Source organism: Mustela erminea, chromosome 9 (assembly GCF_009829155.1).
Source record: "Mustela erminea isolate mMusErm1 chromosome 9, mMusErm1.Pri, whole genome shotgun sequence".
In the NCBI taxonomy this organism is placed as follows: Eukaryota; Metazoa; Chordata; class Mammalia; order Carnivora; family Mustelidae; genus Mustela; species Mustela erminea.
In genome coordinates this window covers 53,764,934-53,830,083 of record NC_045622.1, presented here as the reverse complement: position 1 = coordinate 53,830,083, position 65,150 = coordinate 53,764,934, and the positions used below count along the sequence as shown (strand labels likewise).

Genomic DNA, 65,150 nt, shown 5'->3' with positions numbered 1-65,150 from the left:
ATATGTGCACTGACCTCTACCAGACATGGAGCTAGTGCTTCCCCTACCTCCTTTCGTGTAATTCTCACAACCCTGAGAAGTAAGGATTATAGCCGATTCTCTACAAACTCTGAGCCTCAGAGCAATCAAGCAACCCCCCCCCCCCCCACACCATCCCACAGCTAGTAAGGACAGAGCAGGGATTTGATCTCGTGTCTCTCTGGTTCCAGAGCTGTTTACACCAGAAAACATTCATGTCTTCCCTGCTCCAGCCACACACAACCGTGTGTCCTTCTCCAAACCCACGATGCTCTTTCATGAGTCACTGCTTTTGCCTAGGGCCCCTTCAGCCTGGAATGTCCTCCCTCCAAGTCCATCTGAAAACTTTTGTTCTTTCTTGGTCATTATTTTACACACACATACAGAATAGCGAGAGTGGCAACACTTAGTGTATTTATGGCATACAGTAGGTGCCCCATGTTTGTCTAATCAATACACCAATGCATCAGCAATTCCAGTCCTCCACTCAGCTCTCACCCATGGTGGGCAGTCTTGCTGGCCTCCTTCCTCCGGCCTCCAGAGCAAACAAGTGTGTCCTGGACTTCTTCAGCCCCACTCCCTGTCCCCTTCCCCACTCCCACACACCAGCGGGCCCTGGCATCTCTCTTGACCCTGGCCTTGGCACAGAAGAGAGGCTCAGAAAGGAATGTGTAATGCGGTGGAAAAGGAGACAATCAGTAAAACTTAACAGACGACTTTATCTAACCCCCTGTTGTTGCAGAAGAGGAGATGAGGCCCAGAGAAGACAGAGTTGGAAGGTGGGGATTCTAAGCTCTAAGTCTCCATCCCATGAGCTGTCCTGACCAAGGAAAGACGAAGAGGAGGCCTGTGGAGGTGGAGGGCCCAAGCTGGCTCTGGGCTTTCAAGCCAGCCCTTCCTTAGCTCAGCTAGCAGGGGCTGCCTATGGGGCCCGGGAGGGGTAAGCTGGGGGTCAGGGAGAGTGACAGGCTCCTGCTTCCCCACAGACGCCTTTCATTTTGCAGGCCAAAGGCCTGCTCCTCCTGCGGGCTGGAGGAAGGGCGCCTGGTGGGTGCTGAGTGTGAGGCTGAGGTTCAAAGTCTGCCTGCAGCCGGCCTGGTCCTCTGCTTCCGCTGTAAATTTACAACCCCAAAAAGGCCTGGCATCTTGGTGGGGTGGGGGTGGAGTTGGGAGAGTGGTGGGGGGTCTTTCCGTGGTTGGAAATGCCTTGTTGGAAAGTCTGAGGAAGACAAAATAGCTCATCTATGCCAGAGGAAAAGATGGGCCTGCCCTGGGGGAAGCAGAGCCCGCCCACAGAGACCCCACGTGGTGGCCGCTCAGGACAGGCTTATCGCCCAAGCCCCCAGCCAACCAGGGCATTTCCTGCTTTTCAGACACCCACTTTTCTCAGGTGAAGTTCAAACTCCTCGATCTGGATTCAAAAAACAGGGGGTCCAGTCAGCAAAGAGGGGGGATTGACTCCTTATCCCCAGACCCTGTGGGGCTCTCTGGGGCTCAGACCCATGTAGGCCTGGCAGAAGCTCTCAGTCTGCAGAAGGCAACAAGGGCCCCAAAGTGGGGGTTCCGTGGCAGAGGTGGAGACAGGACCAGCACACAGGGCACCTGATAAATACTTGTGGAATGAACCCCGTTTGCCAGGGAAAAGACAGCAAGAGAGTCCGAGCTCCCGGGCAAGCCCTCGAGCAGTCTTGTAGGTTGAGATTCAGTTCAGAGGGCCCACCTTTGCCCCACCCGCCCACCCCCCACTTCACAGCAGCAGCACCGGCCTCTCCTTGGTGCAGTAAGACCTATGCCAAAGGCTGCCTGAGTCCCTGCGCCCCAGCAAGTCCCACTTTTTGCAGAATGGGAACCTGAAACTGAGGAGAAGCGAGTAACTCATCTCGGGCCAGTGAATGAGACGGGCCACAAACAAGGCACCCGGTTCTTTATACAGGGCAGCCTGCGCCGCTGAATGATGGCTCTGGCCTGGACTAGAGGCCACAATAGTGTCACGACACTAGTCCTGCAGGGGACACTTGAGATTACCTAATCTCCCCCTCCAGTGCCACCTCTGTGCCAAGCCCTATCACGGCCCTGGGGCCACGGGGGCCATCAGATCTGCCCCTGCCCTCCAGACGGCCATTTTCCGGAGAGACAACAGAACCTGAGACAGACCCCCACATTCGGAGTGTTAAGCGCAGGGATAGGGAGAGAATCAGGCGCTCTCTAGGAAAAGTGGAGGGAAAGGCCATCCCGGACAGAACAGCAAGTACAAAGGCCCAGGGGAGGGGGTTTGCAGAATGGCAAATAGCACCAGCCAGGAGAACGGCAGGTGGATTCAGGGCAGCTAGAGAGAGTAGGGGGCAGGCAGGTAGCACAGAAGGACGAGGGCCAGGAGATGAAGCAGGAGAGGCAGACTGCGGCTGGATTGGGAGGGCTCCGTGATTCCTTCACACAGCAAGTTGCCATGTCCCGGAAACCTGGCCCTCCCTTTTACCCAGCCACTCACCACAAAGAGCCACATGTCCCCTTGCCTGCAATAGTGAAGGACACAGGCCAGGCCACCGGCCAAGGGCGTCCCCAAATGATGCCTTCAAGGACCCTCCCTAGGACCTTGGAAATTGGGCCTCAGCCAGACCTACAAGTCCTTACCTTTGTTTCATTAGGGTCATTTTCTCCCAGTCTGCACATCAGACGGAAAACAAACACAAAACAACAATCCTGGCTTCTTTTCCCGACCTCCGCCCCCCTGCAGCCCCAGCCCTGCTGTTCCCATCCTGGAAGGAGCGGCCTCCGCACCCAACGCCAACCGCTATCCAAAACTCCCAGCGTGGGCTGGGCCTGAGGGCCAAGGTGCGGTGGGTCAGGCCTGCCCCAGCACTGAGGGAGGGGCCCGGAGCACAGAGTCCATATAAATTAATTTAATTGAGCCCTATTATCACTTTGCTCCAAGCCTGCAAGTCTAATCTAGCGTTGAAGTAATTCATTGGGTGTGAATGTCCCGGAGCCAAGACTTCCCTGGGCTCTCTCGGAACACACGCTCCCTGCCTGGCCCAGGCCCCCGGCCACGGCAGCCTGGCTCAGCAGAGGGGCTATGTGGGGAGCAGGGAAGGCCAGGGAGGCCTTAAAATAGCTCTTTACTTTGGCTGTATTGCCTGACTTTCCCAGAATGAGGCCCCAGTCCACACCTCCAATACATACACACACACACTCCGGCTACAAGTCACACATCGGCGTGACAATCCAGCCCTCACAAACCCCAGAGATAGCCGAAGGGGTCCCAGGAGACCTGGGTGAACCTTGATTGACCACGAGCTGTTGGATAAGTCCATTTCCTCCTTCTGTGCCTCTGTTTCTTTCTCTTCCTGCAGACCTTCCTGGCTTCCCACTTGAGGAGCTATGTCACCTTAGGCAAGGGATTCAGCCCCTCTGAGACTCAGCTTCCTTATCTGCAAAGCAAGGAATCCACTAACGCTTATCTTGCGGGGTTATTAGGAGGATTAAATGAGTTAATAGATGCAACTATGCTTTCCCTATTACAAGTGCTCGGTAAATGGTCGCTCATTGTTATTGCGAGACTCCAGTGGTGTGGGGGGCAGGGAGCCCTTTGTGCAACCGTAATTGCTGAGGCCAAGGTACACACTGCAGTTATAATTTCAGAAAAGTGGGAGGGAGCTGGGCAGCGTGGTTCCCACGGAACTTTCGTCCCAGGATTAGGGCACCTGAGAGCTGAGAGAATGCGGGGTTGCCCAGCGTGGTGCTGTTATGATTAGATTTACATTCTTTATGGTGCAATTATTCAAACCCTGATGCCAAGCTCATTAAGCAATCAGGCACCATGAACAGAATCCTCTGGGTCGAGCCCCATCTGGAGGGTAGACGTGGCCTTGGAGGCCCTTGGGGCCCTGGTCGGAGGCAGAAGCAGCACACTCATGCATGAAGGCAAGTGTGTGCACCACACACCCACAGCAGGGGGGTGGGGTGGGCAGGTCCTTCTGAGAACCTTGTCAAGAAGAGACAAGGGACACGGGCCCTAAAGGCAGCGCAGAAGCTAAGTATTTACTGGTCTGTCTGCTTCTTCCCTTATCTACCCTGAAATACCAACCAACCTCTGTAAAACCCTCCTGTGCTCCAGGCCCTCTGGCCATGCATTGAAGTGTGTGGGAGCCCAGGGATGGCACTGAGGCCCGAGTGAGGACAGGGATGAGGCTATCAACACCAGCAGGAGGCCTGGGATCTCCCCCTTCCCTCTGTGCCCCAGAGATGACTTCAGCAACGCCTCTCTGAGCACCCAGTGAGACGATGTGATGGCAGGAGCACTGCCTCCCTGTCCCTGCGCTGGGATCATTGGATTAAGGCCCACTGGTGCTCGGCTGACTCCACAGTGCTCCAAGTGCAAAGCGATGTCCGCTTTATGGTACGCTTTATGGTAAAACGTCCAGACAGGATGTTTGGGAGCAGACAGATAACTGAGGCTGAGAAACCATAGTCCCAGAGCAATCAGAGGCAAATCTCAGAAGCTCTGTGACCTTGTATCCCCACACGCCATGGGCTGTGCTGAGCCAGCCAGGTCCGTCTTCAGGACTGAAGGGCCCAGAGTCCTGCCTCAAATGTCCACCCTTTGGGAGACTAGCTCTGCTGAAGACAACTGTGTTGCCCGAGGTCACACCCCTCCTAGGGCCAGGCTTTACCAACAACCCATCAACTTGCCCAGCTCCTGGTACCCCAGATTGGGACAATTTAGAGGTTCCTCCTTGTTCTAGAGGCCCCATGGGGTCAACAGAGGTCTTCATGAGACTAGATCACAGTCTTGGGGGAGGGAGGCAGTCAAAGAGTACATACAGGAACCTAAGTAGATTCAGGAGGTCAAGTAAGATAGCTCCAGGAAGGCGATGAAAGGAGGAAATTGGCAGCAGTGGATGCCGTGAGGGGAGCGTAGAGGGGGCAGAAAGGCAAAGGTTTTGAGGCTGGAGTTTGGGGAGGTAGAAGGCCAGGCGTGAAGAGCAAGGGGCACGATACAAGGCTGGAAAGTGGCATAGCCAGGCACCGACCCATAGAACGTGGCGGTTGTGTGTGGGCGATGGGGAGCCTGGAAGAGCTTCTAGCAGACATGGTCAGGTCTAATTTTGGAAAGCTATCCCACTGCCACGTGGAAGATGGGGGAGAGGGACTGGCTGGGCAACTGTCCTGATCACAGGGAAACTTTAGTGATGAGGATTCAACGAGATTAGTGATGGTAGAACTGGAGAAAACTGGAAATCGTGGACACTTACTTGGAGGGAGTCTCCCCAGAGCTGACTGCGTGTTTGTTGAGGTGTCACAATTGGGGGAGAGGGAGAAGGAAGTCTGTAAGGACGCTGAGATGGCAGGGGTCATTCACTGGCCCCAGGGAAAGCTGGAAAAGAAAGAGGCGGGGTGTGGCGGTCCTCAAGTGTTCCTGTAGTGGCCCCTCCATCTCTCCCAGAACCCTCATGGCTCCTGGGCAAGTTATCTTCCCAAAACAGATAAAGAAATGGGGCCCAGAGGAAATTACCTACTTGCCCAATTTCACACCTTCAGGCGCACTGGGGAGTGAAATAAACCAATCTGGAGTTTACAACTTGATTTCAGACTCCTGGCCAGGCCACCGGGCACTGAGCACTTGGGGCCAGTCCAGCCCCTCCCTCTGCAGGTTCCATTTTCCTGGGTGACCAGATCTGGCCGCCTGGGCTGTGGAGAGAGTGGCTGGGGAGTGGCGCAGGCTTGGTAACCTGGAGAGCACTGCAGATGCTGTCTGCCCCTGGGGCTGCATTGCGGAACCTGTCCCCAGCAAGCCCTGGCTGGTGTCTCCGGGTCTGCCGGCTGAGCAGGCTTGCTCAGGGCAGAGAGAGCAGAGCTGAGATAGAGCATTTCAGGGATGAGGCCATATGTAGCAGCAAGGGGCTGAAGTGACTTGGTGAGTCCTTCCACCACCCTTCCTCAGTGGGGCTTAGGACTCACTGGATGGTGACAGCAGGGCAACTTGAGAATCTGCGGGTGCACTCCACCCTGCCCTCACTCCTGGTTTCTGAGGGACAGCTGGGAGGTTCCATGGCCCCAGTGGGGAGATGGGGTGTTTGAAACCAAAGTGGAACACGGTTCTGACCAGGGTCCACCAGCCAACTGGTGCAGAATGGAGGCCTCAGGCTTGCCAATTGGGAATATTTGTGCTGCGCCTCTCTTCATCCATTCATTTCTTCATTCATTCATCCCTTCACTGGTTCAGCAACCTTCCTTCCTGGCCTTGTCATGGGAGCTGCCGACCAGCCCTGCCCTCAGGGAACTCCTGGTCCTACGGGGAAACCACCGCATAACTAGTCTATGACAACAGGAGCTTGGGTGGCAATTCCCGAGGCTAAGGGAGCCCGGGGAAGGCCCACCCCAGGCTCTGGTGCAAAGTGGAGTCTGCAGAAAAAGAGGGATTCCTAGGGGTGTACTCCCAGCTGAGCAGGGAGAACAGAGGTAGGAGAGCAAGACACAGGAGCTCACGGAGGGGACATCCCACTGTTCATTCAGCCTCTGTTCATATCCTGGCCCTCATCCCCTCCTTTGAAGGTGGGGGACAAAGGGAGAGGAAATGACACCCCAGCTAGTTGTGAGGGTCAAGGGTGGCTCTGCCCTCAGGTTCCCAAGGGGCCTTTCCTCTCTGGGCAGCGACCTGAATGCCAGTAAGGACAGGTCCTCATCCAGCACCCCCAACCACTGAGAACTAGTTCATCTACTCACTCATTCCTTCAACAAATTTTTATTAAGCCCTACTACTACGTGATAGCTGAAATATATGACCATTTGCACCAGTTACAATTACTTGAAGAAAAAACAATAATGATCTTCCCCCAAACACAAATAGGGACATTCAAGTTCCCACCCCCACCCCCCACCCCCACCCCCGCCACTTAGTAGCCTGGCAGCTTGGGGTCTCAGCTGCTCATCCGGGATGGTGACACCCACGCCACACAGAGAAGCTCCACAGACTGCCAGAGAAGGTAGGGACCCCGGGTACGAGCAGGAGCTCAGCAAATGCTTGTCCCCTCTCCTCCTGACCAGTGGGGTGAGCACCCTCAGTATGCCCTTCCCTGGAAGGGAGAGACTGTTTCAGGGGTGAGGCAGAGCCCGAAGAAGAGTGAGGAGGCCAGGAACAGAGGCTCTGTGGCATGTCAAGACCTGCCTGAGTCCCCTGCTTGGGGTGGGATGATGCTTTGCCCCTCAAAAGGCCAGCTGGAGGCAGCTGGGGATTAGTGGCCAGAGGCCCCAGATCCAGGATGGGGTGTCACGAAGAGGCAGTCCCTCTGGACATTGATGACCCAGGAGAAGAGTTACCTTCCAGAAGCGGCTGGACCCCTTTGCTGAGTCAGGCAGAAGACCTGACTGGGACCCCATGGGAGCCCCAGGGAGCCCCAGGGAGCAAGCCTCCCAGAGAGAGGATGAGCTCATCCACCAGCAGGCGAGCAGGCGCCGGGCTGAACTGGGTGTTGTCACCAAGCAGACACCCCACTAACCAGCAACTCCTCACACTATCCAGCCCCAAACACATCTCCAAGCAGATGACTGCGGCTAGAGGGACATTCTCCAGTACTACCAGGAATGAATTTCCACCAGTAAGGCATTTTGAACCCTCCTTCCTTGGGGGTGCGGGGTAAGGTGGTGCTGCCCAGTGGTGGGGTGTACCAAATGACCTCCCTAAGGTCATTCCTCCAAAGAATCAGATCCAAGTCTTGAAACAGCAGGAGAAAGTGCCCTTGGAGTCACCACCAAGTCACACCGGGAACCAGGAGACCTGGATTCTGCGCCTGGCTTACTGTGAGACTGGGCAGACACAGTCCCTCTTTGAGCCTCAGTTTCTCCTTCAGATAAATGAAGGGCTCCAGCTTAAGCACGAGGGCCCTTCTATTTCTGACTTCTGTATAACTTCAAGACTGGACACCCAGACACAGGGGCCTTTGGGGGGACTCCAGGCTAGAATTTTCCTTATGGGCGCCTAGAACACACCAGTGTTGTGCAGCAAGTTGAAGACAGCCCCATTACTGACACTGTGATCCAGAAACCTGAAACATCCTATAGGCCCTTCATTTTGCCCATCCCCAGTCCCTGAGTTTCTCTGCAGCAAATATTTCCAGCTTCTTACCACGTCCTGCCTTCTGTGGGCAGCCTTGCCTCTGGCTTCCCAGCTTCCAGCCTTCTGGCCATAGGTCTCCTTGGAAAGTCTTGTTATTTTGGCCCAGCTTGATCCCAGACCATGAGCCACCCGCCGAGCTGGGCCGTGCTTCTCCCTGGATTACCAGGTCAGCCTCTTCCTTGGCTTCCAGCCACTGGTCTCTGCTCATAGTTGCCACATGGACACTTCTGGTACTCAAGTCCCAGGCCCCTGCCTGGCTCAGAAGAGCTGGGGGCTCCCCATGCTATAAGATGGGATGGAAGCCTTATTTATTGAAGGCTTTGTGCCCCAGGCACCCCCAAGTGGCCTCCTGATTGCCCCAGAGTAGCCTTACTCTTATCCTCGGGGACACGTGGCTCCCACAGGCCTGCAACCCCCTTCGGCTGTGGCCTGAGGCCTTACTGTGCCAACAGCCTGATGAGCTAGGTCCCGCTCACTCATTCATTGGCCACGTGACAACCTGTACTTCCATCTCCCATCTCCTCTTCTGTAAAATGGAGATGACGATTACAGTCGGACCCATCCCTGGCCACAGCAGTGTGCAATCATCTAATAACCCTCATCCCAGTGTATCTATCCTTTGTCACTCACCCAAAAAGACTTGAGTTCTAACAGAAGGCCAAACCCTGTGCCAGCCCCCCACCCCACACACACCAGCAAAGGAGACAGACATAGGACACCCAGTCACACAAAACAGTCACAGTCCTGGGAGCCTAGAGGAGCCCCTGAGCCCCCATATCTCAGAGGCTCACAGAGTGGTAGAGGAAAAGCTGGAATTTGACGGTGAAACAGGGAAGGGAGAATCAGCATGGGCAAAGTGTGAGGGGCTCAGAGCAGATGAGCATGGCTGAGGCCTGGGAAAGGGAGAGGGTCTTGCTCCCAAGGCCTGGACTGTTGGACTAAGGGATCTCCAGGATGTCCTCCGTGAAATGGGCCAGAAGAGCCCTGGGAAGCCCTCCCTGCTCACAAGTCCTGTGGCTCTGTAAAGCCATGCAAGTGGCTTTCCCGGCTTCTGGAGAAGAGAGAGCAAAGCCCAGCCCAGCCTAGCCCAGCCCTTCTCAGAGCCTCATCAGCAGAAGATGGGGTCCAAAAGCACTTGGGCCAAGCCTGAGAAGGGGTCTCACCCACCTAGGTGAGGGGCAAGTAGGCCCGCCCCTGAAGCATGATAAACAGAGCTTTAGCGCCACCTACTGTCCACCTGGGAAGAGGCCACCAGTCCCAGGGGCCTGGCTGTAACCTCAGTCAGTCCCAGTGGCGGAAGGTCGGCTATCCCACAGGGCTCAGTATCTCCTGGGAGCTAGGGAACTCCTCCAGAAACTGACCAAGGGAAACAGTGGGATCTCTGGGGCGGTCCAGCCTATTTCCTCTTGTCCAAGGTAGACAAAGGGGTCCTGACTTGCTTAAATAGGAAGTCTTCAGCAGGAAGTCAAGCCTTCCCATCCCTGGCCTCAAAATCTTTCTGTTACCTCACTGTCACTAACCTCTATCCAAAAGGCTCCAGACAAGAAGTTTCAGGAGACACTGTAGAGACCCTCGTTTGTTTTGCAGGATGACCAACTCCAGTGGAGGGGGGGGAAAAACCTCACTCACTCAGCACATACCATATGCCAGTCATATAGAGTATTAATCCTTCAAGGGAGGGATTATTATCTCCATTGTACAGATGAAAACAAGGCTCGGAGTAATTTTGACTTTCCCAGAGCAAAGGCTGCAGGAGAGCTAAGATTCAAATGTGATCCTAACCACCATGCGGAGCTCCCTTGAAGACGGATGGACACAAATTAATTCTAGAACTAATCAAAACAGAAACAACCAAATACTAGCTTTGATGTTCTGAGATCCGTAAGGGAGCAGGGAAAGCTTCCTGGAGGTGGTGAGGTAGGACATGGAGTGAGGCCCTAAATCTAAGCTCGATGGATATGGGAAGGAGGAGGATTTTTCCAGGAGGCACTCACTGTGGGAGGAGGCACCATCCTCCCTCTCGCTTCCTACTGGGGGAAAGCCTGGGTTATCCACCATCACTCACTTTCTGATCCCCACATCCAGTCTATCCTAGCGCAGAGTCCTACCCATTCCACTAAGAAATTCTCCAGTCCATACCTTTTTCTCCACTCCACTGCAGCTACCTTGGCCCAGCTTTCGTGAGCTCTGACTACAGACTTCTCACCCATGTCCCTGCAACCCCTCAATTTCACCTCCCACACCAAGCCAGAGTGGTCTTTCTTAAAAGCAAATAAATAATCTGGCCAAGTCACATGTTCTGTTAAGAACCCTACAGTACCTTCCTAGCATAATTCAGAAGACCCTGCCTCCTTGGCCCTTGATGGTCTTTGCAGTCCCTGACACTTTGCTTTTGAGCTCAATACTTCAGTGACAAACCATAATGGTAACTTCCTCTAAATGCCAACCTCTTGGGCTTTGCAAACTCTGTTCCCTCTGCCCATGTCATATTCTGTCATCTTCCAGAGCCTAGCTTAAATATCTCCAAGAAGCCTTCCCTTACCCCTGGGTCGACTGGGGAGACATCCTGCAGATTCCCGTGGTGGATCTGGTTGCTTTGCTGCCCTCATCCACCGCACCCTGAGCAGAAGGCGCCCACGTCCCATGGGCATACGCCCCTCGCCCCTGGGCAGTGAGGTAGAGAGGGGTGACTCCTCCAGGCTTCTGCATGCAAGGTTCTACGCGCCGGGGTGGGGGTGGGGGTTTGGAAGAGGTGGGCCAGCGCCAGGAGGCACGCTGGAAAGTCGGTTTCCGTCTTCTCAGGGCCCAGGGAATATTTATGGGCTGCCTGAGGGCAGGCTGGGAGGGAGGCAATCCCTCACCCCACTCCCTCATCCCGCCTCCCAGCCCGGCAGGCTGGATGCGCCATGCACTCGGGTACCCTGCGGTCCCTGGCGGCGGGGTGGCGGGGGTGGGGGGGGTTGGGAGGGGTAGTCGACGCGTGCGGAAAGCCGCCCAGATTCCCCCAGTCTCAGGACCTGTCCGCAGGCGATTAGGAGGCAACCGCAGCCTGGAAGCGGAGAGTCCCCAGCTGTTTCCTTTCACTCCGGGGCGGGATGGAGGTGGGAAGGAGCCTGGGGAGCTCGTTGTGCTACCGGGATGAGCAGGCCATGCGTGATTCGGCCCACTTCACAGGCGGAAAACTGAGGCGGTCCTGCCCCAGAATCATGAAGGGTGGTGCTGCCTCCTGGGTCCGCGCTCTGACTACTGCGCCATTTAGCATCGTAGTAGGCCGAGGGCAACTCACTCAGGTGAGCACAAGAATCACGGGGACAGTTGTTAAAACGCAGGTTTTTAGGACCCCATCCCCCAGAGATTAGGCAGGCCTAGAATGGGGCCCAAAACAAACAGGCAGGCTATACACCACATACTGTGAAATATTGGTGAAGAGGTATTTTAGAATAAGAAGGCTTCCCTCAACTGATGGCCAGGATAAAGCTAGGATGGACAGGGTGGGGGAAGCAGAGAGCCTGAACTTGGAGGAAATGGGTTTGAATTCTGATTTTCCGCTGGGTAACCAGGAGTTGGTGATCAGCCTCTCTGTGCCTTGATTTTCTCTTGTAGAACAAACAAACATGGAGCTAACATTCAGCCCAGATTTCTTTAATATCAAAGAGATTTGTGTAAATGTGCTTTGCAACTAAACCACTACCATCTTTATTATTCTCTGTCACTGCCAATCCTCTAGGCAAGGAGAAAAGCCAGCCTGATGTGATGATGAGCTCAGGGGCTACCTCCTCCATAAAGCCCACCCTGATTCAGTCCCTTGGGATGAAGTCCCCCTTCCTTTGAACTGCACACCACTCAACATCTTTATTCCTATTTCGTCTTCCTATTCTATCCTGGGGCTGTCTGTGCAGTACACCTGACTTGTGTTCCCCCCACCAGAATGCAAGCTCCTCCTTTGGGCCTCCTCAGAATTAATAATAATGTCAAAAGGGGTTCAGTGGTAGAGACAGACCTGAGTTCAAATCTCAGTCCTTTCACTCACTGGCTGTGGGATCTAGGTCTGTGGACTGCCCCCCTCCCCAGATCTTATAGGTATAAAGTGTAAAGGTTTAGATGGGATAATGTCTATAAAGTTCTATGTAATGTTTATCACTCAGTAGACCCAAATTGGGTACAACCAGATAGCAGCTTGGGAGACTGAGGAAGACATCACAAAGGATGGCTCTTGGACTGAGCTTTAAGGGCCAGGAAGGGTCTTACCAGGTAAAGAATTAGTGGGGGAGGTACACTGCCACATGCTGGTTTCACGGCTTACTTCTATAAATTGGCAGCAGAGAATTCCTGTTCGAAAATGTGTTGTTTCTACTCATTTAAAATTGAAATAGGATAAGGAGAGCAAGTTGAACACACACTGTGGTCTTTCCTAAAACCAACTAAAACAACAGTGAAGGGATTTATCAAAATATTAGAAACCAGACGCAGCCAACAAAGAATAGGAACTGATTGAATCCTAAACAGGCAACAGCAACAACAAAAACCTGAAAAGCAGCCCAATTTACACTGTGAAACCTCCAGATGGTTCAGGAGTTGGCTGTACCAGGAACTTCTGGAAATTGGATGGGTGGGGAGGCTTAAAAAGAGGAAGATTACTTGAAAATCTATTTTAGAAGCAATTAGATTGGGCTGCCCAAGTAGCTCAGTCAGTTAAGCATCTGCCTTTAGCCCTCATGGGGCTACCTGCTCAGTGGGACGTCTGCTTCTCCCCTGCCCTCTCCCTTCACCCTCGCCCCTGCTCGTGCTCTCTCTCACATTCTTTCTCAAACAAATCTAAAAAAAAAAAATCTTTAAGGAAAAAAAAAAAAAGAAGAAGCAATTAGACTCCCAGACACACTCCTTACCTAGTAAAATACTAAAGGCCCGTTCTCAGAGGAGAGTAGCAGAAGATCTCTACTCTGGGGGCATTCTGACAATGGGAATCAAGTAATGACTTGTGTATTCAATGCTGAGGTCTCCAGTCTTTTTTCTCCATTCAGCTACCCAAACTCTGGCCGCCAGGATAGGAGATTGGCCCCCAGACAGGAGATTGAAGGAGTTTTTTTCTTGACCGGCTCAGCAGAAAAGACAAGGAGTGGCCCAACCAGCTCCATGTACTCAGCTCCAGTTATGACTGTCTGGTATCAGGTCTTTGTTTTAGAGTCCCCTTTTTATTTTTATTTTATTTTTTAATAAAATATTTTATTTATTTGATATGTAACGAGAGTAGGAGAGAGAGAGGGAGCACAAGCTCTGGGAACAGCAGGCAGAGGGAGAAGCAGACTCCCTGCCAAGCAGGGAGCCTGATGCAGGGCTCCATCCCATGACTCCAGAATCATGACCTGAGCCGAAGGCAGACGCTTAACAGACTGAGCAATTCAGGCACCCCGAGAGTCCTATTTTTAAATATGAGCAGATTGCAAAAGATAATAAACATTTGAGGAAATTCTCTAGTAAGAAAGAGGTTAGAAACACATGGGACGGGGGACTTGAAAGATAGCAACTAGGGAGAACAAAGAGAAGGTTGCAAAAACTTCCAGGTAGAAGAAGAACAACAACAAAAAGCAGGCTTCATGCAAAGGAGTAAGAAGCATACTGGCATTGGATTTCTTTTCTTTTCTTTTCTTTTAAGATTTTATTTATTTATTTATTTGACAGAGAGAGAGAGATCACAAGTAGGCAGAGAGGCAGGCAGAGAGGGAGCGGGAAGCAGGCTCCCCGCTGAGCAGAGAGCCCGATGTGGGGCTTGATCCCAGGACCCCGAGATCATGACCCAAGCCGAAGGCAGAGGCTTTAACCCACTGAGCCACCCAGGTGCCCGCATTGGATTTCTTAAGAGCAAGATGGGCCCTAGGAGCCAATGGGAAGGTGCCTTGAAAATTCTGAAGGGAATTCCTTCCATCCCAGAATTCTATGCCTATCCCAGTGATTATGGAGAATGAGGACAGGATCAAGACATTAGTCGTGTGAGGTCTCCTTGTCCACTTTCTCAGGAAGCTGCTAGAGGATGTGCCTCAGCAAAAATGAGCAAGGGAGTAAACCAAAGAAGAGGAGCACATGGTATCTAAGGAGAAGATGCCATAAAGGAGGGGACAGAGGAGTCCCCGGGCCAATGGTTGCGCAATAGAAAGCAACTAACCCCTACTGGAACAGGACGGAAGGCTCTGGAAGAGATTTCTTCAAGAAATGAAACTAGTAGGCTATCCAAAACATTTAAACATATTGAGAGATTACATAACTGTAATTGTTACACAGGAAAGGAAAAGTAATCACAGAATATTACACGGCTCACTTGTCAGCAGCATTTATATGCCTAATAATGCAAACAGTGAGTACTCTTCCAGTCAGACTTGTAACATAATTATACTAGACAAGACAGACAGGGGGTGGAGGGGAGACAAAATGGACATGTGAGTATAGAGAGAGCGAAGAAAAAGAAGTCTAAAACTGACACATCGAGGAGGAGTAATGCAAGTAAAACGCAAGTTGCCTCTGTAGGATGGAAAACGCGTGTGCGGGTACATGTGTTTTAAGCAGAGAGAAGGCTGCTTTCCATTATGAGACTTGTAGGCTTCCTAAACTGAACTGTGTGCAGCTAACTTTTTTTTTGAGCGAAAACAAGCCCCTAAGCCCAGGCCACTAGTGGCAGGAGGGCAGTCATTTTTAGCAGAAGGGACCAATACTGAAATGCTAGTGGGAGAGGAACATTCTGGCGGACTCCGGGGAGGTGAGTAGGTGGACTGTAATTCCTGTATTGAGAGCAAATTCAAATGCCATGCCTTCCAGAAGCCTTCCATGGTCCCTGCCACCTCTTGTGACACCTCCTTTCCCCCATCCCTGATCCCATTTTCATCACTGCCATCACTGTCTAGCTTCATCTATAGACATTTTGTCTGCCCTTACTTTTCCACCAGGCTGTGAGTTCCCCAAGGAAGGTGACTGAAGCCAAGTGGCACAGAGAAGTTGCTCAATAAATATTTGCTGAATGCGTGAATGGTCAGTAGGCAGTGAGGGCTGGGTACATGCTCATTGAACAGAATAATACTTGATACTTATTGAACAGAAAGGCTCTTTTTCATTATAATTACCTTTTCCTATGTTTTTGGCACAAAGCCGGTCCTTGACAAATGTGCATTACCTTGGTGAGCGGGTGTGGACTCTTGGAACCCTGGCCCGCTGTGTGATTTTAGACAAATTTCTTAAACTTTCAGAAAGGTCCCAGGATTTCCTCCTAGATCAATAAAAAAGTAAAAGAGGTCGAAAATGATCTCTTGGGTCTGGGAAGCGTGACCTGTAAATTGGTTGGGGTAGAAGGGATGGCCACTTTGGGGCACAAAAGAGCCCTTAGGGATTCTTAGGTGTCCAGGAAGGCAGGTGGGTGGAGGGGCAGAGTAATGGCTAATGAAATGGCTGGAGAGAGGTCTGAGTGGGAGAAATGATTCATTACCAACGATATTCCTCTTCACTGTCCCTCGGCTCTGGCTCTCAGCAGCCAGCAGTGCTGAGTTCCACATCTGGAGGGACATTTGGCCAGATTCTCCCTATCCTCTGGCATTGGTTGGGCAGAGTTCCAGGCCAAGCCTACTTCCCTCTGGTTGGTGCAGCTCCAAAGACACTGGCTCCAAGGGCTCAGACAGAACGGCAGAGTGCCCATACTGCATGGGTCATTAGATCATCTAGCCCAGAAGATTCCCAAATGTTAGGTTTTACAGATGGATCCATTTTAAGTAAATAGTGGGAGAACAATGTAAAGTTGCCAACTTCTCATTTTGCTTGGGGAAGAACATTAAAATAAGAACTATCACTATGTTCTGTTTCTTGATCTGGGTGGTGAACCCAGTGTGTTCACTTAGTGGAAACACACTAAGCCGGACACATGTGAACAAGACTATTCTATGTATCTGACTTTGTAAAAAATTAACTCAGAGAACTACCATGTACTATCATACCATAATTTTCATCTGAAATTTTTTTTCATCTGAAAAAAAAAAAGACATTCCATGCTATAAATGGCATATAAAATGGGAAAAGAATAATCTCAGTAAAGGACAGTGTTGAGTTTACAACAGCATACTTTATCTGATGATAGTAAAGAAAATGATATGTTAAAAAAGGTAGTAAAAAATATGATAATAGAAAAATAAATGTGATATGATAGTAGAAAATGATATGATAGTGGGAAAAAAATCCCAGGGGAGAAACAGTCAAAGCTTTACTTCACAATTTTATTCACACATTGGTTTGTCAGTTTAAGGATTCAGACGGGAAGAGTTCTATATCCAGCTTATTCTTGAGCTTTATTGCAGTTGTGGAGGAAAACCCTGTTTTACTTGATTATCTTGAAGGAAATGGAAACCACACCCAGTGGAGTTCCACTGATTTCAGAATGTTCCATGAGAGCTGAGAGAGGCTGAGGACTGTGGGGTGCAGAGCCAGCCGGCACCCTGACCAACTGGGGCAGAGCAATCAGACCTTTACTTGAAACTGTGTCGGAGCCCTAGGCCAATCCATCCACAAGTTTCTGGGAACTACTCCTCTATCGGACCCCCTTATGAGAAAACTGAGGCCTCGAGAGAGGAAGTGATTTACCCAAAGTCACACAGCAGGTTAGTGAAGCATTGGGACTAGAACTCGGGTCTCTGGCCTGTCAGTCCCATCTCCTACCCCCCTCCCCCCTTGCTCTGGCTCTAGGACTCCTGGTAGCTGTTTCTCTTGATCCTGAAAACTGCTCTCAGGTCCTGCCATGTGGCTGTAAACTCTCCAGGGCTCCAGCTCTGGTAGCCAGGGATGGGCTAGGGATGGGCTGCAGAAGATCAAGTTACCTGCTTGGAGAGGGTCCCCTTCTGGAGCCAGCCACTCTCCAGTTTGGCAGGAGGACAACTTGGCGAGCTGGGCTCGTGAAAGATGCCAAATGTCTACAACGGAGGGCTTCAGCCATCTAACACCTTCTTTGGGGCTGCACTCACCAAACCCAAGCTGGCACCCTGGCTCTGGACAGAGGATGGCAAGGGTGGGGAGGGGAAGGGAGGTTGTCCAGAAGGCTCTGCCAGGCAGGAGAAGGTGGGGTTCTTGGCCTCTGCAAGACAGCTTCTTTCCCACCTCCAGGGCTTTGCCCAGGCTATGCGTCCTCCCAGCTTCTCTCTCCCCACAGACATGCCTGGTCTCTAACAACTCTGCAAAGACTCTTTTTGTTGTTGTTGTTTTTTAAAGATTTTGTTTATTTATTTGACAGACAAGGATCACAAACAGGCAGAGAGGCAGGCAGAGAGAGAGGAGGAAGCAGGTTCCCTGCTGAGCAGAGGACCCGATGTGGGACCTAATCCCAGGACCCTGGGATCATGACCTGAGCTGAAGGCAGAAGCTTTAACCCACTGAGCCACCCAGGCACCCTTGCAAAGACAGAGACAGCTTCAAGGGACCCATAGCCTGGTCTACTCTTTGGGCCTTTGTCATCTAATCCGTGATGTGGTTGCTTATGAGTGTATGACTATCTCTAAGGTTGCTGTCACCACAGTGAGCTTCTCAGGCCAACTCTGATGGCTAGGCTCCCAGATGAGGAAGTGGACCCCTGGTAGCCCAGGTGGCCAATTTCCATCCTGAGCAGAGGGGAGGGGACCCTTGATTTCTCTACCATATGCCAGAGTGCCTCAAAGTAGGAAGAAAGTCCAATCAACCTTACTTTCCAGGCACCCAGAAGGTCTCAATAAATATTTGTTGAATGGATGAAAGAATACCAAGGTTCAGTTTAAGATTATTTTGAAGAAAAGTACCACAGCTTAAAAGGAAAATCAAAGACCTAGTCCAGCTGCCCTCATCTGACAGAAGAGGAAATAGGCCCAGTTAAGGCCCTTTCTTGCTGCAAGTATCCTAGGAAATATACGGGGCCAGGTGGGTGTCCTGAACCCAGCCACCTGAGCACAGTTCTTTTTTTTTTTTTTCCTCTCTCTCTTTTCAGATTTATTTATTTATTTGGTGGGGGAAGTGGCAGAGGGAGAGAGAAAATGTCTCAACTTCCACGGGAACCTCTCTCTGCACCAGACACGTGCAGGACACGGCCATTTCCTGCACAAAGACTATAGGGTTTAAGGACGACAGAGTTAAGGTCAAGATTTGCAGGCAGGGCTGACCCGAGTTAGAATTCTAGTCCTGCTATTGACTCACTATCGTCACTTAGCCTTTCTGGGATTTTCTCTTCTTATGTGTCAAATGGAAATGATGATACCTGCCTTGCTGGGTGGTTGGGAGGATTAAATAGAAACCCTACAAGTGCCCTATATGCTTGGCATAGAGTAGGTGCTCAGGTCAGGGCAGCTTCTATGTGTTTCTCTCCCCATGAAGTGCCCACTGGACCAGACAGTGCACGTGCATCCCCTCTCCCAGGTCCTCAGGTGAACACTGGTCCCCAGCATTGACTACATTTTCAGTGTGAGACTGTGGTATTTTACTGGAGTCTAACAGGGAGCGCTAAAAGAACGAGGAATGAGGAGGCCCAGGATGGGGAGCTCGGAGTGGGGGTGCTGTGCTGGGCTGGCAGCCAGCAGGCCTGGCCTTGAGCCCTGGGCAACCACCTTTCTGAATCAGATCCTTCCCTCAGAGCAAGCAAGCAGGCAAGCGGGCTCTGGCGGAAGTCCTGGCCAAGCACAGGGAATCTTTGTGAGCTCTTGGTTCTCCCCACAGGCGCCCCCCTTCTTCCTTGTCATTGCCTACAAGAGCCCGGGGAGTGGGGCTCCAGGCAGGAAAGCAGCTCCCAGCCCTCCTGGCCCTCATCACCCCTTCATCAACCTCTAGCCACCTTAGCCTGGCATTCCAGGCCCAAGAATCAGCCCTCTCATCAGTTCTCCCTCCTCCCTGCCTCATCTTCCCCTCCGTGGCTGCCACCCTGTCTAGTACACGTGGTCTCGCTATCTCTTTGATTCTTCTGCAGAGGTGTGAACCAGGCCAGGACTGTGGATAAGTAGGGAGAGGACTTCACTCCTGGAGAGATCAGCATTCTGCTCCCATTGTCTGCTGCTCCTAGGACAACACTTCACCCCCGCTCCAACCAGTCCTAAGCACTCGGACTTTGGTTTCGTCTTTCCTGGCCGTGGCTTAGCCCCGAGAGTAACTTTCCTCCTCTGTACAAAGAGACAAAACTCCTACCTTGGGCAGGCGCTGATATGGCAATTTTCTGTCCACTCAGGAATTTGAGGAGACTCCCTGGACTCTTGTCCTCGCCTTGCCCCCCAATAGCCTGGTGTCTCATCACCAACCAGATCACCATCCAATGGCTTGGGCTTCAGGAACCTGAACTCTGAAACCGCCACCTCTCTGAGGTCTAGCCTTGTAGGAATCATTGCTCAGAACTCTCCTTCTGCCTACTGGACCCCTGGGTGGTCCTCCTCACTCCTCAGTCCAACTGAGGGACGTATCCCTGTGACACTCTTGCTGACCACTATCCTACTCTTCCACCATCACCACCATGCAGAGCCTCTGCCTGTCTTGTTCACTACTGGATTCCCAGTGTCTGCCCAGGATCTTGGAACCAAACAGGGGCTCTGCAAACAAAAACTGCCTGCTTGGGCCAGGTCCTCCCCCCTCCTATACTGTTAGCACTTGAACTCACCTTAACTTCACTGAGAACATTTCTGCATGGAAAAAAAAACAAACCCATAGGGGCATCTGGGTAGTTCAGTTGGTTAAGCACCGGACTCTTGATTTCAGCTCAGGTCATGATCTCAGAGTCATGAGATCCGGGCAGCCTCAGGCTCCGTGCTCAGCGGGGAGTCTGCCTGAGGAGTTCTCGCCCTCCGCCCTCTCCCCACTGCTCACTCTCTCTCTCTCTAAAATAAGCAGATAAATCTTTAAAAAAAAAAAAACAAAAACCATAAAGTCAGACAAATGACAAATGAAGGAAACATTTGTATATAAGACAGACAAAATACTAATGTCTTTAATATTTTTATAAAGCAATAAGAAAAGTATCTTTGTTCATGTTCTTTATGCAAGTAGGAAGAAATAAAACTACAAAAAAGAGAAAAATGGACATTTTTGTATCTGTAAAAAGATGCTTGACCTCACTCAAAACAAAAGGAAAATCAACCTAACCATGAGCTATGCCCCTCAGACAGGCCTAGAGCAAACAGGATGTATTTATGAGACATCTGCGTGCACATGCTTGCAGTAACAGGGAAGAATATTCACGACAGCATTGTTCGCAGCTATCAAGGGCCAGACTGTGATGACTTTAGCTAGAGGACCATAGAGTTCACTGCTTAAAAAAAAGAAGAAGAAGAAGAGGAGGAGCTAGTGGGCTGGATTTATCAAGCCATAGTTTACCAGTCCCTAGTTCAGATGAACAAGAGACTAGATGTGATCTTGATGCCTCACTACAGGAATGCCTAAACACTTATCTCATGTCCCTGGGATGAAATACGCCTAGGGAGAGGGGGGTGCTTATAGTGGCCTCCATGTACATTTTGAAAGGAAAAGATACACATCCGTCGTGTATACCGTAGGATTCTCTGGAAAGATACAGAAGAGCTACCCTGTGGAAGAAGAAAATTAAGAGTCTAAGGGAGCCAAGGCTGGAAAGAAAACTTTTCATGGCATACCCTATTGCTCTGTTTGAAAGGTATTCACACTGTAAGTACATGTTAACATTAAAAAAAAAAAAATAGCTCCTGAACCCCCCAAATAAAGATGTTCCCTGAAACAAAGAGATTCATGGTGAAGTAACTTTGGTCCACGCAGGGTTAAGCAAAGTTAATGTGCCTTTGCTGCAGTACTGGTGGGGGTGGGGGAGTGACCTTCAGTATGCTAAGGTCCTCGTGAATCCGTGAATCCCCGAGGACACTGTATGCGGCACTTCCCATGCTTATTGCAAGACCACAGAGAACCTCTGTGGGCCAGGATTCTGCGGAAGTGATGCTGAAAATCACCACCTCCAAGAGCAAACACAGATGTCACAGCATTCACTAGTCTATTCTCTGCCATATGCGTGCATACACACACACACTCTTCCTCCCTCTCTCTCTCTCTCTCTCTCTCTCCCTCTCTGGGATAGCCTTTCTTGAAGTGCTTTCCTCAGGTCACTCCTCTTGTGAGATGCTCCGTGGTCAAATATTCTTGGGAAACACTGTCTGCCTAAGTGGGTGACAAATTATTGCTCATTATTGCTTCCCCCAGATTTGACTACTTCTCTATCTTTGTTCCCACCATTCCTTCCATCTGACTGTTGTTTGTTTTAATCCATTTCTACCTGCCAAAGTTCCAACTCATCCATCAAGGCTTGGGTCTTACGCTTCTTGGATCCTGGCAAAATTCTCAAGCTACCTAACAGGTGTCCGTAGACTCTTACTGAAAGAAAGGAGTTACTGAGTGCAGTAGAGGAATGACTGGGGGAGGGATGGAGAGTGTGGATTAAATGACTGGGGTGATTGTGTTTGGGTTAATAGTGAGTGATACAGTAGTGTGTTATGCCTGGGTTGGCAATTCTACTCACTATGGGTGGTGTAGGCTGAACTTCCCCCCCATAAGTCTGACTGAGAGTCCCAAAGCAGCTTACTGGCCCGATCTTGGGCAGTCCCAAGGATGAGCGAGATGTCCCTCTCTCCTAAGCCACTCCCTCAGGCTCTTATCCCCATCCAAAGCCCCACTGAGAAAAATGCCCACCTCTGGTTATGGATCTCCACGTGTCTTGCCACACTGTGTGCCCTTGGCCTTTAGACTGTCTCCACAGGCACTCCAGGGAAGGTGGGCACTCCCCTGAGTTGTTTTGACCAAAGAACCTTGTGTGGGGTCTGCAGAAACTGAGCTGTCCTCCCTTTGTGCCCAGACTCTACAGCATACTGGACACCCCAACAATGGCCCTCTCAGGGACTGTGTGAGGGTGGACCCGCACAGGGATCCAACGTGGGAGGAGGCCAGTTGACTGGCTTATCCCTACAAGCAATTTCCTCTGGAACCTTCAGCAAATTGCCTAACCTCTTTGAACTTCACATCCCCTAACTCTACAATGGGTGCGCCTACCTCGGTGGCTACTTGAGAGGACTAAGTTACATAAAGCAGATGACAGCAGCTGGCAAAGCAGGCACTCTGCGGCCGTTTCCCTCTCCCTTCTTCCCCAGTGTGGATTCTGAAACTGCTAGAGAGACCGTTTCTTCGTTTTCAATTGTACGGTGCGAGGACACTGAAAGGAGGATACACTGGGGTGGATGGGAAGGCAGCTAGGGCCCAATCTATGCCCATATAGGTATGCACATTTCAAAGCAGCCTCACCCCCAGGGAAGGCTTCCCTGAGACTTTCCCCTTCCAGGGTTCTTTTATCCTTCTGCTTGTAACTAGCTGGTATTCTCATCAGTCTCCCTCTGGCCCCACCGACCTCCCACACATGTGGCCCCCCTCAGATCAGGTACTAAGGATGACAAAGATCTGTGTTCCCAAGCCCCCCAGCCTTGGCACGGAGTGGGGATCACTGGATGGTATAGTGGGAAAGGCTAGTTTCTGCCGCTGCTACTGAAGGTCCCTGAAAGCACAATTTTACTTACTACCTAGAAGGTGCCAAGCTCTTGGCCAAAATGAACAGGTACTGGGAGCCCAGGCAAGGACAGGGATGAGGGGACAAGAGGCGGGAATAGGCAGAGCTGGAGAAAGGACAAGCCGCTTTGTGATTTGCCTTTGGGCATTCATTCATTAAACTCAATGAGCATGTATAAGTGCCTCGTGTTTTCCAGGTCCTTTGCACATTCTGGCTTGGGGTACTGCAGCGTGTTAGTGAACAGTGGTGTGGACCTGGCTCTATGCATTCTTAGGTAGGTTACTTAAGGTCTGAGTCCCGGTGCTATCATCAGTAATACGGACATTATACTCAATGTTTCACAAGGTTGTTTTGAGAATCACATGAGTTTGTTTATGTAAATTGCTTGACACAGTTCTGCTAACAAATGGTATGCTGATATAATTGTTAAAGATAATAATCCTCACTCAGTCCTGTATGGTTGGAGTTAGAGTTCTGGCAGACCTTGGGGTCCAGGCTAGCAAGGCAGTTCCTTCGTCTACGTGCCAGAGAAGACACAGGCAGAGCGGGAACAGATCCCTGGCCAAGGGTTTGCGGGACTCTCTTCCCATCTGAGCTGTTGTATTTCCCTGAGTTCAGAGCCTGCAGAGCAGGCGTGCGTGCTGCTCCGCCAAGCACCCCTCCGGGGAAAGTGGTATGTGGGGCCGGGCGCAGCTTGCACATAACTGTGCAATAAAGGCAACTTCCTGCACTCACAGCTGAGGATGTACTTAAGGTGCAGTCCCTTGCTGGGCCTGCAACGTGCCGCTCGGAGCACCTCCTCTCTCTGTTGTTCCTTCTGAGTTACAGCCTGGCCCCCGAGAGTTCACTGCTTCACCCCAGGACATTGTCTTACTAGGGTTTGAGGCAATAATAATGACACAAATGTATTTGTGAAATTTTCCACTGTTCCCAGTACGCTATCATAGTCATGATTTCATTTGATCTCCATAATTTTTTAACATGGGGAGAAACTGAGGCACAAGGCATTAACCCGCTTATCTGAGGTCCTAGAACTCGTCACCAGGTATATTCACAGTCTAGTGCCTATTCGATTCCTTAACATCTGACACTCACTGGGTGCTGCCTAGAAGCCGGTCTCTACCCACATTCAGTCCTAGTAATCCTCCCAACCACCCCGTGCGGCAGAAACTGCTATTCTTCTCCCCCAGATGATGGAGAGCAACTAACTGACAAGAGCAGGTAGGTGGCAGAGGCAGGGATCACATTCAGATAGTTGGGCTCCAAAATCAACACTCTGAATCTCTATGTCAGGGTTTCTTGACCTCATGCTATGGACATTTGGGGCCAGAAAGCCCTTTGTTCTGGGGGGGGGGGTCCTATGCACTGATGTTCAGGCGCTTCCCCAGCCTCTGCACACTAGATACTTTGTCCCCCACAGTAGTGACAACCAAAAAGCCTTCAAACGCTGCCAAATGTCACTTGAGGGTTAAAATCGCCCCCAGTTGAGAATCATCACTCTTTGTTATACTGTCCTAACATGACAATATATAGGTTTTTTTTTTTTTAAACTATGGCAACCCCTAATTTTAGACAAAATATGTTTTATAGTCTTCTTTCCAAAATGAGTCAACATTCTGATTCAAATAATCTTAACTGCTCACCTCCTATGCCTGGGCAATTTATAGACCATTTGAAAAATGAATTGATGCTTAGGGAAATCAAGCAACTTGCCCAGAAGGATAAAGCTAGCATGTGGTAGAACAGGAACATGAATATTGGTCTCAAGGTCCACATGACGAAATTTTTTGGGTAGTATTTATTTTGAAGTGACACATTCAGTATTTTCTCATTTCTAAGATACACTTTCTCCCCATAACTTAATGGTTTTGAAACTGAGATGCAACTTAAAACCAGTGTGTGTTTATAGTGGAGATATTTTTTTATTCCCTTAAAAGTCGCAATTTTAATTAAAAGCGTGTCTCGTAACTAATAGCCTCTTAGAATTGAGAGTTGAGGGCCAGAGCTGTGAATGTGGCAGAGATGCTAAAGGAAAGGGAAAGATGGATGGAAAGGGAAGAGACAGAGCAGTAGCCCTCCCTGTCTGGGAAGACACCTGGTCTCCTGCCCCGGCAGTCCAAAGTCTGCACCCCTGCCTGCACCCCTGTCCAGCTTTTAGGACCTACCTCATACCATACTCCTCCAAGTCTTTCCAGGTCCTTTGGCGTGAAGCCCATGAGCCTTTCCTAATTTCATCAAGGAGCTTTTTTCTAATCAGAGCATTTCAGTGACATGATAACAAATATAGCTGACTAAACATTTTCTTCTTAATCATGGCAGTATTAGTATCCTTGCTTTACAGATGGGAAGACTGAGGCCCAGAGAGGGGCAGCAACTTGCCTAACCTCTCTTTTAAGGGTACAGATGAGACTTGAGTCTCTAGGTTATTCATGTCCTTAGTACTTCCTGCTTGTTCTGGGATAGTCTCCCATAACCAAGAAGTCAGGTTTGCCAAGCCTTCTCTTGGACAAAGTGGCATTCCAAGTCGTGTTGAGGTTTGCCCGTGACTGCACAAGCAACAGAGTGACATCTGAAGTCAGGAAGGTGAAATTGTTCACCCAATGCCACATAGCTCCCAAGTAGCAACACCGACTTGTTGTCCTCACACCAAACCTCTGCTTCTTACTGGTCTGTCCAACCCTGCCCCTTCCCTCATTTGGATGCTTTCAGGTCCCAGCCAGGCCTGCCTCTGCTCTCACCAGCAGGGAAGGGACAGCAGTCTCATCCAGACCTCCCCAATGAACACCTACATCCCTGCTGTCATTGATGTCACAGGGGTTGTGTTCTGGTCCCTCCAGCATAGCCCACCAATGTTGAACTCTTCTAGAGAGGACCTCAAATCCCTCATTTAGCAGAGTGATCTGCATGGGACCCTTCTGCAAACACCAGACTCTGTGTCAGAGAGCCACAGAGCTAGAGGAGACATGAAGTTGAGTTCCGGTGGCGCTGCATTTTGGCAAGTCAGTTCGGGATGACACCACCATTCTCACAGGCTGTCATGAAGACTGAAATGACATAATGTCTGTGAAGACCCTTGGTACACTCTCCAGTGCTGTGGTAGAGTTGAGGCTAGCTGCATCGTGTTTTGCCAAGACACGGGCTCTGGCTTTGGACAGACATGGACCATGTGACTGCAAGCAAATAATTTCCTTGAAATTCAGTTCTCTCACGGGGATAATGTATCCATCTCATAAAAGTGTGGGTCTTAAATGAGATTTTATATATAAGGGATCTCATACAGTGCCTGGCATACAGGAGTCACTCAGTAAGTATTAAATTCCTTCCTAAGTATCATTATATGAAGCATAGCAGAAACCATTACCTTAGTTCTATTATTTAAGCAAGCTAATCAATTTCATACTATGGGGTAGAGACAAGAGTGCTTGAATGAGCACTGAGATTGCTAATGATTTTAAAGCACCAGCAGTCATTTTGTGTTCGTCATCTATCACCCAGGGAGACTGCGAAGCTGGACAAGGAACTGCATCCCAGAGGAAAATGCCACTACCTAATGGAGGTAATTTAAAAGTGCACATCTCTCCCTCTGTACTGTTCCAGGTCTGCTCCCCTTCTCTATAAAAAGGCTGGAGCCGAGACACAAACAGGTTCTAAAGAGGGCAATGAAAATTATATGGGTTGTGGTTTCAGAAGGGAAGGAAGAGAAGAAAAAACAAGGCAGAAATTACTTGACTTGGAAAGGAAGGGGTAAGACGGGTGATAAATAAGAGGGTATTATATGGCAGGGGAGGTTGGTGAGTCACATGCCAAGGTCATTATTGTGGCAGGGCCTAGGGGGACCAGAGGGATCATGTCTCAAGACTTGGAACGCTTTGGAAGACTATACAAATCACAGACGTTATTAATTATGATTAACAGTGACCAAGGTGGAGTTTGCTTTTTTAGTTCAACTGTGTTCTCAAAATTTTCTAAACATGCCCAGAAACTGCAGGCTGGAGTCTGCCATTCACATCTATGAGCCTATGAAGGACTCTGTTCCTGTGGCAGTCCACACTAGCAAGAAGTCTAGGCTTACCATCTCTTGGAGTATGCCCTGACCAGGCAACAATCTCCAAGATTGTTAATTCCTAAGCAGGAATTTCAACAGTTTTCAGAGATTGGACAGCTCCAAATGCCTTTCCATCCTCATCTCCAGTTGCTTTCCCTTCCCCTCAACCCTGAAGCCACTCTGAATTTCCCAGTGGTCCTAAAACACATCATTTGGACATTCCTTCAATACACACAAAGCTCCTATTACATGCCAGGCACTGTTTCAGGCTGTGGGGTACAGCTGTAGTGAACACAAGGTCTTATCCCTTAGAGAACTTATATACGAGTATGCAAAGACCAATAATTTCTAGTAAAGGTAGGCTAGTTTTAAAATGGGAGGCAGAGAAAGGTTTTCTGTAGAGATATTTAAGCAAAGACCTAAATGCTGCAGAAGTGAATTAGCAGCTAACTGGGTTGATAGCTTTCAAGGCATAGCGATTATAAAGGTCTTGAATGAGCTTCTCTGAATGAGCTTGGTGAGTGGGAGAAACCAGAAGGAAACCAGAAAACCTGGGCAGGGTGAACAGGAATCATACTAGGATATGCCAGAGGATGGTATGGATCAGATCATGGAGGTGTGTAGTTCATGTATGGTCAGAGCTTAGATTCTGGTCCGAGACCACTGAAAAGGTCTGAGAAGAGGACGTCCATGATCACTCTGGCTATTGGTTGGAAAATAAACTTGGAGGGAAAGATAAAGAGACATGGCAGTGGTTTTAAATTGCAGTGGGAACAGTAGAGGTGGTTAAGGAGGAACTGGGGGCAAGAGGTGGGGGTGCACTAGTGACAGACAGGACCTGGGTCTTAAGAATTCCCAGCTTAACAACTTGCCACAGTGTCAATGTCTTATCTCTAGCAAAAACACCTGGCATAATGTCTGGCAGGATGTGTGTTAAATGGAACTGGAAAAGTAGTAACAAATCTTCCGGAAGAAAAACGTCTTCACATAACTGATCTTGAAATTCTAATATTCTATTTCAGAAAGCTATTTAATCTCTTCCAAGATAGGAAAAATATACATATTACAGAAAACATGGAAAATAGAAATGTCAAAGAAGAATTTATAAATCTTCATACTCCCACCACCTGGAGCTAATCATAAGTATTCTGGTGTACTTTCCTTCAAGTCTTTTCACACACATTTTTAAAAAGATGGTTATTTCTACTCTGAGGAGCAAACTGGTTGACCCAAATCAGTTGGTCGGGGTTTGACTCCTACTCCACCACTGAATGGCCCTGAACAAGTCACTTTTGGATCCATAAAATGAGGATAGCAAGAGCCGCTGCACCAGGTTATGGTGAACCTAAAACAACTGATGAATACGAAGTCCCTAAGAGGACACAGGACATAGTAAGTGCTCAACGTATAGCAGCGGCTGTTACTAAAAGGAAGTCCAAATCCCACAAGATACAATTATAAGGAAAGCTTTCAACATCTCATTTTTTTAGGAAAAAGGCTTTGCAAATCCATAATCTAACCACATGTCCTCTTCTGAAGAAAAATAATCACACCAAGAATAGGAATTTGCCAATAAAGATGTAAGCAATATTTTTTAAACATTTTTAAATTTTTAAAAACATTTTTAAACATTTTTAAAACCAAAATTTTACAGTAACACAAAACAGAAATGTGCCAGGAACTAACTCTAAACCCTGGCCCGCTTAATAAATCTCTCTCCTGTAAAGCTGACATACTTATGGGATTACGGTTTACATGAGTAACAGTTTAAAGGGTGGACACTACTCACCTGCCAAGAAAGAATTCTTTCAGGCTTTCCATTTTCAGTTACATCCATGTGGTACGACAGAACACCACACTATTGGGACCCTTCCGTTCTCCCTTCGGCCTCTGCCACCACCGAGTGGTGTCACCCTGAGCAAGATGTCCTGTCCAGTCCTCTGTAAAACGAGAGGTTGCTTACCTAGTTTCCAAAACTCCTTCTGGACCTAACTCTACCATGTAGGTTTTACAGTTTAATATGTGTAAAAGTGGTTGGAAAAAGAAATATCCTCTTAGTCAGGAAGGGGGAAATGAATAACATTATGGTTGACCCTTGCACAACACAGGTTTGAATTGCATGGTTCCAACTACATGTGAATTTTTTTCAGTAAACATACTGGAGAATTTTTTGGAGATTTGAGACAATTTGAAAAAATTCATAGATGAACTGCATAACCTAGAAATACCATAAAAATTAAGCCAAACTTAGGTACTATTATAAGAATAAAGTATACAATAACATATACAAAATATGTGTGAATCGACTTTTTATGCTATCATTAAGGCCTCTAGTCAGCAGTGAGGCTATTGGTTAAGTTTTGAAGAGTCAAAAGTTATTCACGATTTTCAATTGTGCAGGGGAGTCAGTGCTCATAAACCCTGCATTGTTCATGGGCCAACTGCATATAGGTACATTTCTAATATTAAGATGACAAATCACATTTTCATTGAGCATCAAGAGACTAGCTTAAGAACATTTAGGATCATAAAGTCCCACAGACACACAGTTTTCAAAGGTGGATATACTCAATAAATGTCAATTTCTCGGTGGCTTCAAACCTATTCCAACTGGACTTATTGGCAATTGTTGGTGAATCTAGCTTAGTTTTATATACCATTATCAATTAAATGAAACAATACAGGGGCGCCTGGGTGGCTCAGTGGGTTAAGCCGCTGCCTTCGGCTCAGGTCATGATCTCGGGGTCCTGGGATCGAGTCCCGCATTGGGCTCTCTGCTCAGTGGGGAGCCTGCTTCCCTCTCTCTCTCTCTGCCTGCCTCTCCGACTACTTGTGATTTCTCTCTGTCAAATAAATAAATAAAATCTTTAAAAAAAAAATGAAACAATACATGGGAAAAGAAATATTGTTTTTATAGGTTTCTGCAAAGGCTGTTTGTTGCCAACCCCCTACTCTCAGCTGAAACGGGAGACACGTAGAAACCACACGATTCTCACAAGGACTTACATCTATTGAAGAACCAGGCAAGCCTGGGAGCGCATGTAAGGGCTGCTTGACTCAGATTTCAAGGACGGAAAGCCTCCAGAAAAGTGACGACCAAGCTGAGGTCTGGAGGACAGTGAGGGTAGAAGGGTAATGATTGGAGACAAGGGTACCTGCGGTATCACCTCAAGTCTGCTCCACTCACACCACAGGTTCTCATCTCGAGAGGGTGACCCTAAGTCCTGGTTTGCTCTGGATAGTCCCAGTTTATGCTACTCTGGCATAACTAGTAAAAGTGCTTCCTTACACTCTCAAAAGCGCCCTGGTCGGGAGGATCTTATACCAATACTCTACCTTTAGCCCAGTTCCTGGAAGATCCTGACTTGCAGATCTGGCTACCCCATGTGACTCAGCTCACTGAAGTATGGGCTCAGTTTTATTTACCCTGGCACCCATGGCATGGGCTCCGCCTCACTCTCATCTTTATATCCATGACACTTAGCCTCTTGCCTGGGGCTAAAGAGACTGACCACTACAGGCATTCAAGACAGTATTTGAAATTAGCATGAAAAGCCTCAAATACAAGGGACAACAAATTAGATTCATAAATCTTTACATCATGCTAAAATGCTGGTTCCAACTTTCACCAGCTGCATGACCTTCTAATTCTTAGGTTTTCACCTGAAAAAAAGTGGAGATACTATTGTTTTCACAGGGTGGTAAGCTGAAACCAGACAATCCAGGTAAAGTGCTTCAGCACAGCCCCTTGCAGGCAGTGAGCACTCTTAACAGCAGCTACCACAATGATAACCACTCCTCTTGCTACCACAGCCATTTTTGCTGTAGGAAAATCAAACCAACACCTAACAAACATCCAGTAGGGACTCAGTAAGTGTGCTCTAAATGAATGCTTGGTCTCATGCTAGGTGCTGGCTGCAGATTCTTGGACTACAAGATGCATTAATCAAAATTACAGTTTCTAAGTCACAAAGTTTGACTCCCTTGTGACTCCTTGACTCCCTAACACAGTCCAGTTTTAAGAACAATTATAAAAAGCCCACCACATACCCATATGCAGCACAGAACACAGCCACCCTCTCTGGCTGTATCTTAGATATGTTAGCAGCATTTAAACCTTATCCTTGTTGGAACTATGCCCTCTTTTAAAAATTACTCTTCTATAAGCATGCCAACTTAGATATCTGGGTCCATCTCGACTGTTTTTGAACTGTCAGCCTCAAGTTTTAAGTGATTAATGAATATATAGAAAATTAGGAAGGCTTCAGATTGAGCCAATAGTAGTTTTCTTGATCCTCCAATTACAATATCCTCTTTGCAACATATCCTCGTTGAACATTTGGAATGAATTAAGACTTTAAACTTCCAGATGTTTAAACTACTACTGTAAATCCAAACTCATTAAAAAGGGCAGATTTACTACCTCTACTTAGTTTTGAAGTCTGTTGTTCACCCTGTCCACATAATTTATGAAATCAAATACATTGGCAGGTAGTGTACTCTATTTATACAGTATTCACAGTGAGAAATAAAGGACATTTTAAAAAGTCCTTTTTTAAAAAGGAAATTAACTGCCATTTTAACCAACCTATAGATCACACTTATTGTTGTTTCTAAGCTAGTAATTGTTTCCTGAAACTGATCTAGTAGAGATTTTTATGCTAATCTGTACTAAAAATTTCTTTGCTTTTTCTGGCCACAAAAAGCTGGCTACAGAGGAGCATTTGATTACAGCAAGAAGACAGCTGCACCCACTCTCATGAAATAAATGGACCTGGATCTACAGTCCTTTGTGGTAGTGTCTTGGCAGCCAAACAAAGGTGGCAGCATTTCTACACCCAGTTTGGGAAGTCTCAGAAGTTTCAGACTAGCCCCCCCAAGACCCCCCCGCCAAAAGAATCTACATCGACTATAATGAGCACATTCTAGAGATGCCGTGCTGAAAGCTGGCAATGGATAAAGCAGGAACATAAAAGGAGCCTATTCCTAAAGCAAATATTTCTTTTATAAACCATAAGAATGAAGTGGCTTTCACAATTAATTTTAAGATTGAAGGATTGAAGTACACGGCTCTGGCACTTATTAGCTATATAATTTGGGGCAATTCATTTACCTCTCTAAGCTCAATTTCTCAACTGAAAAATGGGGATAATAGTTGCTTGAGTTTTTCAGAGCACTGGAATGATACAAAGTGCTCTGTAAGCTGTAAAGTATCATATAAATATGAATAAACACTGCAAGTACACCTTTCCTGTTTTATGAATCACTCACTTCAAATAGCACTTTGAAAGTCACTGTCCTGGGGCGCCTGGGTGGCTCAGTGGGTTAAAGCCTCTGCCTTTGGCTTAGGTCATGATCCCCAGGTCCTGGGATCGAGCCCCGCATCGAGCCCGGCATTGAGCCCCGCATTGAGCCCCGCATTGAGCCCCGCGTCGGGCTCTCTGCTCTGCAGGGAGCCTGCTTCCTCCTCTCTCTCTGCCTGCCTCTGCCTACTTGTGATCTCTAATAAATAAATAAAATCTTTAAAAAAAAAAAAAAAGAAAGATAGTAGCTGTCCCTAAAATGAAATAAAAACCAGATCCAATTAAGTCCCTGCAGAGGAACTCGCCTCAAGAGGGGTCTCTTCAATTCAATCAATTACTATTTACCTCAGGGTTTTTGTTAGGAATTAAATAAACATTACACAAAAAGTACTTATAAGCATTTGTTCGCATTTATTCTTCAGGTAACAAATCCTATGTTATGTTTCAACTGTGTAACTTTTTTTTTTCCCCAAAACTGAAGAGTGGTTAGGTCAAAAGCAAAAATTTCTCCAATTAGATTTGCTAAGTCTTAAATCTATTTTCTAGTATATTTCACAAACTGTTTAGATTTAATATAGAATTTAAAAAAACTGAACAGGCTTTTATAGATACCCTCTATGTCTTTTTAATTTTAGTAAATTTGATTCACTTACCTTTGAGTGTGTGTATGTATAGTTACAAATTAGTAAAATTATAGTCCAAGGGCCAACTCAGAACTGTAAGCTCTAGTAAGAAAAGTGCACCTGCTATTGCTAGCACTTAAATCTGGCACACACCAGGCGTTCACCTAGTATTTGTGGAATAGTCACAATACCTATCACTTTCTATCTAATCTTGCAAAAGCAACAATGTATTATATGTGGGGAGACCACCAATGACTCAATCTATCTTCAAATATCAGTTTGTGAACGTGCCTTAACAAATTAAGGTTTGGGGGTTTTCAATAAATTCCCAATTTAGAGAACATATACAGATTATAAAAACAAATGATGGGCTTCTTAAAAGCTTACCCAGTGCTAGCTGCAGGACTGTTTTACGTATATTATTATGATGGAGAGCAAACAGGGTTGTATTCTGCAGTTCCTCTCATCAAGACAAGGAGTCTTTTCCTCACCCCTTGGATCTGCGCCAGCCTTATGACTTGCTTTGACCAAAAGAATGTGGTGAAAGCAATGTTGGTTAGATCTCAAGCTCAGCCTTTGAAGCTATTGCCTCCTCTGCCTTCTTGGTACTCTGACCACTATGCCCTAAGCCCAAGATAAAAGACCACATGGAGAGACGAAGCACACAGCTCCCAGCCAATCTGCCAGCTGAAGGCAGAGTGCCCCTAAGACACTAGCAAAAAGAACCGTTCAACCAAGCCACAGAGCTGAGAAATAATGAACTGTATTTTGAAGCCACTAAGTTTGGGGATGTTGTTATGCAGTCATAGGTAACTGATGATAAATTATCTACCCTTCACAGCACAACCATAAGTGTGTTTTTTAGAGCTAAGGAAACATACCCAGGCCAAATAATCTACCAAGGACAAACACCACTCCCCACCCCACCCAAGTGCAGGCTTTGAGTTCATGACCCTGAGAGATGAAGACCTACCATGAGATCAAGAGTCCCATGCCCAATTCAGACACCCCAAAGACTGAGCCCCACATAGGGGCTCCAAGGTCATACCACTCTTAGGTGTCCTAAGAACTCCATAGAAGCAGGTATTAGAAGGCCAGCTGTCTCTGTCCTTGCCATTCTGCCACCATGAACCTGATCAGTTCTTTCTGCCAAAGACAGAGGCTCATCTTAGAACTCTGGCTGTAAGATAAACTCTGTTATCTTTTTCAAAACCTGAATGGGTAATGTGTCCTGATTTAACACATCTGTCATCCTTGTCCCTGACAGGGAAATGCACTGCCAGCTATCATTAAGACCTGTACTCTGCAAATGCTCCGCACTCTGTTTTCTGAAACTCAAGTAACACTAACATATCCCAAAGTAGAATAATTCAGTGACATCTCGGCATAATTAATTCATTTACATTTTGGCTATCAACAATTACACAAACCCCGAAAATTTGTAACAGGCTCATAGAGCACATAATATTTAAAAAAAAATCAGTTAGATAAACCTTATTATTTAGAAATTACTCAAATAAAATGTCATTTATATACCCCAAGCAATAAACCATAAACCACACCGCCCCCAAAAACCCCGTCTTCAATTGAAAAGGTGATATTTTTGAAAAAAGAATTTACCACAAGAATTCACTTTGTCCCCCACCAAAAATCACATACTTGAACTTTAAACAAAATTCACATTTTATTTAAGTTGAAATAAACTATACAAAATTGATCTTTTTCACCAAAAATAACAGTAATATTTTCTGTATTATTCCTAGATAAACCACAAAACACTTATTTCTGTAGGTTTTCCAGGTTTTGTTTATAAATCAAGACGAGGCAGTAGATATAGTCATGGAAAAAGACAGAGGAAAACAGACAAATCAGTTGTCAGTATCCATGGCCTCTGATCCTGCCTTGACCATGAACAGAGGTGTTCAACATATACCTGCTAAAAAGCTTATGAAGTTGTAGGTGTTTCAACATACTCATGCTAAAGACCTTATGAAGATGTAGGCTCAACAAAGGAATGTAAACAGCAACAACCCAATGTGGAACAATGGGAGGCTCTCCCATTCAAACTTTAACTGTAGCTTGTTCTGTTAAGTTCATTTGATAAAGACAAAATCTCTACTGCAATAGTTGCTTGGCAAGCTCATGTGTTTCTGTCTGGTAACTCCCTGAACTGTCCATTACAGATTTTAACATACTAACACTCCTACTACTCAAGGGTCACTCATGAGCTTCTTGTAACATTTTCTAAAATGTATCCCTTCCCCCATACCTCTTCAAAATCTTTATCTTCTAAAAGGTGATAACTCAATACCCAACAATTGGATCCAGTGATAATAAATGTTATGTCTAAAATGACTTAACTAAAACAATTCCCAAGTGCCACTAGCAGAAATCCCACAGAAGTGTAATGTGGCACATTCAATGCTATCTTCTGGAAGAACAGGTATGTCTCCAAAGCATGAGAGTTTAAACAGGGGCCATTTAAATAGGCAGATTATCAACGGCTAATATACTCAATGAGAGGTCAATACGTCAAGATATTCAGTGATTAAGTGGCCTACATACACCTGACAGCTTTTCTGTAAGATGTTTTCAAATTTCTTACAGATTTTTCCAAATATCAAACATAAGAGAAAGCCTACTTTAAACGTTTCTTAGGTATTTTCAATGGTTTCTGAGTTATCTGTAGGAAGCTCTGACCTAGTTGTATAGAGTTTGATATATGTGTCCACCATTAAATCGAGATCATGTTTTATGTCAAAATTTATGTTAAGCAAAGCCAAGTTACTTGACCGTTGGTCTGTCAAAGTGTTCCTCAGGTATGCTTTGAGACGCTTTCGTCCATTTTCATAGCGTTCATTCTCAACCTTCATCACAGGAAGAATACACAGGACTTTCAGCAATGCATAAACATTGGGAAAAAACTTGATGTCTGGTAGATGGAGGGCTTCATAAATGGTAGATGGAAGCTCTATATCTTTCCCTCTGTGTTTCCATTTGATTCTCCAGCAATGCAGCTCAGCTGAGAGTGTGTCAGGATTGGGCAAGTCACTTCTGTACATGTCAGCATGGTGTTCCTCTGATGTGTTAAATTTGAGCTGTCCCATGACAGAGGGTACAAGAGATAAGCATTTAAGAGCTTTGAGGTGCTGTTCTGAGAATATATCTTTCAGTTCCTGAATAATGTGTTCCACTGTTGGAACACTTAGAGTTTCCTTATAGTAACTCTCAGAGGTGAGCTGAGATTCCAGGTTACCTTGCTGGGCTCTGCGGAATTTCCCGGGGAGTTTCATCTGAATATCAAGTTTAGTTGCCAAATTTGTGGCTTCTTCAAACCAAAATTCATGATAAACTTCAATATTTTCCATCACTTCATTTAGTGAATGCAGCACTGCAGTCAAGCTACTGGCTGCAAAGAAGACATCAGAGGTCTGCCCTTGGAGATTTTTCCCAAAGGCTCTTGTAAAAGATAGAACATTTTTAAGAACAACAATGGTAACGATGAAATCAAAATCTGTTACTGCACTGCAGAGTACAAAAGCTCGACCAGCTATATAGTTATTCCACCTAATATTTGTATCACTATTTATACCATCTAAACATAAAACAAGTGCTTGTAGGAGGTCCACTAAAATTTCAAAAGCATCATGCCTGCCTGTCCACTGAGAATGGCAGATCTCCTTCAGTTCTTTACCCTTTTCCTCATTGTTCTGAAAGAGGACAGAAATTACATTGTCAAGCTCCAAAAGCAGTTGTGGAGATCGATGGAAGAAAGAACAAACTTCCTCAATTGTTCCTAACGCAACAGACACTCCCACAACAGGCACTGATTTTGCCAGCCACATATTTAAGGCACAGGAAGAGCAAAGTGTGTAGACAGCCTGGGGATATTTCTCTAAAAGTCTAGAAGCAACAACTTTCATTTTGGAAGAAAATCCACTGGACACAATGTAAGCCTGTCCACGACAATACTCCATGTTTAACCCCCACTTCTCAGTTATCGTAGTGTGAAATTTCACAGCCAAAATTTCTGCATCAGCTTCATAAGGCAAGAAGCCCACAAATTCCTCTCTCAGGTTATGAGATTCATCAACAAACCTCACCAACACAGGCAAGTGTTCTTCTCCTGCTATGTCCACTACGTCATCAGTGATGATGGAAAAGAAGTGCGAGTCTCTCACTTCCCTGAGAGTTTCTTCCCGAATGCAGCTCTCACAGATCTCTAGCATCTGTTTCTGCTGTGTTTTTGAGCAGAACAATGTGTTAACTGCTGTTGTCTCAAAGCGCTTTCTCAGAACCTCTTCACCAGAATTTATCCGGCACTCCAGCAGCGCTTGAAAGTTATCAGGAGTAAAGAGACCCTCTGGAATTTCATCAGTTTCATGCCCATCCAGAGGTATGTTTTGTTTTCCCATAAGAATCAAAATTTCAAACAGAGATTTTAAGTATTCTTTGTTTTCTTTCTCTTCAAGGGTTAAAGGTAAAATATCTTCATCCTGTTCCTCACCCCCTTCTTCTGCACTAGGATTCTGAGCGTTGCTGTTGTTTATTTCTTTATGTTTTGGTACCTGTTCAGAAGTTTCATCAACTGGAAAAAAAAAAAATTAATTTTATAAAAAGGCTCAGGAGGAACCATACAAACAACAAATTGTGTTTTTGACTGGTTAAATACTTAAAATACACAAACTCATCCATTCAACATTCACAAGGCACCTACTGGACCACAAACTAGAGTACAGAGATTACAATAAGGCACACTCTAGAGGAGACAAAAACCGTATTACAGATATATTTTAATCCTACAGTAAATGCTGTAAGAGAGAAATGATTTCTTATAAACTTAACAAGGCATGTGACACAAAATATATACAGAGCTCTAACAGTCTGTGCCCTCAGAAAAAAGAAAAGAAAGAGAACTAGTATTTACTGAGGCACTGTGTTGGCATTTTATATGTATCACTTTATTCCTTCTACAGGCAGGTGCTATCAACACCATTTGATAAATGAGGAAAGTAAATAACTGCCCAAGGTCACGATATGGTTAGAAGGATGGAGATAAAATTCAAATCCAAGCCTGTGTGGCTCCAAGATCCAGGCTGATGCAGCTTCTATGAAATTAAGCTACATTTTTATATGGAAGAGGAGAGTGATACAAGCCAATAAAACATAAAGTATATTCAGGCAATTTTTTAAACTTTATTTATTTATTTATTTTATATTCAGGCCATTTTTAAGGCTAATATTAGACTACTGGAAGTATCTTTGGATTTGGATAGGAAAACCGAGGCTCTGAGGTGAGTGCCCTGCCCACTGTCATACATATAACCTTGCAAGTCCTGGACCCTGTGGTCCCACCTAGGCTCATTTTCTGATTGAACATCATGGGACATTAGAAGCTCCAACAACAAAATGAGTATAATCGCCCAAATCTGGCACCCAGTTTCAAGCCACTCTACTTCTGTATAGAATATTCTTCACTCCTGGGGCGCCTGGGTGGCTCAGTGGTTTAAAGGCAGAGGCCTTCGGCTCAGGTCATGATCTCAGGGTCTTGGGATTGAGCCCCCTATCGGGCTCTCTGCTCCACGGGGAACCCGCTTCCTCCTCTCTCTCTGCCTAATTATGATCTCTGTCTGTCAAATAAAGAAATACAATCTTTTAAAAAAAATTAAAAAAAAAAAAGAATATTCTTCACTCCTTTGCCTGACTCTAGGTCTCCTCTCCCCAGGACTACTGTGAGAATTAAGTCAATTAAGAAAAGCACGTAGAGGGACGCCTGGGTGGCTCAGTGGGTTGAGCCGCTGCCTTCGGCTCAGGTCATGATTCCAGGGTCCTGGGATCGAGTCCCACATCGGGCTCTCTGCTCAGCAGGGGGCCTGCTTCCCTTCCTCTCTCTCTGCCTGCCTCTCTGCCTACTTGTGATTTCTCTCTGTCAAATAAATAAATAAAATCTTTAAAAAAAAAAAAAAAAAAAAAAAAAAAAAAAAAAAAAAAAAAGAAAAGCACGTAGAATAAAGACTGGGTACACAGTACACATAAAGACTTATATTAATAGTAACAGCAACACAGTAGTAGGAGGAGACAGAGAAAGGAGGAATAATAGCAATCACTGACAAGAACGGAAACAACTTCTGGTCCTCATTTTTTGGTGACAGAGATCATCTATCAGTACCCTGCAGAAAGGCTTCTGACTCCCATTCTCTATTAGGTTAAGTGTTCCCATAGCATTTACTCCTTAAAAATGTATCAAGAACTTATCATGAGGGCGCCTGGGTGGCTCAGTTGTTAGGCATCTGCCTTTCGCTCAGGTCATGATCCCAGAGTCCTGGTATCGGTCTCCCTGCTCAGTGGGGAGCCTGCTTCTCCCTCTGCCTCTGCCTGTCGCTCTACCTGCTTGTGCTCTCTCTCTCTCTCTGTTGGATAAATAAATAAAATCTTTAAGGAAAAAAAAAAAAAAAGAGAAAGAACTTATTATGCACCACACATTGGGTAGACGCAGATTCTGCTCTTGTCCTTCCTGCTGCCTCTCCTTCCCTATTCTGGGACATTCTGACTGTGTGTCTGCCACTCCTACCACACCAAGAGCACAGCCCTAGTGGGGAGAAGGCAAAATGTATGGCACAAAAGCACTCAATCAAGAAACTAAGCTAACACTTTAGTCTCACAGACAATTCCAGACCATGGGAAATGCCTACCACACACTTACATCATTCTCACAGCAGGTTTTAGACATAAAACATAATTATTTGTCCTTACCAGGTCAAGGCCTTTTTAAAAGACATTCAAAAGTTGAGTCATTAACACTATCACTTACTTTTTTTCTGTTTCAGTGTCCTGATTTCATCTTCACTCTAAATGACAAGAAAAAAGAAAACAACACCTTTAAGAAAACTGAACTCTAGCACATCACTATAGACTCATAAGTAAAAAGCATATCTTGACTCAAATTTAATTCCTTCAAGAGCATAAATTCCTTATAGGAAAACATCCTTCAAACAGAGATGACAGAAAAACCAGAAGTGTAATTTACTAATGACTCCAAGCTCATCATAAAATACTAGAGGGGAAAGAATACATTGTTTAACTTACTTTATATTTATATCATCATAACTTTGAGTTACAAGTGTTTGCTGGCTAATAAAAGGCATGAAAGTACAGGATGGGCATTCCAAAGGGTCACAAATCATGTTCCCTACTCAATCCAATCCGAACAATCCCTGGGAAGGAGAGAGTAACACAGCGCAGAATGGAAGAGAAATGGATGCACACAGCACAGAGTGCAAGTGGCACATACATACAGGGGTAGACCGAGGAAGGACTTCCCAGTTGTGTCCTTTTCTCTCCCCCTAACCCCCCATAATGCTGAAATCACAAACCACCCCATTACTATTCTTGGGCAGACAAACAGTAGTACCAGTGGCAGCTAGAGTTAGCAGGGTACCTGCTAGGCAGCATGGAAACATTATACTGCTAACAAGAAATGTCAACAGGCTAGCCAATCTGGAACATTCCCTCATTAACCTGTGAGTTGCAACTGCAAAGATGGCAGGCAGATCTGGAAGACTATGTCTGCAATAAGGTATCTGAGGTTCCCAAGGGATAGAATATGGAGAAATGATAGCTATAGGATGGGAAAGCTGCTGAGCATCTCACCCCTGGTACATATTACTAAGAAGAATGCTGATGTGGAGGACTGTTGTGGAGTGTCAGTGTTCATCTAAGGGAAGTCCCAGAAAAACAAATAAATAAATAGAAAGAAAGAAATGTAGGAAGAAATAAAAACTGAGGACTTCTCAGAACTTAAAGATGTAAATCCAGATAATTAAAAAAACCATCGAGACCCTGTTTAGCAAAAATTCAAAATGTCAAATATAAGGAAAAAAAACTAAAGACTCTGAGGGAGAAAAGCAGATCATCTAAAAAGGAGCAAGAATCAGGCTGGCATCAGACTTCAATAGCTTTAACAGATGCAAAAACTAGAAAGAATCAGTATTTCACAGACTGTACATATCCTCTTCTGTATCATTTAATTATAACACTCCAGATAAAAATTACAGTAAGGTTTAAAAAAAATAAACCCTGTAAACCAAAGACAAAAATAATCCTATGTTAATGGAATAGGAGAATTTACAAAACACTTCTGGCTAATCAATGAAAGCACTACATGTCTAAAATTGTGGGATACAACTAAAACACACTTAAGACATTTACAGCTTGAATATACATAAATATGAACTAAACATTCAAGAAGCCAGAAAAAGAGCTAAAAAGTAAATCCCTCAAATCAAGAAGAAACCAATAAAATAGCTCACAAGTGCGGATATCATTGATAAAACTAACCACTATTTTTATGCAGACTATTAAAATAATCTTAGGTTCAGAAAAAAACAAGCATTCCAAAATCCTAGCTGCAGTTCATAAACTCCTGAGAACAAATGAAACACAAGAAGAGAAAACCAATAAATAAATCAAAATGGCAATCAAAATATTCCCTCACCTACCCCAAGCCCTCTGTTTTATGGTTTAACTTTCAAGAGCAGACAGTATATATATATACACCTTACATTAAGTTTCTCTAGAAAAATTAAGAGGAAAAAAAGGAAACCTAACAACTAATTTTATAAGGCTAATAGAGCCTTAACATCATAACTGGGTAAGAGGAGCACAAAACATGAAAATCAGAGGACAACACTTAAAATTATAAATGCAAAATCCTAAATAAAACATTAAGTAACTAAATCAAACAAATGAAGAGAGATATACTGCAATCAATTACAGTTCATCCCAGGAATGCAAAAATGGTTCAACATTAGAAAATCCATCACGTTGTTCACTGCTTTAAAAAAAAATCGTGAACTTTTCTACTCAACAGATGCAGTGAAATCTTTTGCTAAGTTCAACAAGGTATGATAAAAATTCTGAACATGAGGACAAAAAGGGAATAAAAGGAATTCCCTTAACTTCATAAAAATTATTTAACAATATCAACAACAAGTGGCACATTTAATGCCACAAATGTACCAGCTGCGATATTCCTGGGATTGTTCAATACAGCACTCTTAAGGGTCTGGACTCAACAGTAACACAGGCAACAGAAAAATTTTAATTATGAGGATAGGAAGAAGAGGCAAATCTGGAGGATGACATACAATCAGTCACACAGAAAACTTGGTGGATTATTAGGATTAGTAAAAAGGGGTCTTCAAAATTGCTATAAACAATCTCAACCAGAATACATAATCTATACCAAAAATAACCATAGTGTATTTAGGAAGTAATTTAAGGAAGAATGTACATATTGTTCTCTTTTAAAGAACTGCAGCCAAAAACCCTGAGTTTTTTCTAATTTTTTTACTTTGTGTACTCCTAAAAGTATTTTTAAAATTTTTAATTTATTTTAAAGATTTTATTTATTTATCTGAGAATGCACAAGCCAGAGCCAGAGCAGGTGGGAGGGGGTAGAAGGAAACGCAGACTCCTCACTGAGCAGGGAGCCCGAATCAGGGCTCAATCCCAGGACCCTAAAATCATGACCTGAGCCAAAAAGAGGCTTAACCAACTGAACCATCCAGGTGCCCCTAAAGTATTCTAATAGTGTTTTCAAAGAACTAGTATTTAGTTTTGTCAATAACTGCTATTACTTGATAGCTGTTTTTTTCTGTTTATAGACAGGACTAATTAATACTGCCAAGATGGTAATTCAAAGCATTCATGATGAAAATCCCCATACAATTTCTATAACCTGACAAAAAGAATTCTCAAATTCATCTGGAGGGATAAAGGTCCACAAACAGCTAAGACAATTTTGAAAAAGAAGAGTTAAGAAATCACTGTATTTGAAAGCAAGATATATTATAAAGCTATGGTAATAAAGACATACAAACTCCAAATCAATGAAAGATATAAATATGAAAGGTAAACACAGAAACAGAAAAAATGAGGAATATTAGATAAATGTGTCTTTTAAAAAGCACACAGAAGGCAGAATGAAATGACAAATATTAAATACACTAGCATGGATACCAAAAAGACAGGAAATGAGAATGGTAATACCGGAAGGAGGAAGAAAAAATAAAATAAGGGTCTCGCCAGTGGCAACAAAGACAGAAAGTCATGGACTGAGGAGTCTCAGTAATTTAATGTTGTTCACCTAATGTCAACGAAAAAAAAAACCAGATAGGTTTCAAGCATTAGAACTAAAGGGTATCAAAGGAGGGGCGCCTGGGTGGCTCAGTGGGTTAAGCCTCTGCCTTCGGCTCAGGTCATGATCCCAGGGGCCTGGGATCGAGTCCCGCATTGGGCTCTCTACTCAGCAGGGAGCCTGCTTCTCCTCATCTCTTTCTCTGTCTGTCTCTCTACCTATTTGTGATCTCTCTCTCTGTCAAATAAAGAAAATCTTAAAAAAAAAAAAAGGGTATCAAAGGAATATAAAAACATGCATAAATGATGCCATATACAGAGATTTAAAAGCTTTTTCTAACTCTGTCAGTACTTAATAGTGACAGAACCTCTACATAAGTATCCATGTCTTAACTTTTACTTTTTAAATTTTTATTCTTTTTTGAAGATTTCATTTATTTATTCATGGCGGGGGGGAGAGGCAGGCAGAGGCACAGGGAGAAGCAAATGCCCCGCTAAGCAGGGAACCGGATACAGGACTCAATCCCAGGACCCTGGGATCAGGACCTGAGCCAAAGATAGACGCTTAACCAACTGAGCCACCCGGGCACCCCCCCCACCCCCTACGTCTTAACTTTTATACCTTCCCTTTCTTTATCCCTTTGTACTGAATTCTGGAAATACACCCCAGCTCCACCTTCCTTACTATAAAAGAAAAGGTAGTGTTTCCCCCACTCCCCCGCCCCCAGGAAGGGAATGTGCTAGTGGTCTGTAATTGACAGCATATTTTGGCCCAAGGCAATGAGTACCAACAGGCTAAATTTGAAAAGGCTAAATTTGAAAAAGACTTCCCAATTTAAGTATTAAACTAACTGTCTCACATCCATGCTACTTCAATAACCACAGTACTCACTTACCGTGCTACCTTTGAAATAAAGACTAACGGGTTCAATTTTAACATGAATGCATCTATATTTGACTTCATAATATTATGGGGCATGGGAAAGCCAAAACTACATTGACATACCAATTCTTTTATTCGTTTTCTGTGTCTACTATGTGGATTGTTCAAATGACTGGTAAGATCAAATATTGTTGGTATTGCATTATCTCGAAGAACTGTCCTATAAGGACTCTGAAAAAGAAAAATAATGTTAACTCAGAGACAGTCTGTAAGAATGTATTACACATAAAGAAAATGCTACGTTAATGACTTCCCCAGTCCTCCTTCAACTCCAGCTCTAAAGTGCAGAGACTTGTAGAATGACAATGTGAGTCCAGAAGAGCTTATTATTTCTAACTCTTTTTGCATCTGCCCTTCTGGCAATCTTACTATTTAAAAAAAAAAAAAAAAAAAAAAGAACGGAACTGATGGTATGCATAAAAAAATTAAATGTATTTGCATCTTGCATATATACTTCTAATTCATCCTCCCAGGGACTTCATCTATTCTACCCTTCCATGAGCCCACCAAATCTATAGCAGGAACAAAAGTTTCTCAATCTATCCTTTGTATATTCTTAGCAATTTTTTCCTTCTTTACCTGATGTTCACTCCACTTTCACTACTATTACTGAAAAGCATCAAGGTATAGTGAAATAATATTGGACTGGGTCAGACCCAGGAGACCCAAGAACTAGTCCAAATTCTACCAGTTACTCACTGTAAGATCCTGGTCAAATACTTTCCCTTTCTGGACCTCAGTTTCCTCTTCTGAATAAAATAGAGTATTAAACTAGACCAATATTTCCTAAAAAGAAATTATTCACATACTAATGATAAGGCTTGCATTCCATCATCTGCACTTTTACATAATCCACTCATTTTTAAAGTTAGCATTGTCTTAGGCAATACAAACTATAAAATAATGATTTTGATGAGCTACGTATATTTTTAACACATACGTGAAACTCCTAAAATAAAAATTGACTCATATGCCACTTGAAGTCAATCATAACTATGATATATATAATTGGATTTTGCAAACACTACACTAGGTATTTCTAAATTTCTAATTCTAACATTCTTATCACTGGAGGATGACTATTCTCTATTCTAATTCCTGTTAACCTAATCCAACCTGGCTATAACCTGGATGTTGACAGTCTTCAACAGCCAACCCAGAGGTCAGGTAGGGACAAGAAGCTTATTAACAGGAAGAGTAACAGATGAATAACTGCAGTCTAGTCTAAAAAAACAGTGCCTTTAATTTCTTCACAGGTCTGCACTGATAAAGACACATACTCTTCTTTTCAAAAAGCTTTCTTGGGAGCAGTGATTATTTCAAAGCTAACTATTAAAGCATGTTCAAAGTATATGCCAAAGAAAAATAACAATTGTATTTTTTCTTTCACCAAGGGAAGTAAAGTTAGGATGATATGAAGAAAAAAATACATCACTAAAGGGAACACCCTATCTCCGGTTTTATCTAAAGAGTGTTAAACACATTTGGGAAGTACTTCTATTCAGAGTCAATATTTTCCATTTCAACCCCATGCCTCATGGAAAACACAAAGAAGAAAGCCTTTTTTTTTTTTTTTTAAATCTATTTCTTAATGGTACTCAACTTCTAGTGCTGGGTCAATTATCCTGAGTCTACCAGGAATTTTGAATCGGATTGATGAGGGACACAATCACTGAAGGGAGCAGAAACTATACCATACCCCAAACATTTCACCTTTCCTGCTTAGCAAACATGTCACAACATACAAACATACACAGTCAACTCTTGATATCTTACCAATTATTAAATAAGGAGAGGAGGGAAAAAACATTCCTAATGCATTTCTTAAATTTACATCAAATTAATTTGCTATAAAGCAAAGATATTACAGACCAAAAAACAACATGAATTAAAAACACATTACTTTTTATAAATACTGACTTAAAAGTTTACATGCAAAAAAGAGGTATATTCAATTTATGTGCATGACAGTTTTAACTCATTATCAAGATTTAATCTTTAACTGCTGAACTAAGGTTTGAGCATAAAGCAATGCTCTTACTCTAGCATTAAAGATAATATTTGGCTTTGGTTGAAGTAGCCATGAATGTTTAGTGATGAAACCTTCAATGCCAAATTAATCAAACCAAACCTCAAACATTTGGATATCTATGCCATATAAGCCAGTTTTTAATAGCAGTATCTTCTTCTACATGTGTAGAAAGAACTTCTTCTTGTACTTGCATTAACTTATTTAAGACTGAAGAATCATGTGGAAATTTAAAAAGCAAAAATAGCTCATCTTTATGGTCTATGCTCTGACTAAACAATATGGGTGAACTATTAATTTTACATTTCTCACATTAATCTCACTGGAATTGTCTAATAAAGAGACCATATTTATTACTAAAATAAAAATGCATATGGCTTGTATATTTAAAATAATAATTTGGGATATTTTTACTTAATGTCAAGAACATAAAAATGGTTTGCCTTTTAAACATATGAAATCCCTTATTTTGGTTGATCATTATTACCCTCTTAACAAAGCAAGGCAAAAATATCCCTCAAATATTTGTGATTAAACTGTTGAACCGGAATTGGCTCACCTCCCAATGACTTCACAAGTATCTGCTTCAATTAATTTTGAGAAATAAAATAACCCAATCATTCTTTAGTTTTCTGATGCCTCTGCAAAATGTATCTGAAAAAAATATCAAAATAAATTGCTACGCAACAATATATAGTGTATCTTCAAATCAAGTTTATGTCTATCCCAATATCTGAGATGATACATTAGTTATACCTAACAAGAATATATTATTTAACAAAACTGTCTTCCTAACTAGTTTTTAAAGTGTTTCAAGTCTGCTTCATTTCAATCAAATCTGCCCTATTTGTGTCTCTAATAATTCATAGCAACAACAGAATCACAGAGGGTTAAAAATGTTAAAATCTCAGGAATTATGTGGTTTAATCTCCTTATTAGATTTTGGGGCCCAGAAAGGGAAAGTGACATAGCCAAATTCACATAGTTAACACTATTAAGGATGAGAGATCTGGGTCTTGATATGAAATTGAGAAATACTGATGGAAAAATTTTTCACATTAAATATGTAATTTGCTTCTTATTGTAACTTGAACATAAAAAATAAGGGTGGGTTCTAACAGTACATATGAAAAAAAAAAAACAAAAGCTCCATTTCTCAATGAAGATTTCACTCATAAAAAAAAGCTATGGAGAAGATGCTCCAAGTAAAAACACAAACTCTACCTTAAACATACACTTTAATAATTACCAAAAATTTTGTGAAGGCTGCATAAGCAAAGTAAAAGTGGCAACCTCTGGTGAGTAGGAATGGGGCATCAGAAACAGGTGGGGTTAAAAAAAATCTCAGGTTTTAAAGAACACAATAGATACCAATCAGCTCCGAAATTGTCTTTGACTTTAAAAAAAGAGGTGGGGTGCAAGGATATACCCCAACATTAATAAAAATTTATATTTTCAACCGGATACTGAGTGAGAGAGAGAGAGAGAGAGAGAGAGAGAAAACAAACAACTCAAGCCCTTCTATTACTTACAGTTCTACAGATCATAGAGGTCTCAAAGTGTTTGGCACATAATCGATAATGTTTATTTAGTTGATCAGGCGTTTTATCTTCTAAGTCTGCTCTCCTACAATTCTCCACCCACTTCTGGCATCTATAAATAAAACCAAAATACAATTATGAAATATGAGTTCAATGTTTATATTTCAGCATTCAGCTATAAGGCAAAGATATATTATAGACAAGGGATTCCTGCTCCCCTTTCTCTGCAGAACATAATTTGGAGAAGCTGACTGATAACAAAATGAGAGCTAAAAGAAACCTTAGAAATCATTTAGTACATTCAATTATAGACAAGCTTAAGAAGTAACTTGCTCAGAATCCTGTACAAAATCAGCAGTAAAACTAGAACTTAAATCTGAGCCTTTCAATTCCCAGGACATCCTTGCACCAGAGAGGACTTAATTATCAGCAGTTCAACCAAAAACTTGCACAACCACAAGAACCAATGGCCTAACATTTCCCTCAGGATTTCAACTTAAACAAGGATAAGAAACAACACTGTCATTGCAAAAAATTAGCAAATAGATGTTCTATAAATCATTTAGAATTTCTTCCAGGAGCATGATGGCCTATGTTTATTTGCCTTATTATGAACATGATTTATTCTCTACAATATGTACAAGACTAGATTGGCAAGCTTCATGACTACAGGGATTCTACACAATCTAGTACACAGAAGGTGTTGAAGATAGTGAACAAGACAAAGTCCATGCCCTTTTGGTGTTTACAAATCTGCAGAAAAACAAATAATAATGACAACAACAATGATTACAATGCACACTAAGCACTTGCTATAAGCCAGACACTGTTTTAAGTCCTTTACAAAAGGGGTACATTATACCCTGTATGTAGATGAAGAAATGAAGGCATAGAAATGTTAAGTAATTTGCTAAAGCTCACAACTAATCTTTCTTTCCTTCATTCCTCAAGTTTCTAGGAATAAAAATGCTGTCATAGTCACAAATTTGAAAACATGGGGGGCCTGGGTGGCTCAGTCATTAAGTGTCTGCCTTCAAGTCAGGTCATGATCCCAGAGTCCTGGGATCAAGCCCAGCATGGCTCCCTGCTTGGCAGGGAGCCTGCTTCTCCCTCTCCCACTCTCCCTGCTTGTGTTCCCTCTCTCGCTGTGTCTCTCTCTGTCAAATAAATAAATAAAATCTTAAAAAAAATTTTGAAAACATGGTTTATTTTATAATCACATTATAGTATATTATGTCTTAATATTACAGCTCACCCCTCCACACATACACACTCTGACACTTAATTCCCTCTACTCTCAATATGTAAAACCATAGTGAAATGTTGATTATCTAACTGAAACTAAAACCACACCTAAATTGCACAGCATTTCATTCAGCCAAGAAGTGTTACTGCACAGTAATGATACCTAAGATGTCCATATTTTAATATTTTTACACGGTTGTACAATATGATTTCATAAACATTTCATGTTTCAACATCTAAATATTTAGCACAGAAACTGCCTCACTAAAAAATAATTTGCCAAACTGCTACAGCTGTTTGTTTTTTAATTCTTAGATCTCTGAAGACCTTCCATACAGAATACTACTGTCTGTATTATCTCTGAACTAAGTTGAGACAGATTATCCTGAAACGACAAGCATTCAGATTCAGTCAAGGATAGGTCGGGCAGATAGCCGGAATAGCTACATCTGTGTCTGCCATATCAATACCTAGAAGTAAATCTAGTGACAGATGTGCAAGACCCTCTAACTGAAAAAGATTTTAAATAACTTCAATGAGGGATATACAAGTTCATGGATTGGTATATGGAATTCTAAAGGTATCAATTCCCCTCAAATTGATTTATGAGTTCAAGCCCCATGTTGGGTATAGAGATTACCTAAATAAACTTAAAAAAAAAAAAAAGAGAGAGAGAGAGAAATTAGATGTCATAAAAAAATATGCAAAACTCATCTATGGTGATTATGCAGAAAAAAGTTAATTAATATAGGAGATCTGAGATTGCTATCCTTAGGAAAGGCCCGCTCGTAAAGACAGCCTTTTGGCTGGTGCCTGGAAGAAATTTGGTTAATAAATAGTTCCCTACACTGACATAAAACTTTCCCTAACTGGTAAGGTGGCTCATTGTATTTAGGACTGTGGAAACAACATGATTTATTTTTTTTAACAATATTTTTATACTGAACATCTGCCTTCCTTCTGGGACTCTAGAATTTTAATATACCCTTGACAGAGAGTGTCTGTGTGACTACCTTGCAATAAAAACTTTGGGCACCAGGAGCGCCTGGGTGGCTCAGTCGTTAAGTGTCTGCCTTCCTCTGCCTTCCGCTCAGGTTATGATCCCAGGGTCCTGGGATAGAGCCCCACATCGGGCTCCATGCTTGGTAGGAAGCCTGCTTCTCCCTCTTCCACTCCCCCTGCTTGTGTTCTTGCTCTCACGGTCTCTGTCAAATAAATAAATAAAATCTTTTTTTAAAAAGGGGGGGGCACTGGATCTCTAATGGGCTTTTCTGGGTGGAAATATGTTCTATATCTCAAACATTACCTGGGTATTCATTTTACAAAAATTCATCAAGTTCTAGACTACTGACTTTATAATCTTTTCTATGTATGTCATGTATCAAAGAAGATTCCCTCACTCTGTCCCTCATTCTCAATAACCAACTTATCTGATTGTATCCAGTAGGTCAATGACTCTCACTAGGGATAGTGGCATAATGACTGAGAAAGCCTTGAGGGAGTGGGAGTTTGGGATATTAGTAATAGACTTTTTTTTTTCTAAATCTGAGCGAAAGCTTCATGGACAGGTCACCCTGAAAATCCAATAAGCCATGCAACACTTATGATTTGTGATGGTCTTGCATATATACATTTTATATCAATAAAGTCATAAAAATTACATGATAAGCTTTTTACATATGTATGTACATGTATGTATACACACATGTGTGTATATATACTTAAATGCTTTTAAGAATATACATAATTATCTCTCAAATTGACCATTGTCTCCCCTTTCCTAGCTCTCCCTCTCATTATTCTGCGCCCTGTACTCCCAGACTCTGTAGCCTTTTCCCTTAGCAGGGTGAAATGATTCTCTGAATCCATGTAACTTCCAAACTGGTCTTTTGCCTTTCCCTAACCCTTTCTCCACACTGCAGAGTAAACGTTTTTGTTTTTTATTTTTTAAGATTTTATTTATGAGAGAGAGAGATAGAAAAAGAGAGAGCGAGCACACACATGGGAGAACACAAGTTGGGCAAAGAGAAGCAGACTCCCCACTGAGCAGGGAACCCAACATGGTACTCACAGGTCTCAACCCCAGGACCCTGGGATCAATGACCTCAGCTGAAGGCAGACACTTAAAAGACTGAATCACCCAGGTGCCCCTCAAATATCATTTCTTGAAGGAAACTTTTCCTGATTCAGGTGTGTATACATATATGTAGAACTATGTATACGCACACTTAGGAAGCACTCCCCTTTCTCTCTGTATATGGTCTCTCAACATACTTATCAATATTATTACCATCAGTATAAACGTGCCCTAGTATCTCCCATCTAAAAAATTCCATTAACCTGGATCTTCTGCAAAGCAAAACTAGAGCCCATTTTCACAGTCTCCACTTTGTCTCACATTTTTTCCTCAATCAATTCCAAGGAGGGTTCTACTTCTTCTCTTTTCCACGGAAATTGCTCAAGTGTATGAATTATTTCAATCCTGCCAAATCCAATGGTCACTCTCTATCCTCATTTTAATCACCCTTTCAGTATCATTCAGCCTTTTTGTGTATTTTTCCCTTTGATGGTCTCCTACTTGCAGCATTTCCAAAACATATTTTAAGAAACTCTAGTCAACTGTTCCATTAAAATAAAAAAAGTTTCATGGTCAAATAGGTTTCAGTAATATTACATATTTTATTATATTCTTGGGGTCTCAGATGTTTCTGTGGAACTTTGAACACATTACTTAATTTCTCTGTGCCTCCTTTGGTCATCTGAAAAGCAGCGACTATCTCAAAACCTATTGCAAGGATTAAATGAAATAATGTACATAAAATACATAGAACACTGCCTGGCACATAGAATATTAAGTATTCTGTAAGAAGTAATATCATTACAACTCACAGCATTTGTTGGAGGATTAAATGAGATATGAAAACACTTTAAGATATTTTATAGATATGATTCTCAAACTTCACAGTCTTTTTACCCTCTTATTGAGGACCCAAAGAGCTTTTGTTTATATTTATCACTATATCAATATTTATCATCTATAAAACCAAATACACTTTAAAGATAGTTATTAATTCATTAAAACTTGCAATCCCATTATATGTTAATATAGGTAGTATTTTAATGAAAAATAACTGCATTTTCCAAAACAAAAAAATAATTTTATGAAAAGTGGCACTGTTTTCCATCTTCGCAAATCTCTTTAATGCTAGATTCTCACATCTGCATTTGTATTTTATCTGTTGCCATATGTGATTTGGGTTAAAGTATATAAAGAAAATCTGGCCTCACACTGCTATGTAGTTAAAAAGGTAATTAAAATATTCCTCTCTTACCCACATTACTATGGATATTCTTTAATACTACACAAAAACTCCACAAGTGGTAGTTTCTTAAAGATGAGTTGTGATATGTAATCTGACACCAGACCAATGAAATTTCTCACTCTATTACACTGAAATCTCTTGGTGTATCTTATACTTTGAATAGGGTTTTATTTTTTTAAGATTTTATTTATTATTTATTTGACAGACAGATATCACAAGTAGGCAGAGAGGCAGGAACAGAGAGAGGAAGGGAAGCAGGCTCCCTGCTGAGCAGAGAGCCCGTGATGCCAGGGCTAGATCCCAAGACTCTGGGATCATGACCTCAGCCGAAGGCAGAGGCTTTAACCCACTGAGCCACCCAGGCGCCCCTGAATAGGGCTTTTATCTGTGCATATCTTTGTGAAATTATGAACTGACCAATTTGGAAAATATCAGTTCAGCCAGTTATGCAAACCACCCTTATACAATTTATTTTAAAAATCACGTTTTTCAATATCACCATCAATCTCAACAGAAGAGTCTTAGAGAGTTGTCAAGCTCAAAGTGGTGCATTTAAATTTTCCAAAATTCTAATTTTTGCTTGAATGCCCATTGTTTCCCTTGAAGTGGCAGGCTTCTATTCATTTTTGAGAAAATGTCTACCATACACTGGCACCTGTATAATCATACTTAGGAAATTTTAGAAAATATAACAGACAACTTTTCAGAGCAATGATGTTACCATGTTATGGACCTCCTCAGAAACTTCAGCGCACACTCCTGAAAGAATGAGCATGAAAAAGGCAAATAATGTCAGTTTTTACCCTGTGGACTCCTTGAAAGTCTTGGGGGACCCTCATGAGTGCCCAAAAAAACCACGGTTTTGCATTTTACAAGGCAGAGTACATCAATTTTCAATTTACTTTGATTATTGCCAAAAGAACCTTGGAAGACCTCACCACCTTAGGGGTGAGTTAAAACTAATTGCCTGAGAAGGAAGAAGAGGGATTCAGTTGCCCAACTCGCTCTAATAGGAGCAGTTCATTAGCTTTACTTGTACCTTCACCTCATCTGGGTATGAGCTCTACTATGAGCTGCTCCTAGGTTCCTGCCAAGCCTTGGCATTAATCAAGCCATCCTTGGGTGATCCAGTTTTAGGCAGGTTTTTTTTTTTTCTTTTAACTTTAATTTTAGGTAATCTATGATCTCTCTACCATTGTCCTAAAGTAAGTCAATTCAATTATTTTATAGTTTAAAAAAAAAAGAAAGAATATGTAATGGGGATAAAAGGCACAGCATAGGGAATACAGTCAGGATTACTATAACAGGACTATATGGGGACAGGTGGTAGCTACACTTGTGGTGAAACTGCATAATGTATAGACTTACAGAATCACTACACTGTACATCTGAAACTAATGCTGAACATTGTCAACTATGCTTCAATTAAAAAAACACTAAAATTAAAATAAAAAAATAAAAAGCCCATTAATGCCACTTTTTCTGAACCAATAAAAGGTACTGTAATTTGGGAAATTCTGCACTGTGCCCTTTATTAACTACACTTTTGAATTTTAAATTACTTCAAATAGCTCTTTATAAAAGCATCCACGAAATTTACAAATAAAACAAAAAGAAATATACTATTTAATAACATTAAATATACTATATTTTTAGTTAACAATATTTTTTTAAGATTTTATTTATTTATTTGACAGAGAGAGATCACAAGTAGGCAGAGAGAGAGAGAGAGGAGGAAGCAGGCTCCCTGCTGAGCAGAGAGCCCGATGCGGGACTCGATCCCAGGACCCTGAGATCATGACCTGAGCCGAAGGCAGCAGCTTAACCCACTGAGCCACCCAGGCGCCCCTTTAGTTAACAATATTAGCTAACTTTTCAAGGACAGGTTGGCAATGTCACCTTTTATCAACCTTCCCTACAACTCATTTACAGAAAAAAAAAAAAAACTAATTATAATTAATAACCCTAAAAATACTATCATAAATGGGTAGTGGTAATGGCTGCACAACACTGTGAATGTAATTAATGCCACTGAATTATACCCTTAAAAATGGTTAAAATGACAAATTTTATGTTATATATCTTAATAAAATGTTTAAAAATAATGTATATTAAACAATATACATTAATACTGTATAACGTATATTAAAATGCATTTAATACACATTTTAAATGGGTGAACTGTATGGTATGTGAATTTTATCTCAATAAAAATGTTTTTAAAAAATTAAGAAAAGTTCTTAATTTAGTCTCGAAATATTCAAAGCAGTCTGACATAGAAAATGGCACAGATTTGCTCAGTGTGACTGTAGGAACATAACTAGGACCTCCAAAGCATAAATTATAGGGAGGCGTATTCCCACTCAATACAAGGAAGAAACAATAGCTAAAGGTGTCCAAAATCTTGAAGCATCCCTTCACAAAGCAGAGAACAGTCCTTGAAGGTGTTTCAGCAAAGGCCCACCTGTAAGGAATGCACAGGGCCCTAAAGGGTCCATAAATACCTTGACAGTGGAATGCAAAATTGTGTCTCTGTCTTTTCTCAAGTAAGGTCCTTATGTTAGATTCTCAAAGGAGATAGAATGCACTAGATCTAAAAATTCCTTCCAAATTTGAGACTGTACACTCCTATAGATCATACTCCCTCCCCTCTAAGGAGTGTAATGAAAAGAGCATTTGCTACAGTATACAGACACAAATTACCTGTGGTCCAGAATCAACTAATGTTGCCCTTAAAATGAAAGTGAAATATACTCTCAAGATTGCCCTTCGGCTAAAATTTGGGTAAAAGGAAAATAATGCTTAATGGGGTAAGGCCCAGTCAGATTCAGATATTCCCCTTCTCTGTTCCCTTGGAACCCAACATCTAGATATTCCTCAGTCTTCCAAAGTAGTTCATCCTCACCACCCTGAACTTTAAACACCAGGAATGCCCCAGGGCTCAATTCTCAGACCCATTCCACTTTACTTACCCCGAAGCATGACATTAAATACCCTCTATAAACTGAGAACACCCATATTTACAGTATCTAGTCTGAAAGTCTCTAAATTCCAGACTATCTTTTTATGGTTTTAGCTCTAAAATATTTAGGTTACTGATCTAACTATGGGCCATTTAAGTTCATTTCTGGATATTCTTAAACATTTATTAAGCTCTTCAAACTTCACATGTCCTAGACCAAACTTTGAATGTCTCCACCAAACCTGTTCCCCCCAGACTTCCATAGCTCAGTAAATACTTATGTTAAAAAAATCTTAGGATTATTCTTGACTTCCCTTTTTCTCTTACAACCTACATCTAAACCATTAACAAATCCTGTTGGCTTCACCTTCAAAATCTGTCTCAAATGCCAGCAGTTTACCACCTCCTCCTCTACTAACCTGAATTATTGCAATTGCCTTTAACCTGGTCTTCCTGCTCTCACCTTTGCTTCCCTACAGTCTAACAAGCAGCCAGTAATCCTATTTAAAATATAGTCTCCAGCGTCTGGGTGGTTCAGTGGGTTAAAGCCTCTGCCTTCGGCTCAGGTCATGACCCAGAGTCCTGGGATCGAGTCCCGCATCTGGCTCTCTGCTCAGCTGGCAGCCTGTTCCTTTTTCTCTCTCTCTGCCTACTTGTGATCTCTCTCTCTAATAAATAAATAAAATCTTTAAAGTATAGTCTCCCTTCTCTAAACCCTTGGAGGACTTCCTGTCTCAATCAGAATAAAGACCATAGTGCTTTACATTGCCTATAATGTCTCACACAATTTGCCCCTTCCATACAAACACACACTTCACTGGTCTCATTTTTTTCCCTCTCTCTCCTTCCTTAAACCAGCTCTACTGTCCATGGACTTTTGGCTGTACCTGTTACATGCATGCCCTAACTTTGCATTTACTGTTTCCACAGACCAGAATGCTCTTCCCCTAGATATCTCCATAGCTGGCCTGCTCAGCTACTTCTGGTCTTTCCTCAAATTCACCTTCTTAGTGAGGCCTTCTCTGATCACCTATTTTAAAATAACAATTGTGCCTCCTCTGCTACTCCTTATTCTATGCCCCAACATTTGTCCTTTCTTCAAAGTATTTATCACCATACGACATACTGTACATACATATTTATTTGTCTATTTTCCTCCACTGGAATGTCAACTTCAAGAGAGCAGGGGCTCTGATTAGTTCATCTGTACACTTCCAGTGCTCAGAGCAAAGCCTACCACATAGTAGGCCTTCAATAAATATTTTTGGAACTAATAAATAGAATGCTGTATTTTAATCGCCTTCTTCTATATCTGTCTCCTTAACAGACTGTGAGGTTTCTGCAGGCAGCAACACTGTCTCACTCACATCTGAATTTCCAACACCTAAAACTAGTGCTGGGCACACAGTTAAGTGTTGGTTCGAAATGAACGAATCAAGAAGAGAGGCCAAGGAAAATTCTTCAGATTTTCACAGTCCCTTCTCCATCATTCTTTAAATATAAGTCAGAAAGTGAGTTACCTAAAGCAAGACATTTCAATACCCATTCCCACGCCCACAGGCGTACCCCGCCCCCCAACCCTACCCTCCCTTATCCCCAGGGTTAACCATCCCCAGGATAACCAAATGAGACAATGAGTAACGGTCAGAGCCAGAATTTGAAACAGGATCAAATCCGCCGGAGGAAATAATTGTGACCTGACAAGATCAAAGAAGGTGACCGGACTCCAAAAAGAAACACTGCTCTCGGGGATAATGGCAAGGAGAAGGGCGGGCCCTGGTGACCCCAACTATAAAATCCAAGTCCCTCTTTTGACAGCTAAGGAAACTAAAGCCTAGAGCGAAAAGCGACCTGCCTGAGGTCACCCAAGCAACCTAACCAGGGCGAGAACCCCGCTCATCCCGCCTGCGCGCGGCCCCAGTAGCCTCTTCCTTCGGGTGGTGCCTGCCGCGCCGAGCCCCCGCAGGCGCACGTGCTCCCAGGTCCCCGGGCGCCCGCCGGCCCGCTGCTCCTGGCCCGTTCCCCACCTGCGGCCGAGGCTGGGGTCGACGACCATGGCCCACTCCCCACCCAGCCCCGGAGCCGGCGGTTGGCAACGCGCAGCGCGCCCCGCGAAGGTGGGCCCGGGCCGCCGGCTCCGCGCCCGCCGCTTACCTGGCCGGATCCCGCGGGAACCTGAAGAAGGCCAGGTCCGACTGCGTGCTCTTCCTCGTGCAGTTGGGGGCAGCGCAGAAGTTCGGCATCGTAGCCCACCCGCCGGCCGGCCCAGCCCTCCCCTCCCCGCCTCCTCAGGGCAGCCCGCCCGCCCGTCGGGGCCGGGGAGGGGAGCCAGGCCGGCCGGCCGGCTCGGCAAGGCCTGCGCGCCGGGGGGAGGGGCGGCGGGCGAGAAGCCGCGAGGGGCAGGAGGGGCGCCGCGGTCCGAGGCCGGGCTGGGGACGCGGCTCCACAGTGCTGTGAGTGGCCGGGAGGATTTACCGCCGCCGCCGCCGCTGCCGCTGGTGCACCTCCCGCCCGCCCGGGACGCTGCCGCCTCCTTCCCACAATGCACCCTGGCGCCCGGGGGTGCCCTCTCTTCCTTCAGCCTTCCTCCCCCGCCCCCTCCTTTCCGCCGACTTCTCCGCCGGCGGGCACGCGCAAAGAAGCGCGCCGGCCCGGGTGTGGCGAGGTGCAGGCGAGGCCTGGCGCGGGCTGCCGCAGTGCGCATGCGCACAACCTACCCCGCCAGGCGATGGCTTTGCGCATGCGGGCATGTCACCCGGGACTCTAGAGCTGGCGAGCCCCGGCTACCGTCGGTAGGTTTGGCGTGCGGGGGTTTCCGCAGACCTGGGGCGGCGAGCTTGCACGTTATATCTCTCCTTGCTTGCTTACGTTGCCACCACTTAGGTCTCTATTGCAGAAATCGCCATAGACGCTGAAGGGCCGCGGAATCGAAAGACCTTGTTGACTGATTTGCCCACTTTCCGCAGACCTGCGTGCACAAGTTGAACGGAGACGTGTAGGAGATTTCATTTTCCCCAGTTTTGCAGCTAATCTTAAGCCCTGTTAGCTTTTCAGGACGGGTTTCCCCGCCTCAACCGGAAGCTGAGGGACGAAAACTCAAGAGAAGCAGTTACTTTTCCCTGGTGAGGCTTCTGGAGGATCGTTACGAGCGACATGATTCCACTTGGAGCCCTATAAAGATTGGTTCCGCTCTCTTCCCCTTACAGCTGTGGTCTTTTCACTTTCGTGTGCTGTTTAAGTGCCAGAATGAGTGACCGCTATCTAGAACAAAGGATTAGTATAAAATTCTGCGTGAAATTGAACAAGTCCGCAAGTGAGACCCACCACCTTTTAAAAGAAGCTTATGGAGATGAAGTCATGTCAAGGGCCCGAGTTTTCGACTGGCACAAAAGGTTTAAAGAAGGGCGGGAAGATGTCCGAGATGACGCCCGAAGTGGTCGTCCAGTCACCCACCGGACGGATGAAAATATCCAGAAGGTCAAGGACTTGGTTTGTTCAAACAGGCGGTTGACCGTGAGGATGATGGCGGAAGAGTTAAATTTAGATAAAGAAACCGTTAGACTCATTTTGAAAGAGAACTTAAATATGAGGAAAATATCTGCAAAAGTTGTATCAGGTATTTTGAAGGATGAACCCAAACCTCAGAGATTTGACTTTCAGTCTGATCTTTCAAAGGAAATGAGGAAAAATAAAAATAGCTTGTGTGTAAGGAAAAAGATAAGTTCTGAAACGCGGACTCATCTCGAGTGTGAAGCTGGTGGGAAGATACCTCTCTCTGCCTGTATCCCATCCCCCAAACCACTACCCTGCCAACCAGCTTCTGCAGGCTTCATCATCAACAAGCCTTCCCACCAGGGCAGCTCAGGACTGGTCACCCCATGGTAAAAGGAATGTGAGGTAGCTGAGCCTGAGCTAGAAAGCTGCCTCACAGTTAGGCACCTTCATTTGCTGCTCATCCATTTTCAGTCTTTATCACTCTTTCCCACATGTTACCACCGTCTTAGTTACCCTTGTTGGACTACTGGGCGGTCTTCTGGTTTTGAGGAACTTTGCCTGTTGATCTATGGTACTTGCTTGTTTCTTGATGTCTTTTGCTTGTTAAAGTTTGGATCTCCTCACTGCCCAGGCCTTAGCTTGTTGTGGCTGTTGTGTTCCTGTGTTCTCAACATTCTGCCTTAGGGGATCATACCTGAAAGGTGGGAACAGGACCTCCTGGAGTCCTTCTCTGCCCATGAAGGCATATTATGGGAGGACCTCAAAAGAAGGCCTACAGTCCCAGCCTGCTTCACAGGCAGGACCTGAGGTATGGTACAGAAGGTAGTGGCATGCTGACTTAGTGAGCGTTGCTAAGGGCATATCCAGCCCAAATAACTCAGTGGCAACCACTCAGTACTCAGGGGTTGGCCACCTATACTCACTTTCTCACACACCTGTCTCTTACAGAAAAGCTGGATTCGTTTCATGAGTCCTGTGCTCTGGACCCCCCCCACTCATTTGTGTATCCCCTCTGCTGGAAGGGGAGGATTTGGTCCCAGAAAATAGAAGCCAGTGGACTTAGTCCCAGGCCGCAGTGTGTGAGGAGAAGACAAGGTGATACTCTAGACCTTGACTTAAGGGAGTCTGCTGCCTATGTGCTGATTTCCACACAGCGGCCTGTTTTTAGTAACTAATGCCTACCACTATCAGGTGGCTTTGGAGCACATGCAGTTTTTAGAACGCTGCTGGGCATTGACACTGTGAAGGTATAAAACAAAATCATCAAGGGCTGGCTGGGTGGACATCCAGATGAGATGATTCCTGACTGGATCCATAAAGAAGGGTGAGACAGGAGGCTAGGAAATTAGGGAAAGCTTCCCAAAGCAGGTGGAATTGCCTGACTCTTTGAACCGGCATTGGTATGAAAGTGATGGCACTGTTGGCTGAAATAGCAAAGTCTGGAGGAAGGTAATGGTGTTTATTGTACAAGATGAACAATTTTGGATAATTTGCTTCCTCTCCTCCGCCCTAACTATGCCATAAGTTTATAAATTGCTTCCCCTGCATCTGTGGATAGGTTTATAATAACTCACTTACTTGATTATCTAGTTTTCCCATCAACCACGCCCGCCCCCCGAAAAAGTTCTGCAAGTTTAATTTTTTTTTTTTATCTCTTTCTGCCTGTCCGCAAGGATTTATGGAATGGAACTTTTCCCAAGTGGCTTCCTATAGACTGGATACATCTCAGAAATATCTGACAAAGTGCAGTGAAGGGATGGTTAGAGCATTTCACAGGATTAGCCAATGTCTTTGTTTTACCTAAGGATTTTTATGGGTAACAGTCCCTATCATTTAACTAGTAAGTTACTAAAACATATTGCTTGATAGAAGCCCAACACTTATTTATTCAAAATAGTTATGTTTAGTTCTATTCTTTCACCGTCTCTATCTTCTCCAAAAAATGACATTTCCTACTAATACCTGTCAGTTTTGAAGTGCTCTGAAACCTAGACCTTATCCCACAAATAAAAGGTCTTGTGCAAAAGAACTCTTAAACCAAACAACAGCTTATAGATTTCTACATGCTTAGCCATTTGTAGGCATTCCATTTCAGGACCATTACATCTTCCACATCAGGTGAGGCCCTGGTTCCCCACAAGCACTTGCAACCAGGGACCCTGCACTTCTGGAACAAAGCCCCCATAGCTGGCTATTGCAACTTGGTGGCTGAACCTCACATTAATCCTTGGTAGGCTCAGTGGTAATTGTTGGAAAATTGTATGCTCCTTGGCCAGGGCCAGGATCCTACAACAGTATTTCAAGGCCTTATCTCCAACCTGAGAGAACTTATTTCTGGACTTATTCCTGTTCTGTGAACAGGGCTGGAGTGAGCCTTCCAAAGATGCTGGACCAAGACCATGCTGGAGCATAGGGTACGAGAAGCATTGCTGGCCCAGACAGGGTTTGGACACAGCAACCAGAAGCAGGTAATCAAGAATGTGAGTTCAAAATGTTACTAGTATCTAGAATGAAAAGGACTTAATTGTTTACTTTAGATCATGTGCTGTGTACTAGTTAGGTCGAACTATGGCTCTCCCTAAACCAATTACCCGTTTGCAAGGCTTCCCAGGAAATATTCAGTGAAATGATAATAGACCTGGGGTGCCTGGGTGGCTCAGTTGGTTAAGTCTCTGCTTTCCCCTCAGGTTGTGATTTCAGGATTCTGGGATCAAGCCCCACATCTGGCTCCGTGCTCAGTGGAGAGTCCGCTTGTCCCTCTCCTTCTGCCTCTCGCCCCAGCTCAGACTCACTCTCTCGCTTTCACTGTCTCCAAAAAATAAATAAATAAAATCTTTAAAAAAAAATTATAATAGCCCCTAAGATGGCTCAGATTTGGGGAAGTAAAATTTCTGCCAGAACACTCATCACACAGCAAACTATCCATACATGGCTGCCCAGAAACACTAAGCCCCAGGCCAAAGCATAAGCTCCTATGATTATCCCCAGAGAATTCTTGTATGACAGTACCTCTCATGTGCCCACCCACCCACCAAATCTGTTCTTTTAAAGATTTTATTGATTTATTTGGCACACATCACAAGTAGGCAGAGAGAGAAAGGGAAGCAGGCTCCCTGCTGAACAGAGAGCCTGATGCAGGGCTCCATCTCAGGACTCTGGGATCATGACCTGAGCCGAAGGCAGAGGCTTAACCCACTGAGCCACCCAGGCGCCCCCCAACCAAATCTGTTTTATCACTGACACAGAATTTACCCTGAACTACATCTTGGACTTCCACCTGCCCCACAGGTTTCCTGAGTCTCAAGAATCTACTTATCATCATCCCCCAGGCTCTTGTCCTTGGCTTTTCTTAACACACTTCTGTTTATTCTCTATCAGTTTGCTCCTTCTCCTCTGTTATACTGGTGCTTTGTTTTCTGGTTCAGGATCACACCTCCCTCCCTCTTGGTCAAGATTTTCCGTTCAACTTACAACTCTAATTTTTTGTCCTTTTTCCAGCTCCCCACTTCAGCCCTATAGTCTTGAGTAGGGAAATTGCCTGTCCCTAAGTTTCTTTCCTATCTTCAAGAAGCAGGGTGGGGGAACATGAAGGGATGTGTTCTTGTTTTTGTTTTTATCTAAGAGACAGACCAGGAAGAGGAAGTAGCTCTCTCCCACCCTTAGCCACCAGTGGTTCCACTCCCCAGAGGCAATCAGTGTTACAGGTTTCTTAAGGAGGCAGTTTGGTTATCTCAGGTATTCAGGAGTCATGAATGTTTTTCAGAAATACAACATCCAAATCCCATTCTCTCAGGGTAAGCTCCCCTAATTGTAGAAGATGAAGCCTGGCTCTCTGTAGGACATCAGGAGGAGAGCTGGCCATCTGCAAACCTTGACTATAATTCTCAAGCTCAGCACATGGTCAGTTAATGAAATCTCTTTGGCTTTCAGACTGATCTCTCTCCTCATCCCATTCTGGTTCAAAATCCATATAGAATGTTATATTCCACAGCTGGAAGTCCAGGAGAGTAGACACCTTCCAGGGCAGATCATCCCATCAGTGATTTTATCTAATTCTTCCTCCACCTGTCACCGCTCCCTACCTTACTTCCACTTGCCCCACTGTTAATGAGCAAAAACAGAGAGAATATTCACCAATCTTTAATTTCAAAAAAAAAACATGGGAAGCTCTGTAGTCTTCTGAATTCTGCCCTTGGCTATGAATCCTCACTGAAATGTTATTGTTTGGGAAGAATGTGTACCTGGGACCTGCTTTTCAGAGCCTTCCTTTCAGATCCATTTCTTAGAGTTCACATTTGCCCATGGAGATGCCTGGATCAATTTGGGTACCAACTGACTTGAGGACATCTAGTAAAGGAGGAGGCTACTGTTGGGGAACTGTCTGTCTCTGCATCTCATACACTGCTACCCAGCCTGCTATTTGCAGAGCACCTTGTCAGCAAGGCTCACTAGGTTTCTGGGGACTGGGTCTCACCAGGGTCCTGTGTAGTTCAATCAGCAAGATGTTCCTTTGCTACTGGAACTGTATATGCAACCCTGCATTCTCCAACTGCTTCTTGGTTGGATCAGACCTCTCAGATTTTACCGGCCTCTACACAGTATCCCAAGCAATCTGGATGTATTTATCTTCTCTAGTCTCTGCCTTATCAGATCCTTGCAAATACTGTCCCAGTTTCATCACCCTTCTCCCAGTATTAATATCTAGAAATAAAAAATTTATACTGGGAAACTTAAGTACCTCTAAGGACCCTTGGGTCTAGTGAAAGGGTCAACAAATTTTCTCCATAAGGGAAATGCCTTAGGATTTGTAGGCCATACAGTCTGTTTAATAACTGCTCAGCATTTTATTGTTGCAAAAGTAGACCTAGCTAATACAGAAACAGATAAACGTGGCTGTGTCCTAATAAACCTTTACTTATGGATACTGAAATTTGAGTTTCATATAATTTTCACATGTTACAAAATACTATTTTGATTTTGTTCGACTGTTTTTAAAAATGTAAAAAGCCATTCTTAGACTTCTTAGCTTACACACAAGAGAAAAACAGATGGTGGGCCAGATTTGGCCCATGGACCATAGTTTGCCTACCTGGTCCAATGTATATAAAGTGTATATAAAAAATGACAGAAGATTGATCCTTTTCCATCAATAACATTGTTAATGCCATATTGATCCAGCAGTGTTTGACAGTTTATTATATAAAAATTACGGAATATTGAAGGGAATCTTTACAGTGCCAGCAGAGTGAACTAGAACTGAATGAACTAGTTTATCTCAACCACATTGACTAAAAATGGTATTATGCACACTACTACTTATATTATGCCCTTATAATATCTCAAACAGTTTGGGCAATACTGCAGATAGTTCAGCGTTGCGACTAGTGTGGTAACCGAATGAACTAAAGGTGGGTCCAAAATCACCACGGTCATGGGCAGCACTTGAATGAGTTTACATTCTCACCTGTGGAAGTGACTACTGTGGAGGTAACAACACTCACTGAATCATACACTTCTCTGCGTGCTGGTGCCCAGGGTGTACCTTTCAGATATGTTTACTTGTTTTTCCCCTAAAGAGAGCCTTATGGCGTCACCTTCAGTTAAGCCGATTTTCTAAAACTGAAGTGGAATCTCAGGATCGCACAGATGTTGACAAGGGTATTCATAATCCAACCAGTCAAGTTTCCCTTGAATCCAGGAGTGATATAGCCGCTGGGGGGAAAAAAAATGCGTCTGAAAGAACAGTCTGTGTTAATTCAACACATTTCTGTTGTGTGACTGTATGTGCCAGGCACTGTCCTGTGTGCTGGGTGCAGCAATGGATGAAAGAGACCCAGGCCTTAGATCCAACAGTCTGACATCTAATTCCTTTACTCCCCACTTCGGTACAGCTCCTCTTCCATGCCCCATGTGCTCACACGAACTCATTGTTAATTGCATACCCAGCAATAGGTCTGACCTTTGCCATAGGGCTCTGTGCTGCTGTCATGAAGGCTCTCCAGCTGCATGAATAGCTTGAGGACTGTGTGTTCTACTTAAATTTTATTATCCTTTAGACAGATCTGGATTGGTAGAGAAACACGCTGGCAATGTTAGAAGTGTAAATTGGCAACAGCTTTCTAAAAAGCAATTTGGCAGTATCTATCAGGAGCTTTAAAAATGTTTATATCTTCTGATCCTCTAATTCCGCTTCTGGGACTCTGTCCTAAAGAAATAGTCTAAAATGTGGGCAGAATTTATACTTAACAATCCAGAAGTCCAACAGTAGAAAATTGGTTAAATAAATTACCGTATGACTGTACAATAGACTATTATGCAGTCATTATAATTAATGTTTATGAACAGTTAAAACAGCATGGCAAAATGCTTGTAATGTTAAGTGAAAAGACTGGTACACAAAATAGTATATATAAATCGAAAATGTGTTGGTTTTTTTTAATGACTGGAATGGGTGTGCTAACTCCTGGTGGCTCGGTTATGTGTTTTCTTTCTTTCTTTTTTTTTTTAAGATTTTTTATTTCTTTATTTGACAGACAAAGATCACAAGTAGGCAGAGAGGCAGGCAGAGAGAGAGGAGGAAGCAGGCTCCCCGCCGAGCAGAGAGCCCAATGCGGGACTCGATTCCCAGGACCCTGGGATCATGACCTGAGCCAAAAGCAGAGGCTTTAACCCACTGAGCCACCAGGTGCCCCGGTTATGTGTTTTCTTAATTTCTCTGTTTCTTCTCTTTCTAAAAATTTCTACAAAATATTACTTACCACCTCTACCATCAGAATAAAACAGTAGCACCAAAAAGTGGCAATGGAGACAAGCCAGACCACTAATTTGGTCCTCGAA

At 44.2% G+C, this 65,150-nt stretch overlaps 2 protein-coding genes across 2 annotated transcripts; one reads left to right on the top strand and one right to left on the bottom strand.

Moving 5' to 3' along the window:
* Positions 1–34,932: 34,932 nt before the first annotated feature.
* THAP12 (THAP domain containing 12) lies at positions 34,933–57,208 on the bottom strand. The gene is made up of 5 exons (XM_032360532.1): positions 56,973–57,208; positions 47,280–47,400; positions 43,782–43,889; positions 39,450–39,486; positions 34,933–37,226 (listed from the first exon to the last, which is right to left on the bottom strand). The coding sequence occupies exons 1-5, from the start codon at positions 57,059–57,061 to the stop codon at positions 35,293–35,295; spliced, it is 2,289 nt and encodes a 762-aa protein (XP_032216423.1). The 5' UTR covers positions 57,062–57,208; the 3' UTR covers positions 34,933–35,292.
* An 829-nt stretch (positions 57,209–58,037) lies between these two features.
* On the top strand, positions 58,038–61,011 carry GVQW3 (GVQW motif containing 3). Its single transcript, XM_032360533.1, is given in 2 exon segments — positions 58,038–58,592; positions 58,594–61,011. Coding segments are annotated over 2 exon segments (654 nt in total). The 5' UTR covers positions 58,038–58,064; the 3' UTR covers positions 58,720–61,011.
* The last annotated feature ends 4,139 nt before the right edge of the window (positions 61,012–65,150 follow it).

Bases quoted from the DNA above. Each gene is read 5' to 3' on its own strand.
- THAP12 (XM_032360532.1), bottom strand. From the start codon at position 57,061: ATGCCGAACTTCTGCGCTGCCCCCAACTGCACGAGGAAGAGCACGCAG. The intron at 43,890-47,279 runs GTAAGTAATAGA...TTTCTTTTTCAG, and splicing joins CCTCTATGATCTGTAGAACT to AGTCCTTATAGGACAGTTCT. The intron at 39,487-43,781 runs GTATGTCAATGT...CTTGTCATTTAG, and splicing joins GAAAACGAATAAAAGAATTG to AGTGAAGATGAAATCAGGAC.